The 72,089-nt window shown below is 44.7% G+C and overlaps 1 protein-coding gene across 1 annotated transcript; it reads right to left on the bottom strand.

The window, feature by feature from the left end:
- Positions 1-22,678: 22,678 nt before the first annotated feature.
- On the bottom strand, positions 22,679-69,240 carry PHAX (phosphorylated adaptor for RNA export). The gene is made up of 5 exons (XM_073557241.1): positions 69,017-69,240; positions 48,054-48,646; positions 45,932-46,052; positions 45,081-45,164; positions 22,679-24,389 (listed from the first exon to the last, which is right to left on the bottom strand). Exons 1-5 carry the CDS (start codon positions 69,134-69,136, stop codon positions 24,129-24,131), a joined length of 1,179 nt encoding a protein of 392 aa, XP_073413342.1. The 5' UTR covers positions 69,137-69,240; the 3' UTR covers positions 22,679-24,128.
- Between the last annotated feature and the right edge of the window lie 2,849 nt (positions 69,241-72,089).

The raw sequence follows: 72,089 nt of genomic DNA, 5'->3' as shown, positions 1-72,089 counted from the left end.
CTACCCTCACTATATGTGGTGACCGCAGATTGCTCCACACCCGCCATATAAGACAATAACCGGCGTATAAGACGAACCCCGACTTTTGAGATTTTCAGGGGTTAAAAAGTCATCCTATAAGCCGGAAAATACTGTGTTTGATCATGTACATTTAAACTGTTGATGTATAAATACTGATGTCATACATTTGTCACACAGACATACAACATGCACACGGATAGCAATACAGAGTCTTCTGGATAAAAATTGGATGATTTTTCGTACACTTGTCTGAAAACAGCCTTATTGTTGAAATAATCCTGGCATTAAAATAAAAGGAGAAAACTTTTTCATATACATTTATTCTAAGATTTCAACAGATACAAGATGCTTCACATACTGACGAAGTGGACAATTCTGATGTCATCACTTCGTATTCCAGAGACCTAAAATATGCACATTCTTCACTGGGCCCAAGAACAACAATTCTTGTAGATTTGCAGGTATGTTGTGGTATGAATGGAATTTGACATCTATGTTCCTCTTGGCTATTTATTCCCCTGTTTGTACTGCTGTTAGGTGAAGGTTCAAAACTTACCACACCTTGTTAGAGAAGAAATACAAACATTTGACAAAGGTCCAGTAAAGTTATACCTTTTTGTGTTATTTTTCAGTGAGGAAATAGTTTTATATCTTTTTTCTATATACAAAATTTGGTTCATGTCTCATTTCTTTTACCATAGTTGTCGCTATTGCCATACAGCTGCCAAAATCAATAAACGAAGTGTAGGATAAATAATATTGTAATAAAAAACAGCAATAAATTGGTATAAAAAAAACTCTGCATTGTATGAATGGTGTAAATGTTTAAAACTTTTTTTTAGTAAAAGGTACCTTGACGCCATATTGGTGTAATACTCTGACAGGCCAAATTGTAAACATTAGTGTTAGGAACAATAGAACATGGAAGGGAAAATTACCATGGAAAGAGGAGGCAGCCAGACCTCAATCAGCACATTAGTGTCCTGAAGAAGCCAGTTTCTGGTATGGCTTCTTATCCTTGGTTACCATATATGGTCGTGTATAAGCTGAGTTTTTCAGCACATTTTTTGTGCTGAAAACGCCCCCCCTCGGCTTATACACGGGAGTCAATTGTCCAGTAAGCCGGCGGGGGAGGGGGAGCGGTGGAGCAGCAGGACACAGGAGGCAGAAGCCTGCGGCTGCGGTTGTAACTGTGCCAGCTGCTAAAGAGAAATGAATATTCATTTCTCTTATAGCAGCGCACAGTGACAGCCGCCGGCTTCCAGAAGACATCCTACTCACACACCAACGTACCCTCGCAACGTCTCGGTGGTCTCAGCGCCTTCGCAGCATCTCGATGGTACCGGCTTCCAGCAGCTCTACCTGTGCCGAGTGATCAAAAATGTAATGAATATGCACGCGTCTCCACTCCCATAGGCGTGGAGCGCATATTCATTACCTTAATGAGCGGTGCCACGTGACCGCGCCATAAATGCTGCTGGAAGCCGGAACCTTCGAGATGCTGCAAAGGCGCCGGGACCACCAAGATGCTGCGAGGGCACGCTGGAGGGTGAGTAGGATAGGGGATCAGGAGCCATGCATAGCAGGAATGGATGGGGTAGCCATGCATAGCAGGACAAGGACCTGGGAGCCTTGCATATAATGACAGTGACCGGGGAGCCATGCATACCAGGACAGGGACGGGGGAGCCATGTACACCAGGACAGTAATGGGGGAGCCATGTATACCAGGACAGCAATGGGGGAGCCATGCATACCAGGACAGGGATGAGGGGACAATGTATACCAGGACAGGGATGGGGGAGCCATGCATACCAGGACAGGTATGAGGGGACAATGCATACCTGTCTTATACTCGAGTCAATAAGCTTACCCAGTTTTCCGTGGCAAAATTAGGTGCCTCGATTTATACTCGAGTATATAGGTAAGTAGCAAGGTTCTTTACAGGGTTAATGTCGAATTTTAAGATTGCTTCTTCCAGTAGAGTTCTAGTCATCTTCCTCTCTGAAGAGGCAAATTGCATATTTAGATTCTCAGAGGAGAATTTTAGCCCTTCTCAGTGTATGGCTTATATGTCTCTTTATGCCAACTTGGCATTCTCCAGGAAGAAAAAAGCCGACCATAACTTCCAGTAAATGAATAATTCAATAATATTTATTAATAGTAGTAAAATAGAGGAACAACTAGTAAGCAACCAATCAATGTGTACACACAAAATATTAGAAACTAGGATGCACATTCAGGATACAAGAAAATCATCATTATAATAAGTGCTAGTAGTGGACAACTCCTTTAAGTTTAAATTATACTGACGTAAAGATGGATTTGGCCTTGACCTGCAGCAACAAAAGGATTGACTGAACAATATGAAATTATTGTACAAGCTCAAAGCTGGACTCGGGAGCCTTGATATTGCCTTTCACAACCACCACCTTTTACATGAAGAACCTCACAGTTTGACCTAAATAATCTTAATGAATTCTTGACCTTGCAAATGATCAGACATAAGGACAGCCGCAGACACAGGGAATGTTCCCTGCTGAGTTCATACAACTTCCTGCTTTTTGTTAGAAACAGGAAAATGTGGACTTTAATGAATAATTTCTTATACTAAAACTATTTTTGAAAAATTAGAAAAAAAAAATTTAATTTCATTTTTTCAGATGATGTTAGTATAATAGGCATCAAGGAAATGTTTCATAGAATCATAGAATAGTAGAGTTGGAAGGGACCTCTTGGGCCATCTAGTCCAACCCCTGCTCAAAGCAGGATTCGCTAAATCATCCCAGACAGATGTCTGTCCAGCCTCTGTTTGAAGACTTCTACTGAAGGAGAACTCACCACCTCTCGTGGCAGCCTGTTCCACTCATTGATCACTCTGTCAAAAAGTTTTTTCTATTATCTAATCTGTGTCTCCTCCCATTCAGTTTCATCCCATTGCTTCTAGTCTTTCCATAGATGATCCTTCTCCAATGTGACAGACCTTGAGATATATGTAGACAGCTATTAAGTCTCCTCTCAGTCTTCTCTTCTTCAAGCTAAACATTCCCAAATCCTGCAACCTTTCCTCATAAGACAGGGTTGTATTCAAACAAGCATCATGAATACAATTGGTGAATGGTACGACATAGGCTCTAAGGCAGCATTTGCTCCTGAATATCTCTTGGTGGACAGTCCCCTCTACTGTGTCAAACACTGATTGACAAAGAGGTTGAAAATCTTCAGCTGCTGTGGTGTGTACTAAATAGGTTTGTGCTTGAGCTACTGCAACATAATACACACCTCAGCTGCTGCAGCACTTCTTTGAGAAAATAATCGGGTTGTTCTATGTCTATCAATCAATGGATAGGAAGTTTCAGCTTGTGTGGGGTGCAATTTTTTTTTACTATGTACCCATAAATATGAATGGGTGAGTCACATCTGAGGCTTGGATGAAGATAGTGCATGCTGTAATTTTTTTTCTTAAGGACAGTCGGACTGAGAGAAAAATCGTTCATGTGAACAGCTCTATTGAAAATCATGGGTCAGTGTGCTGTCCGGTCAAAAATTGGACAGCACACGTCAGATTTATTTGCTCCTCTGCACGAGTCCTAAAATATGCAGATGATGTCGTGAGATGGAAACGCCAACAATTCCCAAACATGTTAGAAGCATGAGAGTGAGTGTAATGTGCAGTTAATCACAGGTCCCTTTAGGATTACACTGTTCAGGCCCTTATGACTCCATCAGTTTTTACATTTTCTTTATCAATCACTTTTTTCTATTTTTAATATTGCCTCAGTATGGTCTCACATTTTGTGCACTCAAATATATTACTCCAATAAGATCTGAATATTAACTAAACTTTATAAAAATAAAATTTATTATTATTATTAACTTTACAGTCAGCAGAAGCAATATCCGATAACATAGTGTTACTGTATAACCACACCTAGATTGTATCCCCAAACCATTGGCGGCATCTCCTGGAACAATACTATTTTCTTTCTTCATCCAGCTCAGGAATGTAGTAAGGTGTGACGGTACAGGCTGCAGCATATCCCAGCACTGTCAGCTTTCCAGTGATCTTCTCAATGCCAAGGCTAAACATTACTACTCTGCTTATTCTCCATGATCCTGCTGCTGACTTTGACCTTTTTTAAAATGTCAAAGAAGAGCCCGCAGAGCTGGCACATCTGCAGCGGGTTTGTCTGTTTTGTGGGCATGAACTGTATAGCGCCACCTGTTGGTAGTAGCGATCCTGCAAGTCACAATCAACCCTTTAATGAGTCTTGCAATATGACTTAGGATAAAAGCCAAATCAGAATCTCAATTTGCAGACACGGTGTTTCGGGCCATTGGCCCTCATCAGTGCAAAGTATGAGAACTGATTTGGCTAGGTGAAAGGCTTTGGACTGAGGTCTAAGGGGTAAGGTTTCTCCTTATGGAGAGTGACATACCAGTGATATTGTGAAATTAATCACCAATGTTCAATGAATAGCTGGTCCCCATCAATGCGAAAGATGATGACCCTGGTAGTGAGGTGGGAACCACAACTAGGATTCCTCTACAACACTTGTCTGCTAGCAGCCTATGGATGATGTCTACTGGGAGCGTCAAGGAAAAGGGACTTGCTTGACAATGATTCTGTTTAAAACTTGGAAGATCTCAATATGCCCACGTAATACTAGAATCATAATTAGCATATATCACTTGAGATTTTCAAAAGCCCGCAGAACAAAGGTCTTTTTAGGTCCTGCATTGTAGTGAGAAGGGTTTATTAGGTGAATACTGGTGATAGGTGATAGGGCAAGTAGCAAACCGAGACACAGTTATGCCCCATAAAGAAAACCTTTCTTTTCTGCAGAGTACCTTGAGGTTCTTTATTGAATCCCATTTTTGCCTCAGACGTCAATTCTCAGTTCGGGTTGTCCAGTTGTTATTATTATTATTAATTATTATGCTTTTCTTATATAGCGTCCTCATATTCAGCAGTGCTTTACAGACATTACCATTACTGTCCCCAAAGCGGTTCACAATCTAGATTCTCTATCAGCATGTCTTTGAAGTGTGGGAGAAAACCGAAGAACCCCATATGTGGGAGAAAACTACTGTATGGGCACACGTCGGGGCTCGGAAGGGAACTAGTGATGTTTTGGAATGCAGACTTTGATGGAATGGTCTCTGGGTGTCATGTTGCGTTTGGAGAGCCCCTGATGTGCCTAAACTGTGGAAACCCCCCACAAGTGACCCCATTTTGGAAACTAGACACCCCATGGAACTTATCTAGATGTGTGGTGAGAACTTTGAACCCCCAAGTGCTTCACAGAAGTTTCTAATGTAGAGCCATAAAAATAAAAAAAATCATTTTTTTCCACAAAAATGATATTTTTGCAATTTTTTATTTTCCCAAGGGTAACAGGAGAAATTGGACGCCAAAAGTTGTTGTGCAATTTGTCCTGACTAGGCTGATACCCCATATGTGGGCTAAACCACTGTTTGGGTGCATGGCAGAGCTTGGAAGGGATGGAGCACCGTTTGACTTTTTCAATGCAGAATTGGCTGGAATTGAGATCAGACGCCATGTTGCGTTTAAAGAGCCCCTAATGTGCCTAAACAGTGGAAACCCCCAAACTCTAACTCCAACCCTAACCCCAACACACCCCTAACCCTAATCTTAGCCCTAACCCAAGCCCTAGCCCTAATGGGAAAATGGAAATACATTTTTTTTTATTATTTTTCCCTAACTAAAGGGGTGACAAAGGGGGGTTTTATTTACTATTTATGGCGGGTTTTTATGTTTGGCAGCTGTCACATCCCAAAAGCCGCTTTTTATTGTAAAAATTGTTTTTGCATCACCACATTTTGAGAGCTATAATTTTTCCATATTTTGACCCACAGAACCATGTGAGGTCTTATTTTTTGCGGGACAAGTTGACGTTTTTATTAGTACAATTTTCGGGCATCTGACATTTTTGATTGCTTTTTATTCTGATTTTTGAGATGCAGAATGAACAAAAACCAGCATTTCATGAATTTCGGATTTTTTTGGAGGGGGGGCATTTACAGCATTCCGCGTGTGATAAAATTGATAAAGTGGTTTTATTCTTTGGGTCAGTAAGTACGATTACAGCGATACCTTTTTTATATTTTTTTTATGTTTTGGCGCTTTTATACAATAAAAACAATTTAATATAAAAAATAATTATTTTTGCATCACTTTATTTCTGTGAGCTATAACTTTTATTTTTTCGCTGATGACGCTGTATGGCTGCTCGTTTTTTGCGGGACAAGATGACGTTTTCAGCGGTACCATGTTTATTTATATTCATCTTTTTGATCGCGTGTTATTGCACTTTTTGATCGGCGGTATGATGATAAAGCATTGTTTGTTGCCTTGTTTTGGTTTTTTTTTTAGTTCACTAAAGGGGTTAACTAGTGGGACAGTTTTATAGGGTGGGTCGTTACAGACGCGGCGATACTAAATATGTGTACTTTTATTGTTTTTTTTATTAGGGAATAATTTATTTAGGAATATATTTTTTTTTTATTTATTACTTTTTCCCATCTGTGATTGGCTGCCGAAGTCACATGTCCATGGCCATATAAAAAGCGGACATCTTGTTTTGCTGGCGCCATTTGCTCAGCGTCACTGTGCAGAGAAGCCGCTCCAGATATTGCTGCAAGTGAACTTGTTAATTAGTTAGGATCCTGCCTTGTGTGAAATCAATATTCCAGCATCTAACTAGATTGTGCAAAAACTGTGTGGCAGTGTCCGGATACCCCATTTGCTCTAAATCGTTTGTGACAAAACTGTGTTTCAGTGAAATCAGAAGGCCAGATTTCCACTTAAAAATCGTTAAGCCTAATACTGGGGTGCAGCCACAAGGCCCAATTAGCTACCGTATATGCTCAAGTATAAGCCGAAGCCCCTAATTTTGCCACAAAAAAACTGAGAAAACTTATCGACTCGAGTATAGGCCGAGGGTGGGAAATGCAGCACGTACTTTTAAATTTCAAAAATAAAAATAGATACCAATAAAATTAAAATTAATTGAGACATCAGTAGGTTAAATGTTTTTGAATATCCATATTGAATCAGGAGCCCCATATAACGCTCCATACAGTTCACGATGGCCCCATAAGATGCTCCATACAAAATATGCCCCATATAATGCTGCACAAAGCATAATGGTGACTCTATAAGATGCTTCATACAAAATATGCCCCATATAATGCTGCACATAGGATAATCGTGGCCCTATAAGATGCTCCATAAATAAATATGCCCCATATAATGCTGCACAAAGGATAATGGTTGCTCAATAAGATGCTCCATTGATATATATATATGCCCCATATATTGCTGATGAAGCTGCTGCTGCTGCCATTAAAAAAAAATGACATACTCACCTCTCGTCGCAGGGGGCCAGGTTCCGGTGTCCTGAGCAGGCAGGGACACTGGCGCACAGCATTGGAGCGGGGACCAGTAAATATCGCGAGTGCCAGGGGACTGAGCCAGTGGTGACACCGGCACCTGACCCCCATAGTGCGCCGGTATCCCCGCCTGCTCAGGACGCCGGCACCTGGCCCCAGCGACGAGAGGTGAATATGTCATTTTTTTTTTTCAATCGCAGGGACCGTGACTCGATTATAAGCCGAGGGGGTCTTTTTCAGCCCAAAAAGGGACTGAAAAACTTGGCTTATACTTGAGTATATACTGAAATCCAAATTGTTTGTGACAAAACTGTGTTTCAGTGAGAAATCAGAGGGCAACATTTCCACTTAAAAATCATTAGGCCTAAAATTGGGGGTTCAGCCAGGAGGCCCAATTTGCTAATCCAAATCATTTGGGATAATAGTCTGGTAAAGGCACCAGACCTAATTTCATCAAAAACTTTTGTGCTAATTCTGTGGTTTTGCCACCATCCCACATTTCATAATATAAATCTTTTGTGCTAAAATGTGTTTCAGGAACCAGGCCTCATTTCATAGTCAAAATCGTTTGGGATAAAAGTCTGGTGCAGGCACCAGGTCTGATTTCATAAACCAAATAATTTGTGATACTAGTCTGGTGCAGGCACCAGACCTCATTTGATAATCCAAATCGTTTGGGTTAATAGTCTGGTGCAGGCACCAGGTCTCATTTCATAATCCAGATCATTTGGAATAATAGTCTTGTACAGACATCAGACCTCATTTCATAATAAAAATCTTTTATGCTAATGCTGTGGTCTAACTACACTATATCAGCCAATAAATACTGATTATTAATTTAGTCACAGATGACTGACAGGTCAATCTAGGTTTGTGATACAGCTGGTTAAAAGAGGAGCAGGGTACACACAACATGAGTGGGGAAAAGCGAGGTGATGGTGGAAGGTGGAATAGGCTTGGTGTTCAACATGTACATGGGTTAGGTGTTAGTGAAAGCTCAAATGAACATTGTTCCAAAGACCACTGACAGCATCTGTTACTGGATGGCCTAATCGACTCCCTTTCATTGGCAGCTACACAGCGGTACACCTTGTAGATGAGAAAGAGCATGTGTTCCAGTGGATGACAAGCGCTGCATCAAGTCGTCTCTCCTCCTCTTCCTGCACCTTAACACTACACACAGGACAATCCTCAGAGGTGGCACCCAAATCACTCTTGTTTCCTCTGCATCAAAAATTTCCAAATGCCCAACTGACTGTGGGGAACCTCAGATGGACCATTCAATTCCATGGACATCAGAGATCTGCACCAAAGATTCACGGAATCCAGATGAGGAAAGCATCTGCACCGATGCCCAAAATTGTTTTCATGTTGGATTCGGGGCCGGATGAAGTAGGGTCTGAGCAGAATACAGACTCTCATCACCAAACGTTAACCACCAGGGGTGGAGGTGATCCTATGAGACTCAGATACCAGAGGCGCACGCAGACGACTGTACTGTGGTGTCAGGACAGGAAGAGGAGGATGTTGACTCTCAGGGTGAGGAGTGTGAAAACAGAGGCTGATGAAGGAGTTGTATACCCAATTTGGTGTAAACCCAGAGGTAAGCAGCTGAGTAGCTCAGCAGAGGAAGTAGAGGAGGAGGAAGACAAGGTGGTTACGTTGAGACACGAAGTAATGCAAACACGACAAGCACTGCATCCTCAGCCACAACTCTGACTGTGGTCTCGTTTGAGAACTCAAAGGATGATCCAACTCAGGTTATCTGGGAAATTTGCAAAAAAAAAAAAAAAAAAAAAGTAGAGGCAAAAATTGCAATAATTTGACAACTACATGCTTGAACTGCCACATGCGCAGTCTACATAAATTAGTTTGGGAATCTCACTGCACTAAAATGCCAACTAGCAGGCCTCGCCAACCACTGGCTGTCCCATCAACCGCATCTGCTGCTTCTTCATCATTCGTCACTTGTGCCAAGTGTTCTAACACAGGTATCTGTCTGGCTTCAGAAAATTTACTTGTTTACCCCCTTCAGTCGGGGTGAGTGAGAGCCCGTCAGCTGTAAAGGAAGTGGACATGACTGCTGTTTTTGTGTCACCTAGCACAATACATATTTCTCAATCCACCATAACATCTCCACCTGCATCTCACGCACAGTCCAGCAGTTTGTCCTGTTCACCCTACTCCACCCTCTCTTAGCACGGCAGCCAGCCATTGGTCCTGCAGTTGTGGTCACGTAAAATAATGTTTCCTCCTACATATGGCAAAGATAAGAGCTTGAACTCCATCATCTCCAATCTGTTGGCCACAGAAATGTTGCCTTTCTGCCTGGTGGACACAGACAGTTTCTGAAAGTTGCTAGCCGTCGCAGTCCCCCAGTACCAGGTGCCCAGTCGCCATTACTTCTCTAAGAAAGCTGTGCCTGAGCTACACCAGCATGTCGCCGGCAAAATCACTCATTCCCTGAAAAAATCTGTCTGCCAGGGTGCATTTCACCACTGACACCTGGATGAGCAAATATTGACAGGGGAGTTACATTTCTCTGACTGGGAACTGGGTGACTCTGATGGCTGTGGGAGCAGGCGGTTAAGTGGCTGCTCCACAAATCTTTGAATCCACAAGGCTTGCGGTACAAACCTCTGTTTCTAGCACTTTGTCCACTGTTTCTGGCTCCTCTACCTATGCCCCCAACATCTCCCTTAATCAGACACGCGTTTCAACAGTGCATACAGAATCCCCCCACCATCGTACTCTGCAGCCATGGCTCACGACAATAAGTGTTCAAATTAATATGCCTTGAAGATCACAGTCACACAGCTCAAGAGTTGTAGACAGCTGTTCAGGCCAAGTTAGAGCAATTGCTGTCTCCACTAAACATGGAGCCAGGGAATGCTGTGTACGATAACGATGCAAACCTGGTGGCGGCCATACGCCAGGGCAACCTCACACACATGCCTTGCATGGCTCATGTCCTCAACCTGGTGGTACAGAAATATCTCCACCATTATCCTGGCCTGGATGCGCTGCTGCTTAAAGCACGGTCGCTGTGTGCTCACTTCTGCCGATTGCACCACGCAGGTCATCGACTTGCATCGCTATAGAGCTCTTTCAGCCTACCAGTAAACAGTTTTATTTGTGATGTTACGACACAGCAGAATTCCACTCTGCACATGTTGCAGCGACTGTCCTAGTGTAGTATGTCCTTTTGCAAAGCCAGGGCGAACGTAGTGCAAATCACGCTTGAGGAGTGAGTACAGATGAAGGATCTCTGCACCCTTCTGCAGTTTTGAAATGGCTACTAAAATGGTTAGTGCTGATGAAGTCATCATCAATATCACTATTCTGGTCACCTACATGCTGGAGCACACGTTGAATAGTCTGCATAAGGAGGTGGTGGTCCCAGAAGAGGTGGAAGCAGAGGAAGATGCGAAAGGAATAACAATATCTCAAAGTTAAGGAATGTCGTTGCATGGGCAGGTGCCATGGAGGGTGGATTACAGTGATCGAAGAGGGCGCAAGGTACCAGACAAACTGTTAGTGAAGGTGCTGGAGCCGCGGAACCAATGGTGGAGGATAAGGTTATGGACATGCAACAGTCAGGAGATGAAGAGGATAATGATGTCCTCTCTGTTGTCCGTGGTTGACGGGAGGGCACAGAGGAAGCAACCTTGAGTGTTACCCCACCACCAACACACCATGGACTTGGACCTCATGGAAGTACCCAACACATGAGCGCCTTCTTGCTGCACTATCTTCAACATGATGCCCATATTTTTAGGGTAAGAAATAGCGCTGACTACTGGGTTGCCACTCTGTTAGATCCACTATACAAGAGTAAATTTTGCCAGATGCTTCCACATCTGGAAAGGGATGTGCGCATGCTGCAGTATTGAAACACGCTTGTAGACAATCTTAAGACTGCTTTTCCCAAGACAGCAGTGATGCACACAGTATGCATTCCAGTTCTAGACATCCAACCCCGAGAATGTCAAAAGGTGACACAGCAAAAACACTAGCAGCAGCAGTGTAAGTCGCATAAACAGTTTGTGAGTAATTTCACACATTTTTAAGACCAACCTGAGCACCAGCAGAACAGAGTACAGGTCTGACACGTGAACGACAAGAGAGGATGGTGCAGGAGTATCTGGAGCTCAATATCAATGCCATCAGGTTGGGTTTGGACCTTTTTGCATTTTGGTCTTCAAAAATTGAAGAGTGGCCTGAGCTTGCCTGTTACGCCTTGGAGAATTTGTCATGCCCGGCGGCCAGAGTTCCCTCTGAACGTGTCTTCATCGCTGCTGGTGGGGTCCTGACAGAAAAGCGCATCCGACTGTCCCCTGAAAGTGTAGACCGCCTAATTTTCATTAAAATGAACAAGTCATGGATCTCTAATTACTTTTGCACCCCAGTTGCAGACTAGGTTACGGTGTCATTTTTAGTGTCATGCATTGATCTAGCGTTATTGCAGTTTTTGCCATCTTTGTGGTGTCTGCTGTTGCTACTGCTGCTACAAACAATTTTTTGAAATATGGAGACTCAAAGTAGGTTCCCCAACTGGTGGGTTGCCTGTGTAAGTAGGGCTCCCAGACAGGCAAGATAGCACTTACTTTCAGTCAAGTACCTGTTACTTTCTGTAATTTTTTCTACGAATAGTACTGTCTGAAACTGATGTTTATGCAATTTGACTGTGGCTGAAAAAAAAAAGTTGCAGGTGTTGCATGAGGTATCAGGGTTCCCAGCTAAGAAGGCTTACACTGCTCCCTTAATCACCAGGTCCTAAATGAAACAAATTCCAAGCTGTAAATGCTGGGCCAGACCCTGATACCTCATGCATGGCCCATGGCTGACTGCTGCTGTACCATTTGCAAATTTCTACTGATGCCACTTTTCAAGGTGTCTGCCCCTAATTCTAGCTTCTGGGAAGCTGTTTGTCACCCTTTAAGGTGTTGTGTATACATTTGGCTTGGCCTCCCATTGAATCTAATGGGGTTTGGGTACATTCATCGAACCGCTTGATGAGCGTCCAAACATTCAGAGAATTGACCTGAACCTTGAAAGGTTCGCTCAACTCTACTCTTTAGGCCAGTTCATGTGTTCTTTGGCAAATAGTATCCTCTTCAGCACATGCTTTTTTTTTTTTTTTTTTTTTAAACAGTGAGACTTTGCAGGGACTTCTGACTAAGAGTTTAGCTTCACACAGGCTGCTTTTCTGGGATTTTTTTTATCTGGTGGGTGGACCTATCAGTGATAGCTGTCAATCACTGATAGGACCACCCACCAGACCAAAAATCCCAGAAAAAGCAGAAGTTTATAGGATTAATACAGGTTATACTGAATCTTTTCTCACAACATTATCTATCAATCTGCTCAGTTCCTCCTTCTCTACAACAAGGCACCTGCAGATAGGACTGTATTTTCCTGGCAACAGGTTCCCTTTAAAGTTTAAAATCATGAAGAAAAATTGCATTTATACTGTTATGGACCACTGGATGTGATTTATGGGCGTTAATATTAACACCAAGAACCCCATATATAACTGAATAATGATAAGAACCCTGGTTTCATTGTGTAAGCCATGGACAGTCCATTAATTTTTTAATGGATACTGTATAAAGCCTTATTTCTTTCTTGTCAGCATTGCAGTTTTTTTTTTTTGCAAATAATCCATTGTAAAATATTTTATGAGGACAGAATACATAGATACATGTGTGCACTAAGCACAACTTTATAGATCCTCCTGCCTATATTGCATATTAAGGACTTACTCACACCACCGCCATATTCATAGGACGAGGGAAATCCCAATTTTTTTTTTTTTTACCGGATAGCATTCAGACCAGTGTTATTCAATGAGGCAGTGCTGATGGATTTTTTTCACTGACAAACTGTCAGTGAAAAAAAAATCACAACATGCTGCAATTTCACTCTGAAATTCGAGTTTATGGGTGCGTAGAAATTATCGGACTAAACTTGGATGTCATCAGAGCGCAGTCAGATTTCCACGCAGATACATTGGAAAAGATGGAGAAATTTTATTCCACATCTTCTCCCCACAGTGTTCTCCGATTCTCTCATCTGAGAGCATCCGCTGACACCCTGATCAGAGTTTGATCGGAGTCATTAGCATAATCGACCCGATTCTCTCAGATGAGAGAATCTGCGGTCGTATGACCCCGGCCGAACACAGAGTTCATCTAGTCCCGAGTACCAGTTATTCCAGGCAGTTTTCCACATAGAGTTAAAGTGCCACAATACTCTCATAGTGCCAAAAAGCAGTAGTGCAATACTTAATATATTGCTCCCTCTACTGGCTGCAGTCCATAGTATTGACATCCAATAGACATTTACTAGCTGTCCCACCCAGAAAGTTTTCAAGCTCTGAAGTCCTCTAATTTGTCAGGACCTTTGGGAACAGAACACTGAGGAGATTCATATTATTTATACAAACACAGCACATCCATACAACCGTGGCCCATGAGCTTAGAAACTATATGGAACGTTATTTAAAGGGAAACTGTCACCATGTTGTTGCTACGTAATCTAAGAGCAGCATGATGTACGGGAAGAGACCCTGATTCCAGTCATGTATTACTCATTGGTCTTCTTACCGTAGTTTTTATAAAACAGTGATTTTTATCTGCTGCAGATTTACCAGTTCTCCGAATGCGGACCTCTGTATAACATCATATTAACAGCTTTGTGTGTACAATATGCATTGGCAGGAGATTGCCAATCAGTGATGGGGCGTGGTTAGACTGTCAGCAGGTCATGCAGTCTAGTGATAATTTCCTGTTGATAAAACAGTAATTTCATAAAAACTACACTAAGTAGACCAATATGCGACAAATAGATGGAGTCAGCATATCTGCCTCTACATCATGCTGCTCTCAGAATAGGGAGAAAAAACCTGGTGACAATTTCCCTTTAAAAGGGTTGTCAAATAGGAAAACCACCACTTATTAAATGCAATATTCTCCATTGTAAAATAAAATTACCCTATACTCACCTCCTGCAATGGGGCAGTTTCAGCGCCAGCTCTCCCAAGGCTTACATGACAGCATTATGCCACATGACCATTAGATGGCCAATCTGCAGGTCAGTAGTGTTCTGAACCTGACCGGCGTCAGTACTTAAACCCGTGCTGCTGGGAGGAAATTAACTTTATTCCTCCCGGAAGCACTCGGGCGCCTCCATGGGTCCACTCATCACTTTGTGTATAGAAAGCGGCTGGCTGTAACCACACCCTGACACTGACTGACATCGGGCACCAATGCTGAGCCTGCTGCCAGCCGTCCTCTCTATACACCGCTTGGTGACTGAACCTGCACCGGTGCCGCCCCCATGACTGAAAACCCAATGCTACAGAGAGGAATTAAGTTCATTTCCTCCCGGCAGAAGGGGTCTACGTGCCAGCGCCGGGCATGTTTAGAACACTATTGACCTGCAGATTAGCCCCATAGCTTCACATTTATAGGCTTTTTTCACGTGACAGGTTCCCTTTAAACACAGTATAGAACATAGAAGTGGGGTGTAGACTGGAATATGAAGTACTAACTCAGAACGTCGCAATCTTTCTGTAGGCCTCACCATGATAAAATTAACAACTTATCACAGTTTCATTAGAATATTAAGTGTAACAGGAGATTGGTGCAGTACATTTTTTCTGTCACAACTGCCCCTCAGCAACCGGGGAGGCCTCACCGCTTGGGAAGCACTGCACTATACAAAAACCGCAGAACCAAATTTTTCTATTCAATCTCCTGTTTGTCCTTTTCACCCCTTAAAGCATTCTATACATGGGAAATCCATAATACACTGAAGAATGCCCTAGATGAAGCAGCACCTTCTACACACAAAGACCCTACACAGACAACAGCAACCCTGGCACACAATGAAAACACGCTTTCTTCAGCGCTGCTCAAGGTGTGCAGAGCAGCAGTGGAGAAGATCTCTCTTAGCAGAAGACTTCTTCCACTATAAGTTCATGCTCAAAACCTATAACTCTGCTCGTCATCTGGCCAAACAATCCTACTTCACCACTCTCATCACCTCACTATCCAACAACCCAAAAACGACTTTTTGAAAACTAACTCCCTCCTGAAACCTAAAGTACAGGCCCCCCATCACCAACCTCAGCAGTGAGGATCTGGCCACTTATTTCCTCGAAAAAATCAACCACATCCATAAGGATATCTCAGCCCAATCTCCTCAGTGCCTGGATCCCCTTCCCTGCCGCACCTCAAGCTCACTAGACATCTTTGAGCCCATTTCAGAAGTTTCCAAGCTCCTCGCTTCTGCTCGACCTACAACCTGCAACAGTGACCCAATTCCTTCACATCTCCTGCAGTCTCTCTCACCAGTGGTCACCACTCACCTAAAATATTTAACCTCTCTCTTCAGGTATATTTCCCTCCTCATTTAAACATGCCATCATAACCCCTTTACTTAAAAAGCCATCCCTGGACCAGAACTGCACTGCTAACTACAGATCTGTCTCTAACCTTTCCTTCATCTCTAAACTCCTGGCACGCTTGGTCCACTCCCATCTATTCCGCTATCTCTCGGATAACTCTCTTCTCGACCCCTTACAATCTGGTTTCCGCTATTTACACTCCACTGAAAGTGCCCTCACTAAAGTCTCTAACGATCTAATAACAGCTAAATCGAAAAGTCATTGCTCCCTGCTGATTCTCCTGGATCTCTCTGCCTCATTTGACACTGTGGACCACCAGCTCTTCCTCACTATGCTCTATAGGCCTCAAGGACACAGCCCTCTTCTGGTTCTCCTACCTCTCTGACCGCTCCTTCACTGTATCTTTTGCCGGCTCCTCTTCCCCTTACTATCAGGGTCCCGCAGGGCTCAGTCCTAGGCCCCTCCTCTTCTCTCTATACACTGCCCCTATTGGACAATCAGCAGATTTGGGTTCCAGTATCATCTCCATGCTGATGACACCCAATTATACACATCTTCCCCTGACATCACCCCTACCCTAATTCAAAATACCAAGGATTGTCTGTCTGATGGCTTCAACATCATGTCCCCCCTCTATCTGAAACTAAATCTCTCCAAAACTGAACTTCTTGTGCTTCTCCCCTCTACTAACCTCACTCTACCCAACATCAAAATAACCCTGGAGGGTTCAACCATAACTCCCAAGCAGCATGCCCGCTGTCTTGGGGTCATATTTGACACCGAACTTTCCTTTACTCCCTATATCTGATCACTCACTCGCTCTTGTCACCTGCATCTTAAAAACATCTCCAGAATCTGACCTTTTCTCACCTTTGAAACTGCTAAGACTCTTACTGTCGCTCTTATTCATTCTCGTCTGGACTACTGAAACTCTCTTCTGATCGGTCTCCCTCTTACCAAACTTTCTCCTCTCCAATCCAACTTGAATGCGACAGCCAGGGTCATATTTCTGTCCAGCCGCTTCACCGATGCCTCCATCTTGTGCCAGTCATTACACTGGCTACCTATTCGCTACAGGGTCCAGTATAAACTCATCTCTCTCACCCACAAAGCTCTCCACAGTTCTGCACCGCCTTATATCTCCTCTCTCATCTCAGTCTCGCGATACTGTAGCGATCTCTCGAGGAATAGGGACCGCTACAGTATCGCGAGACCGCGACGTCATGAAAGGTCTCGCAAGGCATTACTGGGAAACGGGAGCATCGCTGAGGCCCGGGAAGGCTGCGCGGGACGCCGGAAGGTGAATATAACCCGATTTTTTATTCTATTTTTTTTTTACAGGGATATGGTACCCACAGCCTGCGGGAGAGTCTCCTCTCCTCCATGCCCTGGGTACCATCCACAAATGTTCTGCTTACTTTTTGCATGGTGGGCACAGCCACATGCGGAAAGTAGGCAGAACAATGCATTCCTATGTGGGCGGATTCGCCGCAATTCAGCAAAATTAATGAGCATGCTGTGGATTTTTCCACAATGCGATTCCGCCGCGGGAAAATCCGCAGCATTAGCACAGCATTGCGGAATCCCATAGGAATGCATGGGATGCTGTTTTTTGCGTTTTCGCGGCAAAACAGCGCGTTAAAAACTGCCGCGAAAAAAAACACGTCGTGTGAATGCAACCTTAGAGTTAAAAGTTGCACGTTCCATATAAATATTGCAAAATGTGTGCAAATAGTCCAGATGTACAAAACAAGAGATCACAATCGATGGTTGAGTTGAAAACATCTGGAAAGCCTAAACTCCATCCACAATGACGGACATAAAAAAAAAACAGGCCAACAACGTTTGCATGCGTTTTAAGAGTTAACATGGCTTGAAACTGGTTAAAACGCTTGCGCCTAAAAAACGCAAATGCATGCAAAACGCATGATGCGTTTTTTGCATGCGTTTCTATTGCGCACGAAGCACTGCGCTAAAAAACGCTAATGTGAAACTAGCCTTAAAAAAAATTCAAAAAAAAGGTGCAAAGTGAAAAAAGACCAAAAACTATGCAAAAAAAGTGCAAATACAATAATAATGATATGCTGAAAACGAAAACAGACAGCACCTCCATAAATCATACATTGATCTAATGCCGCTAGGCAAAAATATGTGTAACTGAACATGATGTTCTTAGTTTAATATTCTGATTAGACTGTATGACACCCACTGCCACGTCACGGCGATGGTCGGCAGACTACTCCTCTCCGTTAGGGAGATAGGAACCCACTAAAGTTTGCTGTGGGGTGGCAGTGAGCTTCATACAGCCTGATCATAATGTTAAACTAAGAACCTCATGTTCAGTTATATATATTTTTGCCTAGCGGCAGTAGATCATTGTATGATTTTTGGAGGTGCTGTCCATTCTCTTTTCAACATATTGCAATAATAACACACTGAAATAAAACCTCTCTAAACTGGAAGTTTGCTGAGAAATGACAATGACAATTCTGCATCGCTCCTAAAGGGCCCCATACATACAAGATGTAAATCACAATATACACCAGCTAGATAACTAGAGACAAAAGTTTTAATCAGATTTTAACATACCAGATCATCCTTCATACTAGGCCTTTTCCCTTCTCACGATTGTATTTTTTTTTTTTCAAAGTACTGAGTCAAAAGAAACAGGGCATGAGAGCAACATGAGAATGGATTCAGTGTTGTACATGTAAATTTGGATGCAAATTGTTTTAAATTAATGCATCAGAAAGTGGTTCATCAAAGTCCACATTTACACATCTGAACTCGGCCTAAGGCTTATGTGAATACCACATGTGTACGGAGCACACCACATCTCCTGGGCAGGAGAGGAAGCAAAAGACAATACTGGCATTACAGCAGAGGATTCATTATGTGAGGTAAAATATTTCACTGACTGTTTTTAAACAATATTTTACCTCACAAAATGTATCCTCTGCAATCTCTTGGTGTAATGTCTTTTGCTTCCTCCTCTGCCCAGGAGCTGTGGTATGTTCTGTTCATGGTCAGACACTGGGGAGAGAGACAGAGCACAGGGGGGGAGACAGCTCAAACGGGGACAGCACATGAGGGGAGAACACAGCACAGGAAGGAGAGAGATAGCAGACAAGGGGGATAGCACATGGGACAGACAGGTCAAAGGAGAGAGCACAGGCAGAAGTTAGCATATGGGGAAAGAGTGGGCAGGTGGGTGAGAACATGGGGGGGGGGGGGGAAAGAGATTCTCAACGCTGCAAAGCCTGCCCCCATCGTCACATTACCGCATATGTGGCAACTATTATTGCAAACCTACGATGTACCGTAATTTCCTGGGCCATCCAGTGACTTGCACTTGTGCAACACTATAAGATCATCTGAAAGTTGAAGTTCTAGTAGGCTATTGGTTATCTTTAGGAAATAAATTGTCCCCACATCTCCCATACAGCTACTAAATGTAGCATTACATGGCAATACATGGGTATGGGATGTGCACTGTGGGTCCTTTGCACTTAATGTCCTTCAGGCTTAATCCATAGGTCATAATGAAAAAAGGGTTTCTACAACCCCTGGCAAAAATTATGGAATCACCGGCCTTGGAGGATGTTCATTCAGTTAATTTTGTAGAAAAAAAGCAGATCACAGACATGACAGAAAACTAAAGTCAATTCAAATGGCAACTTTCTAGCTTTAAGAAACACAAAGAAATCAAGAACAAAAAAAGTGGTACTCAGTAATGGTTACTTTCTTAAACCAAGCATAGGGAAAAAAAATATGGAATCACTCAATTCTGAGGGGAAAAAATTATGGAATCACCCTGTAAATTTTCATTCCCAAAACTAACACCTGCATCAAATTAGATCTGCATCTAAAAAGGAGTGGGCACACCTTGGAGAGCTGTTGCGCCAATTGGACTGACATGAATCATGGCTCCAATACGAGAAATGTCAATTGAAACAAAGGAGAGGATTATCAAACTCTTAAAAAGAGGGTAAATCATCACGCAATGTTGCAAAACATGTTGGTTGTTCACGGTCAGCTGTGTCTAAAATCTGGACCAAATACAAACAACATGGGAAAGTTGTTAAAGACAAACATACTAGTAGACCAAGGAAGACATCAAAGCGTCAAGACCGGAAACTTAAAGCAATATGTCTCCAAAACAGGAAATGCACAGCAAAACAAATGAGGAACGAATGGGAGGAAACTGGAGTCAATGTCTGTGACCGAACTGTAAGAAACCGCCTAAAGGAAATGGGATTTACATACAGAAAAGCTAAACGAAAGCCATAATTAACACCTAAACAGAAAAAAACAAGGTTACAATGGGCTAAGGAAAAGCAATCGTGGACTGTGGATGACTGGATGGAAGTCATATTCAGTGATGAATTGCAAATCTGCATTGGGCAAGGTGATTATGCTGGAACTTTTGTTTGGTGCTGTTCCAATGAGATTTATAAAGATGACTGCCTGAAGAGAACATGCAAATTTCAAATTTCCACATATGATATGGGGCTGCATGTCAGGTAAAGGCACTGGGGGGATGGCTGTCATTACATCTTCAATAAATGCACAAGTTTATGTTGATATTTTGGACACTTTTCTTATCCCATCAATTGAGAGGATGTTTGGGGATGATGAAATCATTTTTCAAGATAATGCATCCTGCCATAGAGCAAAAACTGTGAAAACATCCCTTGAAAAAAAAAAAAAAGACACATAAGGTCAATGTCATGGCCTGCAAATAGTCCAAATCTCAATCCAATTGAAAATCTTTGGTGGAAGTTGAAGAAAATGATCAATGACAAGGCTCCAACCTGCAAAGCTGATCTGGCAACAGCAATCAGAGAAAGTTGGAGATTGATGAAGAGTGCTGTTTGACACTCATTAAGTCCATGCCTCAGAGACTCCAAGCTGTTATAAAAGCCAGAGGTGGTGCAACAAAATACTAGTGATGAGTTGAAGTGTTTTTTGTTGGTTTGTTTTTCATGATTCCATAAATTTTTCCCTCAGAATCGAGTGATTCCATAATTTTTTCCCTATGCTTGGTTTAAAAAAGTAACCATTACTGACTACATTTTTTGTTCTTGATTTCTTTATGTTTCTTAAAGCCAGAAAGTTGCCATTTGAATTGACTTTAGTTTTGTGCCATGTCTGTGATCTGCTTTTTTCTACAAAATTAAACAACTGAATGAACATCCTCCAAGGTCGGTGATTCCATAATTTTTGCCAGGGATTGTAGATGGGAGAATCTTTCAATGTTATTTTCTGCCCGTGTAGAGAATATATTAATTTAAAAAAAAAAAGTCAGCTTCCTATGGCCACATCATGTCTTTTAACACTTCTACAGGCCATTGAAGTAGTATCAGAAGCAGTGCTGTGGAGTCAGTAAGCCAAAACTCCAACTCGACTCAATTCCCCTGACTGACTCCACACCCCTGCCTCACTACTGAGCTTGTACATAAAGTGCAGCACAGATTCATCTCAACTAAAAGCCAAGATCCTTACGAACAGACATCATTTAAAGGACATTTCATAACTTTCCCAAATTCTTATGAAAACATTTACAGCACATCCTGCATTGCACTACTTTACCCAATTTATTATATATTTTATGAGTCGGTCCATTTTATACAGACTCCAACTCCACAGTCCTGGTCAGAAGAAAAGGAACGACTGTCGCCTGTTTGTGCTCTCTTCTGATTCTTATTACTTGCTATGAAACAATGCAGATTTTCCCACAATACGGCGAGTGCTGCCACCTTCACTTCTAACATTTCAGTATCTTCCAATCTTCGTTCTAATGCAGAGATGAGCGAGTATGCTTGGGAGTTATCCAAGTATCTTGAGCATGCTTGCATATTATGTTCGACTCCCTATGACTGCATGACTTGCGGCTGTCAGACTGCCTCAGCACACACGGGGATTGCCTGTTTGTTAGGCAATCCCCACGTTATTAACATTATTATTACTACACCTACTAACTATTGGGATAGGATCTTGTAGATGGGAATACCCCTTTAAGTATGAGCAAGGGAGTCGGAGTCAGGGAAGTTGAGGAGTCGGAGTGGTAGGTTTAGATTACCAACTCCACAGCACTGGTTCACATGCTCATGATTGAATAGGGGAATTAAATCTAAAAGCTACCTCATCCTTTCCACACAAACAAGATTGAGATGTGATAGTGGTTCCATGTTAACCCACAAAAAATGGCATTCGGACGTGTCTCAATGTAACTGCAGACTTCAATTATCAGTCAGAATCCAAAACATGCAACGTTGAACACAATGAGCTTTTTTCCAGCTGTATCAGTGTTTGTAGACAGTAATAACAGAACCTACTGCAATAATATTTCTGACTTCAAAACGGGATACTCACAAAAAGAAACTCAAACAGAGTCTACAGCTGCATATTTTGAATTCTATGACTCCATTGAGGGGGGCATCGCCAAAACACTTTTTTTTTTTTTTTTTTTTTTGAGGGTTCAGACGGAACCTCGAACTGAGTCCAGAACCGTGCGGACGAAATGTAATGAACAAAATTAGCACTTCTTTACACCTCATAATAGAGGTACCATCTCTAAAGGGAATACTGAAAAATGTAGTTTGCACTGGCAATCTAACCCACAGCAAGCCCTGCTGCAGAGCTGGGCAAGATAATCAACAAGGTCCAAGCAAGGTGGCACCATCTGGGGAGCATTCACGCTCATTTAGGTACTTCCCTGTACATTCCATAAGCTGGAAATCAACTTTAATGTATTTTACATTTGTCTGCATAGTTACAGCAGTCTTTAAACTTCATTAAAAAAGAAGTGAAGTCGAAAATGCAAAGAGCAAGAAAAACAAACTGTTTAAATTGCGAAATTCAACATTTTTAAACAATCAACAAAGAAAATAAAGGCTGTAGGATGTGAATTTACAACAAGTTAAAGGTATTGAGAGTCCATCTAAAAATTCCATTTCCAACAAAGTCCTACACTTTTCCGTCCACATGTTGAATAACACCGGGTGAGGGATCTTTCTGGGAAGTTTCTTTCAAGGAAACATGGCTCACCTATGAGGGATCTTTACGCAGACCATTAAATGAAAATTCTAATGGGGGCAACTTCTTTCCAGGCAACGACAGTTTTTCAGCTAAAAATGATTGTTGGAAACATACATTACATCCAGTGCATGTTCATTATGATGGAAATAAAGAAAATTACTTACACTTTGTATAACTTGCCATTCTATTGCCATTATCCCAGTGGTCCTCACTGGGACCATAACCGTTAATGTCTCCATCAGTAACCGCATCCCCGTGACTGACTGATGGCCCTAATGCAGAGTCAGTGCCAGGATTGTGGTTACAGCTGCCGCTCTGTACTCAAGAGTGGGGACAGAACCTGCGATGCCCACGTGACTGAAGCCAGAATACCTCTGGGGAGAAAAACGTTAATTTTCTCACCACAGCGTTTGGCAGGTTAATAACGCTATTAACCCACAGATTAACCCCACTTCTGCAGGGTAATAGCGTTTTGGTGCCAGGTTCCTTTTAAGGATTTCAAAACAAGACATATAGTTCCCAATTCATTAAGACGGACACTCATCTTAAAGATGGGTGAGCAGTAATAGTATCAGCCCAATTGACAGGCGCATGCCCCTTGATGGAGTTCGGAGCATCTTATCACTGACGTGCACAAGCACCAAAAATGTTAATCCAATCAAGGACATTTATGGTGTAAGGGACTCTACAACTTGTGTTGAGTGGAAATTGCCACATTGACACCTTTGAAAAATAGGTGTAAAAATTTGTCGCAACTTTGTGTTGCATAAAACTTTTCCTACAAATCTGGTGTAAATGCTTTACTTATTGAGCGTAAATAAAAGCTGACATACAGAGACGATCGTTAAGTAAGGCGGCTTGTCGAAAAGAAGCATGGCTCTCAAGCGTGTAGTGGATGTTGAAGAAACTATATGTGTATCTCACAGCTTGGCAGACAGGGAGCTTGTATAAATTTGTTACGTGCAGTACAGCAACACATCACAAAAGCAGCATTGTGATGACCAAATCAAGTTAGCTGATATGTAATTAAAAAAAAAAAAAAAATGTACAAGGCAGATGAACAACATGAAAAGTACAAAATCCAAACTGGCCCCCAAAAAACTGAAGTGCATTTAATAAGCAATGTCATCACAGGCTTTGCTCTAAATTTTTTCTGGTGTATCCCGCTCCCAGAAAAAAAACAAAAAAACATACTAATACACGACCTCAACGTCTGCTAGGTTCTAGCCTTATTCCAGTTAAAAGGTTTCTAGGTCATGGGAATTGTCAATCTCAATGGCATCCTCCATTTCGGTTTTCATTTCAGTGTTTTCTTCATCTAAGGATGCTAAAGCTTCATTTGTGTCGCTAGCAAAAGTTTCTCTTGACGTGTCATCGTGTTCTTGAAAATTAAGACCTTTGATGGCTTCTTTCATCTTCTTCCCAAGTAAGTGACGTCTTCTCTTTTTTGCAGCTTTTTTACTCTCGTATTCTTTCTGGTTTTCCATATAAAATATTTCCTTAAAGATAAAAGAATATACTTTGTCAGTGTCATGCGTTTGTCAGTGAAAGGAGACATTCTGACTGTTCATATATACAGGGTGAAAACTGGGACAAGTATTAACAATGCAAGTCAGCTACAGTTGTATACAGTCTCAGGAAGCAGATCATGGTGTGAACCAATACCACAAGTTATTCCCATTTTAGCCTTTCATGGCCGAGACTAGGACCACTAGAAGAAAATCTACTGAACGGTTGTACTGCACCAATTGGTTAAAACCCATTAATTTCTATGGAAACCGTGCAGTTCAACACCTCTAGTGGTCAGAGCCTGGCCAAAGTTGTCACTGTCCCAGTCATAAAAGGCAAAGGCACTTAAAGGGGTTGTCCGGCTTTTCACATAATCTCATTGTCAACATTCTGCAGCCCAGATATGCACTAAGTAATTTACCTTCTGTGGCTAGTTTGCAACGTTTCCAAGATATGATCTCTTGCTTCTATGAAAAACGTCCAGGGGGGGTGTTCTGGCATTGAAATGAGAACCGGTCATTTCTTCCTCACTAGTTTCACTTTCCATAGATCACAGTTCAGCGTGTGTCTAAAGAGGAGCAGCTGCTCTCTGCACTGAGGCTGCTAGAGGGGGAGGATTTGTTACTGTGTGAGGAGGGGTAGGCTTGTTCATGTGGTCAGGGAGGGCCTGTTGCTATGGAGGGTGGGGTTGTTGCTATAGAGGGCATGTTTTTAGTAGAGTAGGAGGAAACGACCAGTTCTCATTTCAATGCCAGAACACCCCCCCCCCCCCGGACGTTTTTCATAGAAGCAAGAGCTGATATCTAGCAAACCCTGCAAACTGGCCACAGAAGGTAAATTACTTATTGTCAGCATTCTGCAGCCCAGATATGCACTGAGATTATGTGAAAAGCTCAGACAACCCCTTTAAAATAAACCTATTTAACCAGAATCTCCCCACATCCTAATTCTAATATACACAGTTTTTATTTTTACGATAAAAATAAAAAAGTTATTCCTATTTCTGATAAAGCTTACTAACAGATTCATAAGGGTACGTCCACATTTTAGGCCTTAATTAAGTGGCAATGTGAGAACAGTCTTTTTTTCCCAAGTTAAAGAAAAACGGACCAAGTTTAATCAGTGAGTATCATCTGAGTTTCATTTGATTTTTTATTTTTTTTTTTTACAGACAAGAAAAACTGACAAAGTTTCTCCAGCTTCTATGTAACGGTCAGTAAATTGTGGCAGTTAAGTGCAGTCCTATTTTTTCATGAACCCATAGATTGGCATTGAAGTCTTTGATCCGGCACTCAAATCAATTGGTCTCCGAAACATCATGCACAAATGAACAGTCCACTGACTAGCAGTTGCGATCGGTGTTGCTGGTTTGGCTTTTATCCCAAATCATATGGCAAGGCTCATTAAAGGGTTGACATGGACTATTAGGATCGCTACTTCCTATAAGTGGCACTAGAGTTCTAGTCCTCTTCCTCTCTGAAGAAGCAATTTGCCGGTGTTAAACACCTATCACTTGTACGTGAAAAAATGACGTCTGAATGTTCCCTGAAAGATACTCCATAATTGCCCGCACATGCTATTTTGAAATATCTGTCTTCATGGTTACAGACTACAAACAAACCCCCCCCCCCCCCGAGTAGTCTGTTCTGGCCTTTCAGCTAACCTATATTCATATTAAGAATGGGAGTGACAGATCTGTACGGTTGCAAAATCAGACTACACAGGGTTAACAGCAGCTATAGGCACAAAATATTTTCTATCATGACCTATGGCAAAGTTGCTCCTTATAGATTCATTGATCCATTAATAACCACCGATAGACCTTTTCACAGAAGTCTTTAAGAGTTTTTGGCTTTCAGATCCGCCTTTCGTATTGACAGTTCTGAAGTGGCCAGCAATGAGTTTGAATCTAAATCACATTGAACACCTGTGGAGAGATCTTAAAACTGCTGCTGGGAGAAGGCGCCCTACAAAGAGATCTGCAGCAGTTTGTAAAAGAACAGTGGTCCAGAATTCCAGTAGAGAGGTATAAGAAGCTTGTGGATGGTTATAGGAAGCGATTGACTGCAGTTATTTATTCCAAAGGGTATGCAACTAAATATTAAGCTGAGAGTGCCAACAATTTTGTCTGGTACATTTTCAGGGTTGTGTGTGAAACGTCTAATTTGCATTTATTCAGGGCTGTGGAAGTCGCAGACGTGGAGTCTGTGTCTATTTTGGTGGAATTGGTATAAAATGTACCAACTCCTAATATATATATTACATTGGGTTCAGTAGTTCAGTGCAGGATGTGCTGTAAATGATTGCAAAATAATTTGTAAAAGTTATGAAATGTCCGAAAAATGTCTGTTCGGTTCCTGATCTAAGGATCTTGGCTTTCAGTGGAGATGAATCTGTGCTGCACTTTATGTACATGCTCAGTAGTGAGGCAGTGCTGATGAGTCCGAGTTGTGAAGTCTGAGGTTTGGCTTACCGACTCCACAACACTGCTTTTTTTTTTTTTATTCCAATACACATAGAGGAAATAAACCTGTGCATAATAGAACACGTGTAGATGCAATAATGTTCTGGGAGAAATACTTAACTTTCTGGAACAATTCAAAGGGTCGCGACACTTTTGGCCATGACTGTATACAGCTCTCTACAGCATGCCCATCTAGACATACACAGCTCTGCTACATACACACTACATGCTTATATAGACATACAAAGATCTGTTACATGTCCATACAGAAAAACAGTATACAATACCCCATCCTATGGTCTCTGACTGGGAAATGGCAAAGCATCTTTCAAGTCACATGACCTGAAAGGTCGTGCAGCTCCTCAGCTCCTGTAGCCTCCTCTCCTGCTCTTCACCGATCACATAGATCAGTGTCAGACAGGAGGAGAGAGGAGCTCTCTGGAAGGACATGGTGTCTGGGTACGCCTCCATCACAGGAAGCTGCCGACTGACAAAGACGTAAACAGTTTTTCTTGTTAAAAGAAAATGTGTCTTATAGTCTGAAAAATATAGTAATCAAGAAAAAAAACGAAACATTAACATCAATGTGAAAAAAAAAATCGAACAAAAATATTTTCATGAATTGTGATACAGATCAATATATTGTATTGAATTGCACTATGTGCAATTTCCGTTACATTGGATGTACCACAAGAAAGAAAAAAATGAGTTTCAGAACATATACACTGCTAAAAAAAAAAAATAAAGGGAACGCTTAAACAACAGAATATAACTCCAAGTAAATCAAACTTCTGTGAAATCAAACTGTCCACTTAGGAAGCAACACTGATTAACAATCAATTTCACATGCTGTTGTCCAAATGGAATAGACAACAGATGGAAATTGGCAATTATCAAGACACACTCAATAAAGGAGTAGTCTTGCAGGTGGGTACCACAGACCACATCTCAGTACCAATGCTTTCTGTCTGATGTTTTGGTCACTTTTGAATGTTGGTTGTGCTTTCACACTCGTGGTAGCATGAGACGGACTCTACAACCCACACAAGTGGCTCAGGTAGTGCGGCTCATCCAGGATGGCATATCAATGCGAGCTGTGGCAAGGTGGTTTGCTGTGTCTGTCAGCGTAGTGTCCAGAAGCTGGAAGCGCTACCAGGAGACAGGCCAGTACAACAGCAGACGTGGAGGGGGCCATAGGAGGGCAACAACCCAGCAGAAGGACTGCTTCCTCTGCCTTTGTGCAAGGAGGAACAGGAGGAGCACTGCCAGAGCCCTGCAAAATGACCTTCAGCAGGCCACAAATGTGCATGTGTCTGCACAAACGGCTAGAAACCGACACCATGAAGATGGTCTGAAGACCTGACGTCCACAGATGGGGGTTGTGCTCACAGTCTAACACCGTGCAGGACGCTTGGCATTTGCCACAGAACACCAGGATTGGCAAATTCTCCACTGGCGCCTGTGCTCTTCACAGATGAAAGCAGGTTCACACTGAGCACATGTGACAGTCGTGACAGAGTCTGGAGACGCCGTGAAGAGTGATTTGCTGCCTGCAACATCCTTCAGCATGACCGGTTTGGCAGTGGGTCAGTAATGGTGTGGGGTGGCATTTCTTTTGAGGGCCGCACAGCCCTCCATGTGCTCACCAGAGGTAGCCTGTCTGCCATTAGGTACCGAGATGAGATCCTCAGACCCCTTGTGAGACCATATGTTGGTGTGGTTGGCCCTGGGTTCCTCCTAATGCGGGACAATGCCGGACCTCATGTGGCTGGAGTGTCAGCAGTTCCTGCAAGATGAAGGCATTGAAGCCATGGACTGTCCTGCCTGTTCTCTAGACCTGAATCCGATTGAACACATCTGGGACATCATGTCTCGCTCCATCTACCAACATCACGTTGCATCACAGACTGTCCAGGAGTTGGCGGCTGCTTTAGTCCAGGTCTGGGAGGAGATCCCTCAGGAGACCATCCGCCACCTCATCAGGAGCATGCCCAGGCGTTGTACAGTAGGGAGGTCATATAGGCACGTGGAGGCCACACACAATACTGAGCATCTTTTAATTGTCATGAGGCATTTCCACTGAAGTTGGATCAGCCTGTAATTTGATTTTCCACTTTCATTTTGAGTATCATTCTAAATCCAGACCTCCATGGGATATTCATTTTGATTTACATTGATAATTGTTATGTTTTATTATTCTGAACACATTCCACTATGCAATGAATAAAAATTTGCAACTGGAATATTTCATTCAGAGATATCTAGGATGTGGTATTTTAGTGTTCCCTTTATTTTTTTGAGAAGCGTATATAATATCATTAAAGGTAACAGCACATTTTCAAGGGTAGCTAAACATTTTTTGGAGGCACACAACCTTAGTATTAAAAGTCTAAACTGTTACAGGATAGTCACCAGATCCAAAAGGGGAGGAGACTGGCATAAGAAACTTAACACGAGAGATAATCTAAGTTACTTATCGTTAACGGGATTTTACAGAGCACATGACAGCACCACCTGAGAGAGGGTATCTGCCCACCATTACAGAAAACCTACTAAATAAAAAGGCGGTACCTCTCCTCCGCCTCAGTTTGGTTTCAGAGCACAAGAGAACCTCCAGACAGTTAGTAGCATAACCATCACCAAATACATTTTTCTTAACACCCTTAATAGTGCACATCACAAGTAACAAAGTGGGGGAGGGAATATAAGGGTGCTGTCATGAGCTCTGCAAAATCCCGTTAACGGTAAATAACGTAGATTTTTCCCCTTCTCCCATGACAGCACCACCTGAGAGATTTATATAGATTAAAAGCACTCTAGGGAGGGATCCCCGCTTGTAAAACCTTCCTCCAGAAGCACAGGTCAACAGAGAAGGACAGTTTAAGATGATAGCGTCTATAGAAGGTAGAAGGGGAAGCCCATGTGGCCGCCTTACATATTTCTTCGATGGACACCTCCGCTCTCTCGGCCCATGAGGTTGCCATAGCCCTGGTGGAATGGGCTCTCAGATTTCCAAGAATCGGTTTACTGCTAGAGGTGTAGGCTAAGCTAATGGCGTCCCTTATCTATCTAGCTATAGTCCCCTTGTAACACTACACCCTTTCCTGTTTCCCTGGAATGATACAAACAAGGTCTCATCCTTTCTACATTGCCTAATTCTGACTAGGTACTGTTCCAGGGCCCTCCTGATGTCTTCTGTGTGAAGCCTGTGCTCTTCTGCAGTCTTTGGGTCACTGAAGGAGGGAAGAGCTACCTCCTGACTCCTATGAAATTTGGAGACCACCTTGGGGAGATACGCTGGATCAGATCTCAACACCACCCTTTCCTCTAACACCTGCATGAAGGGATGATTAATGGATAGGGCCTGCAAATCACTAACCCTAGGTGCCGATGTTAGGGCTACCAGAATCACTGTTTTCAGTGCCAGTATCTTATCTGGCACCTCCTGTACGGGTTCAAAGGTTAATTTTGTCAAGGCTTCCAAGACCAAGTTCAAATCCCAAGGAGGCATCTTTGGGGCTGGCACTGGTCTAGACCACTGGCATGCTTTAATGAATCTGACCACCCACCTATCTGCCGCCAGGTTATAGTTGCAAAGGGCTCCCAAGGCAGATACCTGCACCTTAAGGGTGCTGGTGGCCAGGCCCATCTCCATACCCCTCTGAAGAAATTCTAGGACATCTCTGATTGGGACCGTACAACCAACACGCTGCCCTGAGAAAGCAAAAATTTTTGCCCATATTCTACCATAAATCCTAGTTATTATGGGCTTTCTACTCTGCATCAGAGTAGCTACCAAGGCCTGAGAAAACCCCCTCTGTATTAGCAGCATCCTCTCAAAATCCAGGCCGTCAAATGAAGACCCGATTTCTGAGGATGTAACATTGGGCCTTGCCCAAGGAGACCTGGAACATTCGGGAGAACCCAGTGATCTGTCAAGGACATTATCCTCAGGCAAGAGTACCATGGTCTCTTGGGCCAGAAGGGAGCAATGAGGATGACACCTGCGAACGCCTCACGAATCTTCCTCAGCACTGTCGGAATCAACATTAATGGAGGAAATGCGTAGGCTAGTCGGAAATCCCAAGGAATCTGTAGTGCATCTACTGCATATGGCCTCTCTCTTGGGTCTAGGGAACAGAAGCTTCTTGTTTTCCTGTTCTTTCTGTTGGCCAACAGATCTATCTCTGGCTGCCCCCAAAGATTCACAATCTGCCGATAGATGGATCTAGCTCCCATTCCCCCCCATCTCAAAGTTGTCCGGCTGAGAAAGTCTGCTTCCTCGTTTTCCTTCCCTTTTATGTGTAGGGCTGATATCTGTAGCTGATGTTCCTCCATCACCTGTAGAATCTCCTGAGGTAGCTGCATTAGGGGCCGGGTTCCTCCATCACCTGTAGAATCTCCTGAGGTAGCTGCATTAGGGGCTGGGATCTTTTGCCCCCTTGGTGATTGATATAGGCTGCTGAAGTTTGATTGTCCGACAATATTCCAACATGGCCCCCTTCTAAACGGGGAAGGAACTCTATTACTGTGTTTTTTATTGCTAGAAGTTCTCTGTAATTTGCCGAGCAGTCTGCTTCTGATCAGATCCCTTGCATCAAACGGACTGACATGTGCCCACCATCCCTCTGCGCTTGCGTCCGTCGCTATCACATCTGATATTGGGAGGGACCATGGGACACCACGCGATAGATTCTCTGGATCTAGCCACGAGAATCTAGCCACCAGGTCATGGAGTTTACTGCTTCCTGGGAAAGCATAATCCTCCTCTCCAGACAGCCTCTTTTCTCCTCCTAGGATATGCTGCTGCAACACCTGGAATGACATAGTGCCCACTACACTGCTAGAATGCATGAAGTCATAGATCCTAGAAGAGACATGGCCTTCCTCAGGGTCATGATCAGGTTGGACAGGACTGCTGACACTAGGGCTATCATCTTGTCCTTCTCCTCTGGTAGGAGACAGACTTGTTTCTCCGAGTCTATAATAAGCCCCAAGAAGGATTGGACTTTCACGGGCTGCAGCCTAGACTTTTAATTCAAACAAGATTGGTTAAAAATTTAGCTGAGCACTGCATTCGTGTTCCGTCCTGCCGATCACTAAAAAAAACCTCAAAATATGGTACTACCAGTACATTCCTTTCCCGTAAGTGTGCTGTCACCTCAAAAATAATCTTGGTGAAGACTCTTGGGGCCATGGACAGACCAAAGGGTAGAGCCCTGTACTGAAAATGTCCGAGCTGTCCTCCCTACATAAACCACTACCCTTAGGAATTGCTGTCTTCCTGGTGGATAGTGACATATGCATCTTTTAGGTCTAACACACTCATAACAGCCTAGAAATAAGATCTTGATTTCTGTTTTTATGGACTCTATCTTGAGTGATCTGTAGACCAGGAATCGTTGAGACCTCTCAGATTGATGATAGGTCTTGTTTCTTAGTCAGAAACCAGGGAGAATAAAATCCTCTCCCCTGGTGCTGAATGGGCACCTCCACTAGCACCCTCTTTTGAAGCAAGAGCAGCACTTCTGCTTCCAGGGCCTGTCCCTTCCAGGACCTGGGGGATAAGATCCTGAAGCTGTGCCTGGGGATAACTGTGAACTCTAGTTGTAGTCCCGATTTCATTATATTGAGCACCCACGTATTGGTCAAGATCTTCTCCCAGGAAGTTCGGAAGAGGGACAGCCTTTGCCCCACCTGGGACGGCCTATCACCTGGAGGATTTTCGGTTCCTTGATGAGGAACCCCAAAACATGAAACCTTTGTTCTTTGGATTATCTCTTCAATCATCCTCTTCTTTGGGTGGTCTGCTCCTGCTGTATCTTCTCCTCCAAAAGGAACTCTTAAAATTGTGGATGTGATACAGTAGGGAACCCCTTCTTCTTGTCCGTTGCCTTATCAAGAATATCATCCAAAGCTTGCCCAAAAAGATATTTGCCTTCACCTGGAATAGAGCATAGCCTAGTTTTGGAATGAGCATCCCCAGGCCAGTTCTTGAGCCATAGAGCTCTACGAACAGCGTTGGAGATGTTTGCTCATCTTGCCGCTAACCTGAGTCCGCCGAGGCATTGGCCAGAAAGGAAGCTGCCCCATGCAACAGAGGAAGATCCGTCAAAATCTCCTCCCTCGAGGAATAGTCTTTTAGACGGTCTTTTAGCTGCTGTAGCTACACCATGAACGATCTCGCCGTGTAGGTTGCTGCTATTGTTGGTTTTAATGAACCCGCTGAAGACTCCCATGCTTGATTTAGGAAGGTAGTGATACAGACAAGGCGTGCACTCTGTGGATATGAGGTAGGTGCAAGCTGAACCTGGAACTTAGTCCAGACGGTCATCCAGTGAAGAGAAAACCACCATGGTTACTTACCGGTAGCCGGTTTTTCCGGAACCCATGACAGCACCACCTGAGAGAGGGATCCGCCCCGCCAGGACAGGAACCTACTGAGACATAAGGGGCGGCACCTCTCCCCCGCTTCAGTTGGGTTACAGAGCATTGAGAGGACTTCCCGGTTAGTTACATGTTTAATCCAACACCACAACACTCAAAACACCCTACTAATTGTGCACACCATACAGTGAAAAAAGGGGGGGAATGTACGGGTGCTGTCATGGGTTCCGGAAAAACCGGCTACCGGTAAGTAACCATGGTGGTTTTCCCTTCACCCATGACAGCACCACCTGAGAGATTTTTGGAGACTTCGAAACACCTTAGGGAGGGACCACCGCTTGCAGCACCCTTCTACCAAAGGTTAAGTCAGCAGAGGAGGATAGATTTAATCTATAGTGCTTAAAGAAGGTTGAAGGTGAGGCCCAGGTAGCGGCCTTACAAATTTGTTCGATTGATACCTCTGCCTTTTCAGCCCAGGAGGTCGCCACGGCTCTGGTGGAATGAGCCTTGATGCCGTCAGGAATCGGGATACCACTAGCTGAATAGGCTACACTAATGGCTTCCCTGATCCATCTAGCAATAGTCCCTTTTGAAACCCCATAGCCTTTCCTGGCACCCTGAAAAGCTACGAATAGGGACTGTGACCTCCTCCACTGGCTAGTGGCAGATATATATTCTACAAGAGCTCTTTTAACATCCAGACTATGGAATTTTTCCTCCCCCAGATTTTTTGGATTTTCGCAAAAGGATGGAAGAACAATTTCCTGACCCCGATGGAAATCTGACACTACCTTGGGCAGATAACTGGGGTCTGTTCTTAACACTACCCTATCCTGAAAGACTTGCGTATAAGGAGGATTTACTGAGAGAGCCTGTAAGTCGCTTATCCTGCGGGCTGATGTGAGGGCTACTAACAGGATCGTTTTTAGGGTCAAAAACTTTAGGGGTAGCTGATGTAATGGCTCATACGGTTCTTTTGTAAGGGCTTCTAACACCAGGTTTAAATCCCAGGGGGCTATTCTAGGTATTGGAATAGGCCTAGCTCTATGGCAGGATTTAATAAATCTGGCTATCCACCTATCTGATGCCAGTTTGCAATTGTAGAGCGCCCCTAGTGCCGACACCTGAACCTTAAGTGTGTTTACTGCTAACCCCATCTGCAACCCAGATTGTAAGAACTCTAGGATGTCACTAATCGGGGGTTCTTTCCCTAACGGCTTACCCAAGAACTGTAGGAACTTATCCCATGTTCTGCCGTAGATGTTAGTAGTCACCGGTTTCCTGCTTTTTAGCAGAGTGGCCACCAGCCCAGGGGAGAACCCCCTATCTATTAAAAGCGACCTTTCAAATTCCACGCCGTCAGATGGAATCCTTTGACCTGAGCGTGCAATATTGGACCCTGAACTAGTAGGTCCGGGATTTCTGGCAGAACCCAAGGATCGGAGAGGGACATCTTCCGTAGCAGAGCGAACCAGGGCCTTTTTGGCCAAAATGGAGCTATTAGAATCACCCTGGCTTGATAGTTTCTGATTTTTCTTACCACAGTCGGGATCAGAGCTACTGGGGGGAACGCGTAAGCCAGTCTGAAGTTCCACTGGATGTGCAATGAGTCCACTGCCCATGGGTTTTCTCTTGGGTTTAGAGAGCAGAACCTTTCTGTTTGCCTGTTGTGCTTGTTTGCAAAGAGGTCTATCACCGGTTCCTCCCAAAGCTGAATTAACTTTTGAAAAATGGATCGGTTTAGCGCCCATTCTCCTTGCCTCATTGTATTGCGACTCAGGAAATCTGCCTCTATGTTTTCTGCCCCTTTTATGTGTAGGGCTGTCACGGAGTGTAGGTGATCCTCTGCACTGCTCAGAATGTCTGTTGCTGCTTCCATTAAGGAGTGTGATCTTGTCCCTCCTTGGTGGTTGATGTATGCCACTGCTACCTTGTTGTCTGACATGATGCGTACATCTCGACCCTGGAGTAGCGGAATGAAGTGGTTTAGGGCCTTGCCCACTGCCCACAGTTCTCTCAGGTTGGAGGATGCCTTCCTTTCTTGAGGTGTCCAGGAACCCTGACCTATGAGGCCCCTTAGGTGTGCCCCCCACCCCGAGGAGCTTGCATCTGTTAAAATTATATCTGTCGCCTGTCTGTCCCATGGTATTCCTAAGGTCAGATTTGTCTCGTTCAACCACCAGTTGAGAGAGTCTCTGGTTTTTAAGGAAAGCTCCAGCTTTCCTTCCAAACGCCCTCTTAGCGATCTTTGTGCTCTTAGTATCTCCCCCTGGAGTTGCCGGGTGTGAAACTGAGCCCACCTGACCGCCGGAATACAGGATGTTAGGGTACCTAGCAGGGACATTGCTTTTCTTAATGTCATACATGGTTGGTTTCGGCCCGCCAAGGCCAGATTTTGAACCTTCTCTATCTTGGACTCTGGGAGCAGACACTCTTGCCTTTCTGAGTCCAGTATAAATCCCAGGAAGGTCTGTTTCTTTAGGGGTTGTAATTTTGATTTTTTGAAATTGACTATCCACCCTAACTCTTGCAAGGTGTTGATCACCTGAGTCAGCTGTGCTGTACAGTGGTCCTCTGAACTGCCCACTATAAGAAAATCGTCCAGGTATGGTATTATGACCGTATCGTGAATCCGGAGAAAGGCTGTCACTTCCGCTATGACCTTGGTGAAGACCCTCGGGGCTATGGATATGCCAAACGGAAGAGCCCTGAACTGAAAGTGCCTTAGTGTGCCCTGAATATAAAGCGCTACCCTCAGGTATTTCTGGTAATCTGGATGGATAGGGATGTGGTAATACGCATCCTTTAAATCGACTACGGCCATGAAGCAATCTTGATGTAGCAGCTTCACTGCCGTAGTTACTGATTCCATCTTGAAGGTCGGGTTCTTTATCCGCAGATTGAGGCGTCTGAGATTTATGATTGTCCTGAACGACTGATCCGGTTTTTTTATTAGGAAAAGGGGTGAATAAAACCCCTTTCCTTCCTGTAAGCGTGGCACCTCGGACAGTACCCGCTTGTCTATCAGGCTCAGGATTTCTGTTTCTAAGGCCAGTTGTTCTTCGGTCATCTTCCTGATAGGTGTGATGACGACCACGGATTTTGGCTGACGAATAAAGGGGATTTTCAGGCCTTCTTTTAGGATGCTCAGAATCCAGGTGTTGGAGGAGATCTTTTCCCAGGCCTGGAAAAAGAGTGCCAATCTCGCTCCTACTGGAATACTGGCGTCACTGTGGTGACTTTTTGGAGGTGGAGGTGCCTCCACCAAACATAAACCCTGATTCTTTCTTCTTTTTATCCTCCCATCTTCTTCTGTCAGCGGGAGGACGCCCTCTATTGAATCTCCCCCTCCGAAAGGGCTGTCTCCTCTGATCCATAGGGAATCTGGGGAAGCCTTTTTTCTTATCGCCTGCTTTCTCCAGAATATCGTCCAAGTTCTTGCCGAACAGGAATCGGCCATCGCAGGGGAGAGAGCACAATTTGGCCTTGGACTGAAGGTCACCCGGACAGCCCTTAAGCCATAACGCGCGTCTAGCAGCATTTGATAGTGACGCTGCTCTGGCTGTCAATCGCATAGAGTCCGCCGAGGTATCTGCCAGAAAAGCCGCTGCCCCGTGCAAGAGATACATGTCTGATAAGATCTTCTCTCTTGGGACCCTTGACGCCAGCTTCTCTTCTAACTGCTGCAGCCAGATCATGAGGGAGCGTGCCGTGCAGGTGCCCGCTATCGCCGGCTTAAGACCTCCTGCTGTCGCTTCCCATGCGTGCCTCAAATATGAGTCCGCTTTTTTGTCTAGCGGGTCTCTAAGAACCCCTGCGTCTTCCAAGGGCAGGGCCGACCTTTTGGAAGACCTGGACACCGCTGCATCTATTTTTGGGACTTTGTCCCATATTTCCGTATCCTTGTATTCAAAGGGGTATCGTCTCTTAGAGGCGGATGGAAGGGCCCCCGATTTTTCAGGCTTTTTCCACTCCTTCTCAATAAGCGCCTGGATTTTCGCGTTTACTGGAAAGGTTTGTTTTTCCTCTCCTGAAGCCCCCCAAACATGACGTCCTCTAGGGTTTTAGCCGCCCTTTCTTCCTGTAGGCCCATTGTGGTTCTAATGGCCTTTAGGAGGGCATCTGTATCTTCTACAGGGAAACATGGCTTTCCCCCTGTGTCACTATCTGAGGAGTCTGAGGAGGATGATTTTTCCGCCTGAGATGATACTGATGCGGAATCTGAGGGGGAACTAGGGAAATCCTTCCTGCTTTTTTTCCCTTTTTTCAATAAGGACTTAATTGAGCCTTCCATTTCTGACCTGAGGGCAGATATTAGATTGGCTGCAAAACTAGGCGCTTCCTCCGACATAGTCCGCTGAATGCACGAAGCACAGAGATCTTTTTGCCAGTCTCTTGCTAGGGGAGATTTACATATAGCACAATCCCTATTGTTCTTCTTGCTTCCTGCTTTTCTGGGCCTTTCCTACAGGGTGAAGCATACAATAGAAAAACCCCCTATTAATATACTGCTGACATTCACGAAGATCACTCACCACCCGTAATCAAGGGTACCGGATTTGGAGGCTGCGTCGGAGCACCTGACCCGCGCTCTTTGGACCTTGAGGAGTGCCCCGACCTGCGGCTGGGGCGACTGCTGCTTGAATGGCTTCCATGCTTTCTGCCAGAGGGCTGTGAGGGAGGCAGGGACGCTGAACGTTCCTGCTCGGACTCCATCTTGCACCGCCGATCTACAGCTGTCTTTCCCCTTTTAAATTGCATGCCTCCGCCTGGTGAGCGTCTTCCTCCCCTCCCCCCTGCGACCGCCAGCCCAGCGCTTCAGAAAGCCGGCCGGCGTCGCACCCGGCGCCATTACACCGTCGCCCTCTGCTGACATCAGCCGGCGCACCCAGCATTCCAAGCGCCGCTGACGTCAGCGGCCGGAAGACGCCAGCGTCTCTCCCCTACCACGGGGATCGAGATGCGGCGTGCGCGAGGGGAGGGCGGCGCGGTGGGGGCTTCCCGGAGCCACCGGGATCCCATCCACGCCCGCACGAACCCGGAGCCCCAGGGACTGCGATTCCAGGACCCGACGGCCGGCGCTACAGGTAAGCTACCTGTTCTTCCCGCGCCGGGACGGGCCTGGGTCTTTATCTTTCTCTTCGCCCATGACAGGCACCGCCACAGTGGGATTCCTTCCAGGACAGGAACCCAACTGAAGCGGGGGAGAGGTGCCGCCCCTTATGTCTCAGTAGGTTCCTGTCCTGGCGGGGCGGATCCCTCTCTCAGGTGGTGCTGTCATGGGTGAAGGGAAAACAAATTTTTTATTGAAGACACCACAGGGGAATAGTGCGTTAACACACCCCTGTGGTGTCGTCAATAAAAAATTTTTTGCATTGAAAATCAAAATTTCCCAGAGTGCAGCCGTTTTCTCTTCACTGTTTTAGGAAGGTCTCGGCTTTTCTGTCTAAAGGATCTTTTAGAGTCCCCAGATCTTGAAAGGGAAAGGTAGATTTCTTAACGAATTTAGCCACCACGCCATCAATCTTTGGGGTATTTTCCCATTTGCCTACCTCCTCCTCTTCAAAAGGGTATCTCCTTTTCGAAGAAGTCTGTAGTGGCCCTTTCCTTTCTGGTTTCTTCCATTCCTTATTGATGAGCATTTTGATGTTCTCATTAACCGGAAAAGAACGTCTCTTCCTCTGACCTAAGCCCCCAAACAATGTCCTGAACTGACTTTTTTGACTTAGGATCTGAGATGCCCATAGTCGACCTTATGGCTCTAACCAGCTTGTCAGTATCCTCTGCTGGAAAGCATGGGCTACCCCCTGTATTCTCATCGGAGGAGGAAGAGGAGGATGACTCCAGGTCTGAGCTTTCCCCAAGCTGTACTGATCCCTCAGACTCTGAATACAGTAGTTCTGGCACCCCCTTCCTTGTTTCCTCCCCCCCATCAAGTCCTTTAAGGACTCTTGGACCTCCAATCTGATGATAGATTTAAGATCCATAGCAAACCCAGGAGTCTCCTCAGATCGTCTGCTGTATGCCCTCCGGTCAGAGTCTCTTATGATAAGCGCTAGGTAGATCTCCCTTGCACAGGGCACATACCCTATTATTTTGTTAGGAAGTGCGATTCAAGGGGTCTTCCCTATCAAGGAAACAGAAAAGGGAGGAGTTGTTTTAGTATAACGTACATTCACGTAGATCACTCACCATCCTGCTGATCAATCTACGGTACCAGAGACGGAGGCTGAGCCGGTTCTGAAGAACACGTCTCCCTGGCAGTGGGCTTGTGACCTGCCTTGCTTCTGAGGCTGGTCCTGCTGTCTGTACGACTGCTATTGCGCCCTTTATGCTGCTGATGGTGCTGGGGGGGGCTCCTGCGATATTTGCAGTAGGGAAGATGGTGATATTGGTGGCGGCTGCTGCAGTGGCAGACCCCTTTAAATACTGCGTGGCCCTGCCTCCTCCATTTTGAATCCGGCGCACTGTGTGTGCAGGGGATTCCCATGCCCTGCGCACGTGCAGCCAGGATGGCCATTGACGTCTCCGGCGCACTTCCCTTGTGGGACGCGCCGGATCCCCTCCTGCGTCCCACGTACGCAGCCCCGGATGTGATGTCCCCGGCACACTACGTCAGGACACGTTGGTCCTCTTCCTGTGTCCCGAGCAGCCTGCTTTCTGGCATGCTCGGCCTCACGCCATGCCAATTCATCCAGCGTCCCCAGCCATGCACCGCCCGGAAGCACATTCCGGCGCACATCGCTGGGACGCACCCAATCCTCAGCGCGCGCAGACCTGGGACCCGTGTAGGCAGGGGACATTTGCCCAAGAGGTCTCTTGCTGCACGGTTGCGCCAACCTCCTGGTCGGCGTTACCTCACCCACGGACAGCATCCTGAACTACCAGACACCCTCCTAGGCAAGTCTACCACTTGTAGGAAGATTAAAACACTACAACTCTCAAAATTAAAGGGATGGTCTGAAACAAATATTGATTTTCATCCTAATGTCTATATTTAATATAATAGTTTTTCTAATATGGTTTCATAAAAAGAAGTCTCTACCCTTCCTTTTCTAATCCACGTGCTTTATTTTATTTTTTACCTATTTCTGTTTTAATGACAATTAGTTTGAGAATAACCAGTGCATGTTGGGATACTCGTGTGATACATGATACAACGTGGGGTCTGGCACGCGTCTCCCTGCAGCAGAAGTATCACTGCAGCTAAAGTATCGAGAAGCTGCAGTTATTTCAACGGCTGAGAATTTACATCCTTCTCTCTTCACACAGGTACAATGTCTGCTTGCTGTCATCTGATGCTTACCATCCTGCAACATTCCCTTTAATCGTACAATGTCTGCTTGCCGTCATTGATGCTTACCATCCTGCAACATTCCCTTGAATGGTACATAACAGTGCCTGATAAATGTTTGCTAAAGTCATTTGTTGCAGTGTACTCAATACTTACTGCTGTATATCCATGTTGGGGTCAGTAGAGATGTTATCTGGTGCAAGGTGTTACCGCATATGGATGTAGCCAGGCCCTGTGCCTTTGATCATCTAACCTCCCCATGGTGTGCTAGCCAATTGCTAATTTATCCCAAACCAGTTCCCATAATCCCTCTCACCTGATCCTCTACTCAGTCCTATATATTTAGTAGCATCCTAAGGGGTGCACGCATGTGGGGTCTGGCACACGTCTCCCTGCAGCAAAAGTATCACTGCAGCTAAAGTATCGAGAAGCTGCAGTTATTTCAACGGCAGTTAGTCACGACATGAGTCAGGACCCTACACTGCGAATCTGTATCTTTTGGGTATGTCTGCTGAGTAAGAACTTCCTATTACTTGGATCTAGCTAGCTTTCTATTAATCCTCTTACTCCTTCACCTTGTTTACATATGCCCTCACAGTGTTTGCTCCATTATTCATCACTCTCCTTCGCTATCCCCAAACCCTAGCAACCTCTAACCAAATAATCATCTCCCCTTCCCTCCTACCTCCCCACCTGACCTCCTCTGCTGACCTGCTCCTCAACCTCAAATCTGTCCTAATTAAACATAAAACAAGCTGCCCACTCTCCTTCTCCCACCTGTTCTCCCTTTCTCTGCTTCTCATTGCTGGCGCAAAATCCAAATCCTAGACCCCCACAGCTCATACCTCCCATTACCATCCCTTCATACCGCTCCCTATATAACAAGAACCAATGCCCTTGACGCCCAACCCCCTGCTCCCTCTCTCTGAAATGCCTGCTCCATCTGCAATAAGCTTCATGTGATTTATGACCTTTTTCTCTCTCGCAATCTTGCCTTGCTTGGCCTCACAGAAACATGGCTGACACCGCTTCCCCTGCTGCGCTGTGTTACGGCGGCCTCCATATCACCCACACTCCTCGCCCTGGCAACAGACACGGTGGAGGAGTGGGTCTTCTCCTTTCTTCCAACTGCACCTTTAACCCAATCCCACCTCTTCCCTCCCATATCCTCCCCTCTTTTGAAGTCCACTCTGTCCGCATCTACTCTCCCTCCAACCTCCAAGTGGCCGTCATACACCGACCTCCGGGCCCGGCCACTCCCTTCATTGACCAATTCTCTAACTGGCTTCTTCACTTTCTTTCCACTGACATCCCAACTATCATCATGGGTGACTTCAACATCCCCACTGATAACCCTTAGTCAGCATCCTCCAAACTCCTGTCTCTTACTTCATCCTTTGGACTTGCTCAGTGCTCCTCCTCAGCCACCCACACAGATGGACATAATTAGACCTGGTCTTCACCCGCCTTTGCTCTCTAACTTCACCTCTTCTCTCCCTCTATCCGACCACCATCTACTTACTTTCTCATCCCTGTCCCCCTCTCCTGTCACCCATGTCCAGCAACATGCACACCCCCGCAGAAACCTCGCACACCTCGACACCCACACGCTCTCTGACTATTCTACCACTGGCATCCATATACTCACTCCACGACACAGACAGTGCCACTGCTTTCTACAATGCCACTCTCGCATCAGCTATTGACGCGGTTGCCCCTCTCGTTTATGGCAGAGTGCGACATATCAACAGACAACCCTGGCACAATAACACCACTAAAAAGCTCCGGCAAGTATCCAGGATTGCAGAGCGTCGTTGGAAGAAAATAAATAAAGACGACTTCACTGCATTCAAACAGGCAACAATCGCTTTCAAATCTTCCCTCACCTCTGCTAAACAGGCCTACTTCACAACCCTCGTATCTTCCCTATTCTACAATCCCAAACAGCTATTCAAAATTTTTAACTCCCTCCTCCGCCCAGCACTGCCCCCTCCAACCTCCCTCATCTCTGAGGACTTTGCCACACACTTCAAAAATAAGATCGACCAAACAAGGCAAGTCTTCATTGTTCAACCACCACAACCCTTTTGTATACCAGACCAAATGCCCAAACCCCATAACCTCCCTAACTAACATCACTGAAGGGGAGCTTAATTGTCTCCTCTCCAAATCGCACCTCACAACCTGTGCACTCGACCTCATCCCATCCCACCTCCTCCCCAACCTCACTACCACTCTTACCTCTTCCCTAACCCACCTCTTCAACCTATCACTAACTTCTGGTACCTTCCCTTCTGCTTTCAAACATGCCACAATCACACCTATCCTTAAAAAGCCAACCCTTGACCCAACCGCTATGTCCAGCTATCGCCCAATATCGCAGCTCCCATTCGCTTCCAAACTCCTGGAGCAGAACGTCCACGCTGAATTTTCCTCCCAACTCTCATCTAACTTGATGTTGGACAATCTATAATCTGGTTTCCGCCCCCATCACTCCACTGAAAAAGCCCTGACCAAAACTTACTAACAACCTACTTACAGCCAAAGCTAACAGATACTACTCTATACTCCTCCTCCTAGACCTGTCTTCTGCTTTCCACACAGTTGACCACTGCCTCCTACTATAGATTCTCTCCTCCGTTGGCATCAAAGACCTCACCCTATCCTGGATCTCCTCATACCTTTCCAACCGCACATTCAGCGTCTCCCACACTACCTCCTCATCCCACCCTCTCTCTCTGTTGGAGTCCCCCAAGGCTCTGTTCTAGGACCCGTACTCTTCTCAATCTATACACCTGGCCTGGGGCAACTCAAAGTCCCATGGATTCCAGTACCACCTTTATGCTGATGACACTCAGATCTACCTCTCTGGCCCAGACGTCACCTCTCTGCTGTCCAGAATCCCGGAGTGTCTATTAGCCATATCCTCCTCCTCCTCTTGCTTCCTCAAACTCAATGTGGACAAATCTGAACTCATCATCTTTACCCCACCTTACAGATCTTCCTTACCTGACCTATCACAATTAACGACATCACGCTTTCCCCCGTACCAGAAGTCCGCTGCCTCGGAGTAACCCTTGACTCTGCCCTGTCCTTCAAACCACACATCCAAGCTCTGCCTCCTGTCACCTCCAGCTCAAAAATATTTCCAGAATCCGTCCTTTCCTCAACCCACTAAAATGCTTGTGCATGCCCCTCATCATCTCCCGCCTAAACTACTGCAACATCCTTTTCTGTGGCCTCCCTGCTAACACCCTCGGACCTCTCCAGCCCATCCTTAACTCTGCTGCCTGACTAATTCATCTCTCTCCTCGCTACTCCTCTGCAAATCTCTTCATTGTCTCCTATTCCCTCAGTGTATCCAGTTCAGATTACTAATACTGACCTACAAAGCCATCCATAACCTGTCTCCTCCATATATCTCAGAACTAATCTCCCGACATCTTCCCTCACGTAATCTCCGGGTCCTCCCAAGACCTCCTTTTCTCCTCCACACTTATTCACTCCTCACCCAACCGCCTCCAAGATTTCTCCCGAATATCCCCCATCCTCTGGAATTCTTTGCCCCAAGACATTCAACTATCAACCACATTTGGATCCTTCAGACGGAACCTGAAAACCCACCTCTTCAGGAAAGCTTACAGCCTGCAATGAACCCACTGCCTCCTCACCACTACCAGTGCTACTGCCTCAACCAACACCGGAGCTGCCGCAACCCCCCATGCTACTGTCTCCTTCCCCCACCATCCTGTAGAATGTAAGCCGTGTGTATCAGAATGTCATTGTTAGTTTGTTTAATGTAAGTGATATCTGTAATTTTTAAGTAATCCTTTCCCCATGTACAGCACCATGGAGTCAATGGTGCTATATAAATAATACTACTACTCAAACAAGACAGACAGTGACAGTGCGTTCCCTAGCCGGCTCCAATGAGAAGTGAAGAGGCAGCAATAGAACAAACTGTTAGTGCACACTGTAAAGAGATCACCTGGCAAGCAGAGACTAGTCCCGCCCCCGAAACAGACATCACTTTTATGGGCAGGGCTGATATCTGCAAGCCATTTTCTCTCCTTACAATGCGCACTGACAGTGCATTCTGTTGCTAGTTCATCACTTCTAAGACCCGGTGAAGGAGCACACTGTCACAGTGCACCGCGAATAATATTGTAAGGTTGCTCGTAATGAGCATACTTCAGAATTGACTACCAACGCATGCTCAGTACAGTACTGACTAACCTAACTCCTGAAACGGAGGTCACTGATGACTTCATTTCAGCATGAGGACAGAGGCTGTGGCAGTGAAAAACATGACCAGTTGATAACTTATGTACCCCCTTGTGTATAACAGATTTTGAAGATTAATATTGTCATTTTTACTGTACGATGAATGCCGTAACAACTAAATTCATAACTCAATGGTATGTATGAGTTTCAACCCAGCTACAATTATTTTTTCTGTTCTTCAGTACATGAGGAAAAGCAATAACTAATTATAAATTGTATGGCTTCCACAACCATTATATTCATAGCATGTACCTTCACTTGATCAGATGTAATACTTGGCGTGCTTTTCAGGAGATTTAGATAAACACCGCCAGGAGTCCTCCTTCTGGTTCCATTCTGCAAGTCAAACAATTGAATTTAGAAGGATATGTCGACACACAAGTTGGCGTGCTGTTTGTCCATGCGGCAGATATGGAAATCTATATCAGAAAGATGTGACAAATGGCATGCTCTTTTGCCTGCATCAAGTTGCCACTTTCTAATAGTGATGGCTTCAGGAAGCCAACATGTTATATCTCAGCTATGGTGAAAGTTAGGACTAGAACTTTTTTTCAACTAAGTAAAAGCTTGCATTCAGAAAATAAACTTTGTTTTTTGCTTAGGTGAATACTACGTTTACCTCATGTATATAAAATGGACCTTAAGAATTACTTACACAGAGCTGTACATCAATGTTTTATTATGTCTACTCAGGGGGGGGGGATATGGAACGCTCACTGCTATAAAGATGTACTAGAAAATCATCAAAGAATTTTGTAAGCAAGAACATGATGGGTTTAGCTGGAGAGTATCTAAGCCTCTAAAGCTGGAATTCCAACAGATTTATGATGAAACTATGCAGAAAAATCGAAAAATCAAACATGCTGTTGGGTATTACAAAAGTATTAGTAGAGGAGAGCTCAGAGTGTGATGTCCTAAGTTTAGGGTAGAAATTGGGTATGTAACCAGTAACAGATTCAACAATGCTCGTTGGTATACTAAGAAATGTGAAATCCATTTTGACATTTTCCTACAATAAATGGAAATAAATGTAATGCACAAAAAACACTAGACTTGAAAGGCCCCGAGAACATCAAGGTATTAGCTGAAATTAAAATACTTACCATCACAAAAAGTCCACCATTTTGTTCCACATCTGCCGTTTCCATAAGTAGCTCTATCGCCTTTTTTGTGCCAATAGTTTTAACAACTCGCTCAATCAGATCTTTCTTTGGCTCTTGGAGTCTACACAAGATTGAGAAACAAAACATATCAAAATGGTCCTATTTAGCCCCGTCAAAAATATAGGATTGCTAGGTGCTTAGACATCTAAAAAAACAAACAGATTACCCAACTTTTAGAAATGAATTTAGCCGTCCCTTTATATTGGATTTTATTCCATGGCTACGATATAATTCAACAAAAGAAGTGTTCTGCCCAAATCCATACAAGTTTACAATAAAAAGTCTACAATCTAGTAGAACAGCAAAGTAAGACAACACAAAGGTCTCCAGACATAATGATCGGTCTACAGGACACTGCTTACTTGGAAAATAGCTCTAAGTGGAGACAAGAAACAGAAGTAGTTAAAGTCTAAAGCAGACAGAGGCAACTTCATCTCACCCAGGGCAGTATCCTCCTACATACACAGAACCTAGCAGTTTGTCAGAGGAAAAAATCCAGCAAAGGGTGAGATCCATAAAAACTTGGGTTTTATTGAAAAAAAATCTACAATTCCATAAAAACCGGTATGAGCAATGAATAAGGACTATGTTTGAAACGTGTTTGCTGTGGTTCATTACAGGATTTTATGGATTTGTAGATTTTTTTTTAATAAAACTTCAAGTTTTTATGGATCGCCTCCCATTGCTAGATTTTTTTCTTATTCTGCTAAAGTCTACTTCCAGATTAGAAAGTGTCAAAAGACTACTGCATGCTGGATGGTAGAGCTCGGGCAGCACAATGGCTCATTAGTTAGCATTGTTTCTTTGCAGCACTGGGGTCCCGGGTTCAAATCCCACCAAGGACAACATCTGCAAGGAATCTGCATGTTCTCCCTGTGTTTACATGGGTTTACTCTCACACTACTCCAAAGACATACTGATAGGGAACATAGACTGTGAGTCCCAAAGAGGACAGTGATGATAGTGTATGTTAAAGTGCTGTGGAATTAATGGCGCTATAAGCAAAATAATAGTAAGCATAAAAAAAAAAATAACAGTTACCAAGGGGAACAATTCCACACTTGGTGAGAGTTAGTATTCAATATAATAGGACATGTGCTCAATACTCAATCTTCTTAAAAAGATCGCCGAGTATGGAATCTTACAGCCAATGCTCCATGGGAGTAAGTATGCAAATTAGTCCTTTGCATTACAAGAGACTATTTTGCAGAGTATCAATCTAGGAGAGGTATAATTCCTTTAAATCAAAGTTTGGCCATTTAATGAGACATGATCAAGGATACATGCCAAGCCAGATTACTTTTGTGATGTAGTGTACTGCCAATTGTAACAGAAGCAATGGCAGGTCAAGTGCATACACAGGAATCGCCTAAAATCTACAGCACAATCTGCACGTGTTCTGCGAGTGCTCTGCCCTGTGCATAGCAATGGGTATATTTTTGTTGCCAATCTGGAATTAATCCACAACAGAATATAACATGCCTCCTACCGTACATTCACATGCATTATTTTTCATTCTGGATTTTAAATGTGAAATCTGTACCCCCCCCAAAAAAAAAAACAAAACTAAATGACTGAAAATCAGCCATTTGTGCACACTGCCTTAAAACCTCTTGACCCAAGATGAGAACACATAATATAACACAATGCATGACTAGTTGTGTTGAGCGCAAGTGCTCGGGTATGCATTGGGTATCGCGGGTGCTCGAGTCCCTGTGCCCGCATGTTTCGCAGCCACTAAAAATGCGCAGATTGCCCGTGTTTTTCAGGCAATCCCCGCATGTTATGCAGCAGTATAAAACTGCACAACATGCGGGTACTCAAAAATGACACTTGGACACCCACGATACCCTATGCATACCAAGCACCCTAGGCAAAATCAAGTCATGAGCACTTGCGCTCATCACTAATGGCTAGCATTAGACCACTCATTTTGTCACAGTTTAAATAACTGTCTCCCATTTGGAGACTACAGGAAATGTGCACAATATGGATTCCCCAGTTTTGCAGACATTTTTATAAAGGATTTAGGATAAATTTTGAGGAAATCCTGAGATCTGACCTGTATGCGATTTCATCGGCAACCTTGTCTTGAGGATCTGTCTCCGTTATCTCATATCGACCCTTGTAGTTCATTTCTAACTTTTCACCTAATCTCTCCTTCACAGGTCGCTTCCTCTTTAAGTGTCCATTTTCTTCTTTTGCTACATGATCCCTATCTTCATTCATATACTCTTCCAATTCTTTGTCCAAGCTCAACTTTTCCTCTTCACTTGACTTTGCCATAATCTTTTTGGCGAGGACATAATTGTAAGTCTCTGACTGCCTGCTCATATCTATTAAGCCATCCATGTCCATGATACCAAGTTCATTTGCCACGGCCTCTTGGGTTTGTTCTTGGAGCACTGCCCCCCAGATGTTATTCTTTGACTGCTTGTTTTGACCAGAAAACATAAACTGTGTCGGTCTGGGGATAATACGAGGAGGGTTGGAAGTCTTCTGGCGCTTACGTTTCCATGGAGAACCATCATCCTCATCAGAGTCACTCGCGCTATCATCACTAGAATCAACGTTTTTGATATTCCTATAAGGGATACTGGTTGGAAGGGACGTGTTACTCCTGTAACCTTTATCATCGCTGCCAACATTGAATTTCTGTGAAAATAGATAAAAATAATTATGCTAGAAGTGTTGCTGTGCATACAGTACCTAATTTATGATTTAGCTCAAAATTTGAGTTAAATGCTTTATCAAAATCCTTAGCCTCCCCTGATTTCCCCACACCTTTCCATTTTGAGCTGTGATGCTCAATTGCAGAGATAGTCACATTTATTGCTTTTGGAGCACAGTATGTGAAATCTCTGCTTTCAGACCAACTAGGCATTTCTTTACAGTTTTCTCTGAGGTTATTCACTTATCTCTCCCTCCCAGACACTGCCAATCACAACTCAACAGCGTTTGGGAGGGAAGGCTGAAAGCACACAACCACAGAGAAGACTGAAGCAACGCTCAGTGGGGCTGCAAAGCAGAGATTTCACATAGTGTGCTGCAGAATAAAAGTGAATCTCTAATGGCGTGACCGTGTAAAATGGAAAAGAAAAAAGTTGCAGAAACAGGGAAGCTGAGAGAGTTTTACAAGGTATCTACAGTATCTCATTTTTTCCTGAACAAGTGATATGTTCTCTTGGAAGTTTAGGATAACAAGGGCAGCACCAGTTTAGCAGATTTGACTTTAAAGGACCCTATTCATCATTGCCTTTGTGCCTTTTTTGTATCCAAATTCATTGTCCTATTTGGGCCTTTTTTCAAGTCTATTTTACGAGGGCATTCATTAAAGATTTCCCCTGACCCACTTCTATTTATCACAGGATGCTGAAACTGCACATCTGTAAGGATATAAGCCTCTATAGGTTACGTGCTAATTTGCAACTCAGAACTGATAACGGTCTTGATTTTACATGTGCTGAAGTGGTGTGAATGTTTAATAATGGACCCAGTGGAATACAGAGCAGTCATCCAAGTTCCTTTACTTGAAATGCAGCACATCAAAGGAAACGTTTGATGAGATGTAAGAGGTTTATGGTGATGACTCCCCATCATATAATGTAGAAAAAAAACTGGCATCATCAATTCAAATGTGGTCAGACTTCGGTATAAACAGCTCCAATTCCAGGGCGACCCCACTCTGCTATTGATTAACACCATCCAGCAAGTGGAGGTTGCCATTTTGGAAAAATTGCTGCATAAACAATCACCAGCTAGTCCAAAATATCAAAATCAGTGTGGAGCCCGTGGAAAAAATCATCCAAGACCATCTTCACATGCATAAGGTATCCGCTTGCTAGGTTTCCCAGCTGCTCACACCTTTCCAGAACTCGTAATGACCTGGAGAATCATAACAGCAGGTCAGTTTTAGCATTTGGTGAACATGGCAAAAAAAAAAAAAGTTATGGAATTGCACTTTTTTTTCCACCGCACTTGGATTTTTTTTTCCATTTTTGAGTACACGATATGGTAAAACCAATGATGTCGTTCAAAATTGCAACTTGTCCCACAAATAACAAGCCCTCACATGGCTATATTGACGGAAAAATAAAAAAAAAGTTTGGGTCTGGGAAGAAGGTGGACGAAAAACAAATGCAAAAACGAAAAAGGGCTCCGTCATGAAGGGGTTAAAGGATGGGGAAAAAAAAGGTGCCAAGACCAAGTGCACCATTTTGATTAATCTGAACAATAATTGCCAGAGAGCCCCACAAGACAAAGAACAAAAAGTGACTGCAATATTTTGCAAATGAGGAATCGGGCCCATTGTGTCAGTTATACAACAGATGAAATTCGTATACTAGCTTCAGCCTGTCAGGAAAACAAGAACCGCAACAAACCCTGTGACTAGTAAGTCCAGGTTCATACTGCGTTAATGCAGTCAATTCAACGCATGGCATTAATGGACTGCGTTAACGCTATAGCATAACGCGATCGCATTATGCTATACCGCTAGTGCAGATGCTTCATCTGCGCTAGCAGCGACGGATCCTCGTACCGCATCAGAGGGTCTGTCACAGAATGACGGCACATCGCTAGCGCATGCCGATTATGGCATGCGTTAGTGATGCGCTCGTTAGTGGAAGTGAATGGCAGCGTTAACGGATTGCGTTACATCGCGTTATGCCGCGGTGTAACGCAATACGTTAAATGGACTGCAATAACATACTATGAACCAAGCCTTAATGGGGTGTTCAGAAGGATGTCAAGGTCTGATGTATGGTGGACACGGCGTGATAGCTTCCACATACAATCTCTAGCTGTCAAGCTATCGGGAAACTACTCCCAATAAGTCTTGGGGTATTGAGGGCATGGGTATCCACTGGTAAACAGTCACTGAGCAGAAAAAATGCTATTTCTCAAGTTGGGTCTGGTGTGGAGTTTCCTCCATATTACACTGCTGTGAGGAGCAGCACAATGCATGAAGGAGCCGAGAGCATACAACTCGTTACCACACTGTATACAGCTGTATCATTCTGTATACTTACATACAGTGTACACAGACCTGATATAAATATATACACACAAGACACTTTGTGGACATGTGCTGTATGTGCAGTAAGGCATGGGGCTGGATATATGTATACATACACACATATATACACTGTGCTCCAAATTATTATGCAAAAAGAGTTTAGGAGTGATAAGGTTAGAATTTTTTTGTTTGTCATTTAAACTAACTGATGGTGATGTGTGTCAGGGCTCTTTATATCACTGAAAGCAATTGCATATACCTGTGCAAATTAGTTTGGCAGGTGTGTCCAAATAAAGGCAAGACTACTTAAGAAGGCTGTTCCACATTATTAAGCAGCCTACATTTTTTGCCAAAATGGGAAAGAAAAAAGGATGTGTCGGCTGCTGAGAAGCAACAAATTGTGGAGTATTTAGGTCAAGGCATGATTACAATCAACATTGCCAAGACACTTCATCGTGATCATCGCACAATCAAGAAGTATGTAGCCGATTCCCAGCACACACGTGTGCGTGCTGATAAGGAAAAATTGAGGACTCTTTCCAACAGGCAATTGCGTCAGGTTAAAAGAGCAGCTGCAAAAATGCCTTGTCATAGCAGCATAAGTTTTTGAAGCTGCTGGTGCCTCCAACGTCCCCCGAACAACAAGATGCAGGGTCCTTCAGAGGTTTGCAGCTGTGCGTAAGCCATCCTGTCGACCACCTCTATCCACTGCACACAAGCAGAAACGGCTCCAGTGGGCCAAACGATACATGAAGACTGACTTCCAAACTGTTTTGTTCACCGATGAGTGCCGGTGCAACGCTCGATGGTCCAGATAGATGGAGTGGAGGATGGCTGGTTGATGGACACCCCATGAAAACACAGCTAAGGCACCAACAAGGAGGAGGTGGGAGTAATGTTTTGGGCTGGAATCATGGGAGAGAGATTGTCGGCCCCTTTAGGATCCCTGAAGGGGTAAAGATGAACTCCATAATCTATGTGGAGTTTCTAAAACAGCACTTCCTGCCATGGTTCAAGAGGAAGAACCGTGCTTTCCGCAGCAAGATCATTTTCATGCATGATAATGCACCGTCTCATGCTGCAAATAACACATCTGCATCTCTGGCTGCTATGGGAGGACAAACTTATGGTGTGGCCACCATCTTCCCCTGACCTCAACCCCATTGAGAAACTCTGGAGTATCATCAAAAGGAGTGTCTATGATGGCGGGAGGCAGTTCACATCTAAGCAACAGCTCTGGGAGGATATTCTGTCCACATGCAAAACAATTGAAGCACGAACCATCCAAAAACTGACAAATTCAATGGACGAGAGAGTTCAGAAGCTTCTTTCGAACAAGGGGTCCTATGTGCAAATGTAACATCACCTAGAATAAAGTTCTGACTTGAAAACTGTTTGATTTCGTTTTGTAATAAGCTGATAATGCTTATAATTTCACAATTGACCTTTTTTTGTTTAAAATAAAAAGGTTGAAAACTCTGCTGTGCATAATCATTTGGAACATGCATTTTGAGTGTTTCTTATTTTTAAAAATTTACTGTTTTCATAGGCAGTTTGTTCAAAAACATTGCAATTATACTAGAATATTAGATGACTGGAAAATAACAATGACTGCAATTCATATAGGTAATTGAGAAAATATGAGGAAATATTTTTTGCATAATAATTTGGAACACAGTGTACACACACACACACACCCCCCCCATCTCTGGCAAAAGTTAAGAGACCACCGCAAAATTTTCAGTTTATCTGATTTTTCTCTTTATAGGTATATTTTTGAGTCAAATGTAAATTGCTTTTATTCTATAAATTACAGACAATATGGCTTCGAATTTCCAAGCACTAAATTTTGTATTTATTTTCAAAAAATGACAAATGGTCAAAATAAAATAAATGCAGTGCTTGCAGACCTCAAATAATGCTAAGAAAACAAGTTCATAATCATTTAGAAACAACAATACTAATGTTTTAACTCCGGAAGAGTTCAGAAATCAATATTTTGTGGAATAGCCATGATTTTTAATCACAGCTTTCATCAGGGCTGTGGAGTCAGAGTCGTGGAGTCGGAGTTAGTTTTGGTTGGAGTCGGAAGAAATGTACCGACTCCAGCTTTAAAAAAAAATGTATTAATATTTCATAATTGAACTTTCATATGAATTTTATAAATGTTACTCAAATATATATGTTCTATCAAACTATGAACAACAGTGATAAGCAGTTCTGCTGGAGATAGAGACATTTCTTACTTCTTGTGTGTCACTGTTCTCCACTGCCCTTATCTAATCTTATACTTGGTTAACCTCATGCTGCCCCAACCCCCCTACTTACAAAGTATGAAACTGAAAGTGAAAATGTGTTGCAAATTCTTAGTAGTAAAGCTCCTCCTCTAGACTAGATCATACTAGGTGTGCGTCTTCCAAGCATCTCACAGCTGCCTGCTACTCAGAAGAGGAAGACTGTAAGAAGTATTATCCTTTCAACAAACTTTGCATCAGTTAACTGTGAGTACATGAGGAATAATAACAGTATTACTGACCACTATATCAGTTGTACGACCTGGCAATAATTTTGTACAATTGTTTTTAGGAAAAACAATTGTCATTTGGATTGTGAATGCAGAATTAAAAACCTGAGAATGTCAAAGAAGCATCACATTAAATCAGCTGTATTTGAACATTTCACCATCACTCAAGATAGAAAACATTATGTCTGTCAGTGTATGACAAATGATCCAGACGAAAGCAAATGCTGTGAAGCCAAGATGAGTGCATATTCGGGCAAAGATAAAAATGCTCCTACCAGAGCTTCTAATCTAAAGAGACATTTACAGCGCTTTCATCCAGAAGTACTGAAAGCAGTGGATGAGAAAGACTGCATCCAAACCAATGAACCAGTGCCCAGCTCTTCCAGCCAAACAAAGGAGCAGAGAACTTTGCAGCCATCAGTTGCAAGATATATTGTCAGTGACAAAGTTACTGTGACAATGACAGTAGATACATTTAAAAAACAGATCATAGAGCTTGTTGTAAAGGATAGTGTGCCTATTTCATTATTTTCACGACCAGCTTTTATGTGTCTGAATGGGGAAATGGCCTGCAAGCTTGGTGTTTCTCTGGAGAGAGAGTATTAGAAAATTAGTAATCGAAGAAGCTTTTAAACAAAAGGAAGAACTTAAAAAAACTCTCAAGGGACGCTTTCTGTTTCTTAAAATGGATGCCTGCACACGTCACAGAGTGAACTATTTTGCCATCAATGTCCGATTTGTTTGTGACAAAAATGAAATAGTTACCAAGACATTGGCAGTAAAAGACACCAAAGCTCATCACACCAGTGAGTTTCTCCAGGTCTTGGTGGAAAAGGTTCTGCAAGACTATGAACTTAAAAAAGAGCAAGTTCTTTCTGTCGTAACTGACAATGCTTCAAATATAAGTACTATTAAGCTAATGAATGAGAGTAATGATGGTGACCAGCAGCTAGAACATTCTGGGTCCACAGACACAGAAATGTTTGAAATAGAGGAACACAGTATTGTAACTGAGGAGCAAACTGAAGTTGCTTCAGATGAACAGCAACATGATAGTTTAGATGATCTTGTTGAAACTGTGTCAATATGTTCTTTCATTCATCACATGCGCTGTGTTGTGCATACGCTACAGCTGGCTATAAGAAACAGTCTGCAAGAAGGACATGCTGCTGCACTGATTGGCAAGGTGAGAAAATTGGCTACTGCTGCCAGAACCCCTAAAGTTGACTCAATTTTGAAGAGACGTGTTGGAAAAGGGGCAATTATTAATCAAACCACACGATGGGGCAGTACTTAATGATTCAGCGCTTGGTTGAACTGAAAACCTTTCTTGTAGACATGGCTAACCCTCAACTGACACTAAATGAAAGTCAGTGGAATCAGGTGACTGAGCTGGAAAAATTGCTAGAGCACCCATTTACAGTGACTAAAAAATTACAAGCAGAGGACTTAACTCCAGGTATTTTCTTAAAGGAGTGGAAGAACCTGATGTTTCGCCTGTCCCAAAGAGGAGGGTTAATTGCAAGTGGCATTGCTACATCAATGAAACGGAGAGAGCTACTATTACAAAATAACATTCTTTTGGCAGCTGTTTATGTAGGCCCAATGCATCGGATTCTTCTAGATGATCAACAGCTAAATAAAGGAAAAGAAGCTCTGTTTGAAATAGCAGTAAGGATGAAAGGGTTGCAGAACAGTCAGGAGGAACAAGAAGAATTTGGTCGTCCTGCCACATCTTCACCCTCATCATCAACTGATGAAGAATTTAATTTCGAAAAATATTTGGATCACAAGGACCGTGCAAAGCGTTCCCGCATAGAAGAGTCATCCCCATCAAGGAACACAGCCAGTACATTTCAGCAGAATTTTTCATGTGCACTAAAAGAAATTGAGAAATTTGACCGTTCATCAAAAATAACAGTGCAACAAGCGATTCCTCGGTATCCTGACATTGTCAGAGATGTTGCCCGAGTGGTTACTGCTTTGCCACCAACACAAGTTAGTGTAGAGAGGTTGTTCTCTGCTCTCAAAATAATAGATCAGATTTGAGGGCATCCATGAAGGAGGATCTGACAGAGGCAATACTTTTTCTGAGGACAAATTTATAGATTTCTTCTTATTAACTGCATAAAAGTGTTTATTGCATATTTACTTACAGTTTAGAAAAGTTTATAAAAGTTATTTGCTATATTCTAATTGTATTCTAATAAATGTAGTTTTTGCTCTAAGTGGTCTGATTACTTATATGATGGTGAGAAACTGAATAAGCACGATGTTTAATATTTTACAACAGTAAATTTGTTGTTATGAATTGGCCATTTATGAAGGAGTCGGAGCAGGAGTCGGAGCCTGATAAAATCCAGGAGTCGAAGTCGCAACTGTGGCTTACCGACTCCACAGCCCTGGCTTTCATGCGTCTTGGCATGCTTTCCACCAGTCTTTCACACTGCTTCTGGGTGACCGTATGCCACTCCTGGTACAAAACTTTAAGCAGTTCTTTGTTTTATGGCTTGTGACTATCCATCTTCCTCGTGATTACATTCCAGAGGTTTTCAATGGGGTTCAGGTCTGGAGATTGGGCTGGCCATGACAGGGATTTGATGAGGTGGTCCTTCATCCACACATTTATTGGCCTAGATGTGTGCGCCATGGCGCATTGTCCTGCTGTAAAAAAAACACTCCTCAGAGTTGGGGAACATTGCCTGAGCAGAAGGAATCTGTTTTTCCAGGATAACCTTGTATGCGGCTTGATTCATACGTCCTTCACAAAGATTAACCTGCCCAATTCCAGCCTTGCTGAAGCATCCCCAGATCATCACTGATCCTCCACCAAATTTCACAGTGCGTGCAAGACACTGTGGCTTGTACACCTCTCCAGGCCTCCGTCTAACCATCAGGCGACAGGTGTTGGGCAAAGCCGAAAATTAGACTCATCAGAGAAGATTACCTTACTTCCGTCCTCTATGGTCCAATCCTTAGGATCTTTGGTAAACTTCAGCCTGGCTCTCCTTTGCTTCTCATTGATGAAAGGCTTTTTTCTAGCTTACATGACTTGAGCTCTGCCTCTACGAGCCTGTTACGAACTGTTTTTGCCGTTCACTTCACCCCAGCTGCCATTTGCCATTCCTTTTGTAGGTCACTTGATGTCATCCTGCGGTTGCCGAGTGATATTCGAATAAGATGAGTCATACCGGGCAGTGAAGAGTCATTTTCGCCTTCTGCCGATCTGTAGCTTTGTTCTCCCCAATGTCTGCTGCTTGACCTTGTAATGGACTGCCGTCTTAGAAATTTTAAGGATGGAGGCAACATGATGCTCACTGCATCCCTCTGCTAGTAAAGTCAGAATTGAGCCCTTCTTTTCCTCACTCAAGACTTTTCTTTTCAACTCCTTTGGCATGGTTAAAAGTTATTTTTCCATTCCTATTACTTTTTGGGATATTCCTAGCACTTGATTTGCCATCCAGCTTGTCTTATTGCAAGAGGATTGTGAACACCACAGCAGGGTTTTTTACTGGGCTGTGGAGCCGGAGTCGGTATAAAATGGACCGACTCCTAAACTATATAATAAATTGGGTACAGTAGTTCAATGCAGAATGTGCTGAATATTTTTTCATAGGAATTTGGGAAAGTTATGAAATGTCCTATAAATGGCTGTTCTATTCCTGATCTAAGGCTACGTTCACACACAGCATTTTTGCTGCGTTTGAGGATATTTTTTCAGCTGCAAAAGCAGATCAGCTTTTTAAAAAACCGCATCACCTGAAAGGTTTTTGAGCTCATAGATAATGTTTTCAATAGCAAAAGCAGATTAGAAATCTGCTCTATCCATCCATTTATCCATATCTTATCTGTACCAAAAAGAATGAAAGCCAGATAGCACACAGACTAACACTACTTTTTTTTTTTTTTTTAGCACCAGTCAGGTACACCTCATAGCTGCCCAAAAGGACGCCCAGGACAGGCATTGCTCGTCTTCAGTTACACATCAACATCAATTGATAGTTGGAATAAATAGACTGCATTCACCACATCTTCTTAAGGTGCAGGCTTTATTTTCAAGTGTGGGGTGTGCAGCAGCTGATTTGTCAGTGCTGCACTCCAGCATCAGTGAAGCTCCTCCTCTACAGACAAGGGTACAATGTAAACACTCAAAGAAGGAAGGCACTTATCTCCGAAGAATGAACAGGATAACAAGATTAAGGTAATTACTTCTTAAAGCATATTTAAACTTTCAATAAACTGTGCATGAATCAATAGTCCAGTATACTGTATGTTCTCTCTGTATGCTTGATGCTTGTTTGTTTTTTCTTTGAGCTCATATACTTTTGGGAAGCTAGCTTTTATACAAAATACAGGGAAAATACAGCAACAGGATTGATGAGGACTTGTATAGGTATAGAAGCCAAAACATCAAGTTATTAGCTCTGTTATCAATTTCTTTGTTCCTGGAGTATGATACACAACAAACTTCCTCCCTCCTCCCCTCTTCATAGACTGGGAAGCATTTAGTGAGCTGTACCGTAATAAGAAAAGCCTTGGAAATTCAAAGTAAAGCTATCTAATAACATATTTTACAAACTTTGCATAAATCAATAGTACAGATGACAAATATAAAGTTTGTTTTATTTCTATCTAAAATTATACAGTGGGGGAAAGTATGTATTTGATACACTGTCGATTCTCACCTACAAAGAATGGAGAGGTCTGAAATTTTTAATCATATGTACACTTCAACTGAGAGAAACAGAATCTACAGGAAATGTCTGACCTCTGTTATTGCAAACAAAGGTTTCTGTACCAAATATTAAGTTCTGTTTTTCTATTTTATCAAATACGTACCGTATATGCTCGTGTATAAGCCGAGATTTTCAGCCCATTTTTTTGGGCTGAAAGTCCCCCTCTCGGCTTATACACAAGTCATATACTGGGGGGGGGGGGGGGGGGGAGAAATTAACGGGGGAGGGGGAGCGGGGGTGTCAGAGATCATACTCACCCTTCTCTACAGCTCCCCTGCTTGTTCCATGTTGTCGGCGCTGCTCTCTTCCTGCTTCAGCTGTCAAATGGTACCAGCTCATTAAATATGCGCATATTTAATGAGCGGCTACCACATGACAGCTGAACCAGGAAGAGAGCAGCGCCCACAACATGGAACAAGCAGGGGAGCTGCAGAGATAAGCGCCAGGACCGGGTGAATACGGGGGGGGGGGGGGGAGGCATATTCACCTGTCCCTGGGCTCTGCTGTCTTGCATCCTCTGCAGTGACAATCACGTCAGAGGGCGCTATCGCGCTCTCTGCCTGCACAGTCACTGCAGAGCGCAACGCTGATGAGCAGGGAGCAGCGACGGAGGTGAGTATACAGTTTTTGTTTTTTTTTTGGAAGGGAGGCAGCGGCAGCAGCAACATGATGGGGCCACTCACTGTGCAGCATACCTGGGGCCACTCACTGTGCAGCATACCTGGGGCCACTCACTGTGCAGCATACCTGGGGCCACTCACTGTGCAGCATACCTGGGGCCACTCACTGTGCAGCATACCTGGGGCCACTCACTGTGCAGCATACCTGGGGCCACTCACTGTGCAGCATAACTGGGGCCACTCACTGTGCAGCATAACTGGGGCCACTCACTGTGCAGCATAACTGGGGCCACTCACTGTGCAGCATAACTGGGGCCACTCACTGTGCAGCATAACTGGGGCCACTCACTGTGCAGCATAACTGGGGCCACTCACTGTGCAGCATAACTGGGGCCACTCACTGTGCAGCATAACTGGGGCCACTCACTGTGCAGCATAACTGGGGCCACATACTGTGGACCCTCGGCTTATACACGAGTCAATAAGTTTGCCTAGTTTTTTGCGGCAAAATTAGGGGGGTCAGCTTATACTCGGGTTGGCTTATACTCGAGTATATACAGTATTTCATGCAATAAAATGCATATTTAAATCATACAATGTGATTTTCTGGATTTTTTTAGTCCGTGTCTCACAGGTGAAGTGTACAATTGCAGACCTCTCCATTTTTTGTAGGTGTGAAAACTTGCAAAGTTGTCAGTGTATCAAATTCTTATTTTCCCCACTGTACATGGTTCCCTGTTCTTGCTGGAATTACAATATACATTTTATTTTATAGGACAAAATTATTTTGAGAGTGAATTTATAGGATTACAAAATGTCTAAGAAGCTCCCCATGAAGTCAGCTGTATTTGAGCATATCGCAGTGACTCAAGATGAAAAATATTTTGTGTGTCAATGTATGACAAGTGACCCAGAGGAAAACAAATGCTATGATACCAAAATCAGTGCATACTCAGGCAGTGATAAAAATGCTCCTACAAGAGCTTCCAATCTAAAAAGACATTTACAACGTTTCCACCCAGAAGGTTTCAAAGCTGTGACTGAGAAAGTTAACAGCAGCACCAAGAAACCCGCGCCCAGCACTTCCTGCCAGGCAAAGGAGGAGGAAAGAGCATCTCAAACATCATTAACAAGATATTTTGTAAGTGACAAAAGTTACTGTAACAATGACAGCAGATATGTTTAAAAGTCAGCTCATACAGCTTGTTGTAAAAGGACGGTCTACCATTATTATTTGCACGACCAGCTTTTACAGCTCTTAATGAAGAAATGGCCCGCAAACTTGGGGTTTCTCTGGAAAGAGAAATTAGAAAATTAGTGATTGAAGAAGCCCTTAAACAAAAGGAAGATCTTAAAAAGACTCTCAAAATACGCTTCATGTTTCTTAAAATGGATGCCTGCACACGTCACAGAGTGAACTATTTTGCCATCACTGTTCGATATGTTTGTGGCAACAAAGAAATTGTTACCAAGACACTGGCAGTAAAAGATACTAAAGCTCATCACAGCAGCCAGTTTCTCCAGGCCTTAGTGGAAAAAGTCCTGCAAGATTACGAACTCAAAAAAGAACAGGTTCTTGCTATTGTAACGGACAATGCTTCAAACATCATAAGTACAATTAAACTGATGAATAAGAGTAATGAACAACAGCTAGAAGAAAATTTAGGATTCAGTATGTTTGAGATGGAAGGCCACAGTGCTGTTCATATAACTGAGGAACAAACAGATATTACAACAGAAGAACAGCAAAATTATACTGTAGAAATAGATGATCTTGTTGAAGTTGCTTCAAAACACTTTCATATTCATCACATGCGCTGTGTTGTGCACACGCTGCAGCTGGCAATAAGAGATAGTCTGCAAGAGTGACATGCTGGAAATCTGATTGGAAAAGTGAGGAAATTTTCTATTGCCGCCAGAACCCCTAAAATTGATTCCATCTTGAAGAGACGTGCTGGGAAAGGGGCAATTGTCGATCAAGCCACTAGGAGGGGCAGTACTTAGTTAATGATTGAGCGATTGCTTGAACTTAAACAGTTTCTTAAAGATATGGCGAACCCTGAGGTAACCCTAAATGAAGATCAATGGACACAGGTGGCTGAATTTAAGGAATTGCTTAACCACCCATTTACCGTGACTAAAAAATTACAAGCTGAGGATTTAACTCCTGGCATTTTCATAAGGGAGTGGAAGAACTTGCTATTTTGCCTGTCCCAAAGAGGACGTTTAATCGCAGATGGCATTTCTGCTTCAATGAAACGGAGAGAGACACAGCTATTGGAAAATAAAATTTTTCTGGCAGCTGTTTATGTGGACCCAAGTCATCGTATACTGCTTGATGATCAACAGCTTACTAAAGGAAAAGAAGCTCTGACTGAGGTAGCAGCTAGGATGAGTGGCCTACAGGAGGACTGCCAGGCGCAAGAGGACTTGGGTCCTGACAGTGCTACTTGCTGCCATATCTTCATCCTCATTAGATGAGGAGTTTGACTTTGACAAGTATTTGGATGACATGGAGCAGTCAAAGCGTTGCCGCAAGGAAAAAGATTTCACTCGTCTCCTATAGCAAGCAGATTAACCATATTTCAGCAAAATGTTTCACTTGCTCTCAAAGAAATAGAAAAATTCAACCGTTCATCAAAACTGACTGTGCATGAGGCAATTCCTTTATACCAAGAAATTGTTAGAGATGTTGCTCATGTGGTTACGGCTTTACCTCCAACCCAAGTTCGTGTAGAGAGGTTGTTCTCTGGCCTTAAAATTATTAGGTCAGATTTGAGGTCACCTATTAAGGAGGATCTGATGGAGGCAATTCTATTTCGTAGAACAAATTCATAGACTGCACAAATATTATTTAGTATGTTTTTGTTGAAAACTGTTTTTTGCCACTTACATAGTTTATTACATAGTGAATATATATATATATATATATATATATATATATATATATATATATATATTCGATATTACATAGTGTATTACATATTTACAATTTATTACAGTTTTGTGTTCTAAAGTTGTATTCCAATAAATATATATTATGTTCTAAATATCTTGATTATTGTATCATAAAAATGATTAAGTGTCTGAAGTTCACATTGTACTACAATACATTTTTCACTTAAATATAAGCAATATGTGTGGGAGTCTGAGTCGGTGTGAGGGAAATTGAGGAGTCGGAGTCGCAGGTGTGGCTTACTGACTCCACAGTCCTGTTTTTTTTATACTTTCCTTCTTAAACAAGTTTGGGTTCAGGTGATCACCTTACCACAAGCACGTTAAGTAGAATGAGGTGTACCCTGGTTGGAATTCAACTGACATTGGAATGGAATAGCTATCAGACATGTAGAGAAGCTGATTATTATAAAACTGTACAGGGGTCTTAATTTTTGCCAGAGGGGCTGGATATTTGTTCAAGTGCTGTATGTGCAGACAGGCGGGGGGCCGGGTATATGGAAATGTGCTGTATGTGCAGACAGGCGGGTAGACCGGATATATGGACATGAGCTGTATGTGCAGACAGGCGGGGGGCCAGGATATATGGACATGAGCTGTATGTGCAGACAGGCGGGGGGCCAGGATATATGGACATGAGCTGTATGTGCAGACAGGCGGGGGGGGTCGGGTATATGGACATGAGCTGTATGTGCAGACAGGCGGGGGGGGTCGGGTATATGGACATGAGCTGTATGTGCAGACAGGCGGGGGGGCCGGGTATATGGACATGAGCTGTATGTGCAGACAGGCGGGGGGGGCCGGGTATATGGACATGAGCTGTATGTGCAGACAGGCGGGGGGGGCCGGGTATATGGACATGAGCTGTATGTGCAGACAGGCAAGGGGCCGGGTATATGGACATGAGCTGTATGTGCAGACAGGCGGGGGGGCCGGGTATATGGACATGAGCTGTATGTACAGACAGGCGGGGGGGCCGGGTATATGGACATGAGCTGTATGTACAGACAGGCGGGGTGCCGGGTATATGGACATGTACTGTACTGTATGTTCAGACAGGCGGGGGGCCGGGTATATGGACATGTGCTGTATGTGCAGACAGGCGGGGGGCCGGGTATATGGACATGTGCTGTATGTGCAGACAGGCGGGGGGCCGAGTATATGGACATGTACTGTATGTACAGACAGGCGGGGGGCTGGGTATATGGACATGAGATGTATGTGCAGACGGGGGGGGGGGGGCGGATATATGGACATGTGCTGTATGTGCAGACAGGCGGGGGGCCGGGTATATGGACATGTGCTGTATGTGCAAACAGGCGGGGGGCCGGGTATATGGACATGTGCTGTATATGCAGACAGGCGGGGGGGGCCGGGTATATGGACATGTGCTGTATATGCAGACAGGCGGGGGGGGCCGGGTATATGGACATGTGCTGTTTGTGCAGACAGGCGGGGGTCGGGTATATGGACATGTGCTGTATGTGCAGACAGGCGGGGGGCCGGGTATATGGACATGTGCTGTATGTGCAGACAGGCGGGGGGCCGGGTATATGGACATGTGCTGTATGTGCAGACAGGCGGGGGGCCAGGTATATCGACATGTGCTGTATGTGCAGACAGGCGGGGGGGGCCGGGTATATGGACATGTGCTGTATGTGCAGACAGGCGGGGGGCCGGGTATATCGACATGTGCTGTATGTGCAGACAGGCGGGGGGGGCCGGGTATATGGACATGTGCTGTATGTGCAGACAGGCGGGGGGCCGGGTATATGGACATGTACAGACAGGCGGGGGGCCGGGTAATTGTACGTGTGCTGTATGTGCAGACAGGCAGGGGGGGGGGGGGGGCGGGTATATGGACATGTGCTGTATGTGCAGACAGGCGGGGGGGGGGGGTATATGGACATGTGCTGTATGTGCAGACAGGCGGGGGGGCCGGGTATATGGACATGTGCTGTATGTGCAGACAGGCGGGGGGGCGGGTATATGGACATGTGCTGTATATGCAGACAGGCGGGGGGGGCCGGGTATATCGACATGTGCTGTATGTGCCAGGGCTGTGGAGTCGGTAAGCCAAACCTGCGACTCAGACTCCTCAATTTCCCTTACACCGACTCCCACACATATTGCTTATATTTAAGTGAAAAATTTATTGTAGTACAATGTGAACCTCAGACATTTAATCATTTTTATGATCCAATAATCAAGATATTTAGATAGAACAGAATATATATTGGTTTACTACCCGGTTTTCATTCTTTTTGGTACAGATACGATATGGATAGACAGATATGGATAAATGGATAGATAGAGCAGATTTCTAATCTGCTTTTGCTATTGAAAACATTATCTATGAGCTCAAAAGCCTTTCAGGTGATGCAGTTTTTTAAAAAGATGATCTGCTTTTGCAGCTGAAAAACGTATCCTCAAAAAACACAGGAAAAACGCTGTGTGTGAATGTAGCCTTAGATCAGGAATATAACAGCCATTTATAGGACATTTCATAACTTTCCCAAACTCCTATGAAAAAATATTCAGCACATCCTGCATTGAATTACTGTACCCAATTTATTATATATTTTAGGAGTCGGTCCATTTTATACCGACTCCAACTCCGACTCCACCAAAATGACCACCGACTCCGACTCCACAGCCCTGGTATGTGCAGACAGGCGGGGGGGGGGGGGCCGGTTATATGGACACGTGCTGTATGTGCAGACAGGCGGGGGGGCCGGGTATATGGACATGTGCTGTATGTGCAGACAGGCGGGGGGCCGGGTATATCGACATGTGCTGTATGTGCAGACAGGCGGGGGGGGCCGGGTATATCGACATGTGCTGTATGTGCAGACAGGCGGGGGGGGGCCGGGTATATCGACATGTGCTGTATGTGCAGACAGGCGGGGGGGGCCGGGTATATGGACATGTGCTGTATGTGCAGACAGGCGGGGGGCCGGGTATATCGACATGTGCTGTATGTGCAGACAGGCGGGGGGGGCCAGGTATATCGACATGTGCTGTATGTGCAGACAGGCGGGGGGGGCCAGGTATATCGACATGTGCTGTATGTGCAGACAGGCGGGGGGGCCGGGTATATGGACATGAGCTGTATGTGCAGACAGGCGGGGGGGGCCGGGTATATGGACATGAGCTGTATGTGCAGACAGTCGGGGGGCCAGTTATATCGACAAGTGCTGTATGTGCAGACAGGCGGGGGGGGGGGGCGGGTATATGGACATGTGCTGTATGTGCAGACAGGCGGGGGGGGCCGGGTATATGGACATGTACAGACAGGCGGGGGGCCGGGTAATTGGACATGTGCTGTATGTGCAGACAGGCGGGGGGGGGGGGGGGGGGGGGGGCGGGTATATGGACATGTGCTGCATGTGCAGACAGGTGGGGGGGCCGGGTATATGGACATGTGCTGTATGTGCAGACAGGCGGGAGGGGGGGGGTTGGCGGGTATATGGACATGTGCTGCATGTGCAGACAGGCGGGGGGGGGGGGGGCGGGTATATGGACATGTGCTGTATATGCAGACAGGCGGGGGGGCCGGGTATATCGACATGTGCTGTATGTGCCAGGGCTGTGGAGTCGGTAAGCCAAACCTGCGACTCAGACTCCTCAATTTCCCTTACACTGACTCCAACTCCCACACATATTGCTTATATTTAAGTGAAAAATTTATTGTAGTACAATGTGAACCTCAGACATTTAATCATTTTTATGATCCAATAATCAAGATATTTAGATAGAACAGAATATATATTGGTTTACTACCCGGTTTTCATTCTTTTTGGTACAGATACGATATGGATAGACAGATATGGATAAATGGATAGATAGAGCAGATTTCTAATCTGCTTTTGCTATTGAAAACATTATCTATGAGCTCAAAAGCCTTTCAGGTGATGCAGTTTTTTAAAAAGATGATCTGCTTTTGCAGCTGAAAAACGTATCCTCAAAAAACACAGGAAAAACGCTGTGTGTGAATGTAGCCTTAGATCAGGAATATAACAGCCATTTATAGGACATTTCATAACTTTCCCAAACTCATATGAAAAAATATTCAGCACATCCTGCATTGAATTACTGTACCCAATTTATTATATATTTTAGGAGTCGGTCCATTTTATACCGACTCCAACTCCACCAAAATGACCACCGACTCCGACTCCACAGCCCTGGTATGTGCAGAAAGGCGGGGGGGGCGGGTATATGGACATGTGCTGTATGTGCAGACAGGCGGGGGGGGGCCGGGTATATGGACATGTGCTGTATGTGCAGACAGGCGGGGGGGCCGGGTAAATGGACATGTGCTGTATGTGCAGACAGGCGGGGGGGCCGGGTATATGGACATGTGCTGTATGTGCAGACAGGCGGGGGGGCGGGTATATGGACATGTGCTGTATGTGCAGACAGGTGGGGGGGGGGCCAGCTATATGGACATGTGCTGTATGTGCAGACAGGTGGGGGGGGGCCAGCTATATGGACATGTGCTGTATGTGCAGACAGGCGGGGGGGGCCGGGTATATGGACATGTGCTGTATGTGCAGACAGGTGGGGGGGGCCGGGTATATGGACATGTGCTGTATGTGCAGACAGGTGGGGGGGGGCCGGGTATATGGACATGTGCTGTATGTGCAGACAGGTGGGGGGGGGCCGGGTATATGGACATGTGCTGTATGTGCAGACAGGTGGGGGGGGCGCCGGGTATATGGACATGTGCTGTATGTGCAGACAGGTGGGGGGGGCGCCGGGTATATGGACATGTGCTGTATGTGCAGACAGGTGGGGGGGCCAGCTATATGGACATGTGCTGTATGTGCAGACAGGCGGGGGGGGCGGGTATATGGACATGTGCTGTATGTGCAGACAGGCGGGGGGGGCGGGTATATGGACATGTGCTGTATGTGCAGACAGGCGGGGGGGCCGGGTATATGGACATGTGCTGTATGTGCAGACAGGTGGGGGGCCGGGTATATGGACATGTGCTGTATGTGCAGACAGGTGGGGGGCCGGGTATATGGCCATGTGCTGTATGTGCAGACAGGTGGGGGGCCGGGTATATGGCCATGTGCTGTATGTGCAGACAGGTGGGGGGGCCGGGTATATGGACATGTGCTGTATGTGCAGACAGGCGGGAGGGGGGGGGTTGGCGGGTATATGGACATGTGCTGCATGTGCAGACAGGCGGGGGGGGGGGGGGGGGGCGGGTATATGGACATGTGCTGTATATGCAGACAGGCGGGGGGGCCGGGTATATCGACATGTGCTGTATGTGCCAGGGCTGTGGAGTCGGTAAGCCAAACCTGCGACTCAGACTCCTCAATTTCCCTTACACTGACTCCAACTCCCACACATATTGCTTATATTTAAGTGAAAAATTTATTGTAGTACAATGTGAACCTCAGACATTTAATCATTTTTATGATCCAATAATCAAGATATTTAGATAGAACAGAATATATATTGGTTTACTACCCGGTTTTCATTCTTTTTGGTACAGATACGATATGGATAGACAGATATGGATAAATGGATAGATAGAGCAGATTTCTAATCTGCTTTTGCTATTGAAAACATTATCTATGAGCTCAAAAGCCTTTCAGGTGATGCAGTTTTTTAAAAAGATGATCTGCTTTTGCAGCTGAAAAACGTATCCTCAAAAAACACAGGAAAAACGCTGTGTGTGAATGTAGCCTTAGATCAGGAATATAACAGCCATTTATAGGACATTTCATAACTTTCCCAAACTCATATGAAAAAATATTCAGCACATCCTGCATTGAATTACTGTACCCAATTTATTATATATTTTAGGAGTCGGTCCATTTTATACCGACTCCAACTCCACCAAAATGACCACCGACTCCGACTCCACAGCCCTGGTATGTGCAGAAAGGCGGGGGGGGCGGGTATATGGACATGTGCTGTATGTGCAGACAGGCGGGGGGGGGCCGGGTATATGGACATGTGCTGTATGTGCAGACAGGCGGGGGGGCCGGGTAAATGGACATGTGCTGTATGTGCAGACAGGCGGGGGGGCCGGGTATATGGACATGTGCTGTATGTGCAGACAGGCGGGGGGGCGGGTATATGGACATGTGCTGTATGTGCAGACAGGTGGGGGGGGGGCCAGCTATATGGACATGTGCTGTATGTGCAGACAGGTGGGGGGGGGCCAGCTATATGGACATGTGCTGTATGTGCAGACAGGCGGGGGGGGCCGGGTATATGGACATGTGCTGTATGTGCAGACAGGTGGGGGGGGCCGGGTATATGGACATGTGCTGTATGTGCAGACAGGTGGGGGGGGGCCGGGTATATGGACATGTGCTGTATGTGCAGACAGGTGGGGGGGGGCCGGGTATATGGACATGTGCTGTATGTGCAGACAGGTGGGGGGGGGGCCGGGTATATGGACATGTGCTGTATGTGCAGACAGGTGGGGGGGGCGCCGGGTATATGGACATGTGCTGTATGTGCAGACAGGTGGGGGGGCCAGCTATATGGACATGTGCTGTATGTGCAGACAGGCGGGGGGGGCGGGTATATGGACATGTGCTGTATGTGCAGACAGGCGGGGGGGGCGGGTATATGGACATGTGCTGTATGTGCAGACAGGCGGGGGGGCCGGGTATATGGACATGTGCTGTATGTGCAGACAGGTGGGGGGCCGGGTATATGGACATGTGCTGTATGTGCAGACAGGTGGGGGGCCGGGTATATGGCCATGTGCTGTATGTGCAGACAGGTGGGGGGCCGGGTATATGGCCATGTGCTGTATGTGCAGACAGGTGGGGGGCTGGGTATATGGCCATGTGCTGTATGTGCAGACAGGTGGGGGGCCGGGTATATATAGCTACACACACAGGCAGCGCGCTGACAAGACAAGTTTCCTCACACTACTGCAGGCAGAGCAGTAACTGCCCATAGCAACCACATCTGTCACCTCATTGGACGAGCGCAAAATACAGAAGGAAACAAATGATCTGATTGGTCGCCTTGGGCCGCTCCAGTAATTACAGTTGAGCAGTGTAAAACCAGATCCCAATCCCGTACGCTGCTGCACTACAGGTCCCAGCACGCTCCGCCGCAGAGGACAGCGCTGTGCTATACGCATACATGCAGCTCCGCCGGATATCACCTCCCGGCTCCGGAACTTACCAGCCCTGCAGCCTTCTCTACGTGTTTGGACACCTTCATGTCGGTGTCAGAGCCGCCACTGAGCTCTCCGTCTTCTAGCTCTTCATCCTCCATCATTCCCCTGGTGCTCTCCTGCGCCATGACACTCGGCTAAGGCGGAAAAACGTCACACTGTAGCAAGGCGGGGAACGCGCACTTCCGGAAGAGAAAAAGGCGGGAGATCTGCCAGAGAAGAGCGGGGAACCCCCACGGCTGTGTATGGAGCGGGTATATGCTCCTGTGAGGTGCCCGCCTTCCAGCACCTCCACTCAAGACGGTTCACTGATGCGGCGGCGACAATGGTGTCTGTAGTGAGGGGCTCAGCGGAGCCTCCACTGTGTAGACCGGTCAGTGCTGGAGCGGGGTCCTCACAGGAACAGCTCCAGTGTAGACGGCTCAGCGTCAGCACTGACAACACTAGAATGGAGGGGATTCCAGGAGTTCCTCATAGACTTCATTCTGGTCAGGTCATGACAGAACGTGCAGTGACAGCAGTGAGGAGTATATTGGGGTGCAGGAATAATATTACAGTAGGGTTTTGTATTTCAAATCAACCTGTCTAGTTATGACACAAAATTGATCACCATCCATATGCTAGCCAGAGGTACCATGACTGCCATTAGGATCTGGGGGGAGCTCTTCAGACCCACTGTGAGACCAGGTGCAGTGTACTGTGCTCCGGGTTCCTTCTGATGCATGATGATTCACGGCCTCCTGGTTGAAATGTGTCAGCAGTTCCTGCATGATGAAGGCATTGATGCTGTGGATTAGAATGCCCATTCCCCAAATCTGAATCTAATCAAGCACATCATGTCTCGTTTAGTGATGGGCAGTGTCGCAACGATTGGTAAAACAGGCTGCTATCCGGGTATAATATAAGGTAGTACACGTGTGCCAGCGTGTGTGTATGTGGTGGGGCGTTACATGCGGGCAGTGTTAGGCCTCTTTCACACTTCCGTTTTTGACCACCAGTCAAAATCCACCAGGTTTAGAAAAATAACGGATCCGCCTTTTTTTTTTTTTGTAGATCCGTTTTTTTACTCATTGAGTTGCATTACTGGCGGATCTTGACGGATGGCCATCCGTTGGATCCTTTTTTTTTGAGCATCTGCCAAATTTTTTTTGTCCGCCGGCATGCTTGGATGGACCATGCAACGTTTTTTTTTGTTGTTAGATCCGCATTTTCAATTGCGCATGCCCGGAGAAAGGAAGTCAGGGAGAAAATTAACCCTGAAATCCTTTCTGGCGGACGAAAAAAATTTTCTCTCTCTCGCCAGCGGTTCCTTTAAAATTCTGCGGATCCGTCTCAAAACGGATCCTGTGCCATCCGTTCACTTCAGTTAGGAACGGATCCGCTTTTCCGCCTTTTTGGCGGATTTTAACTGACACAAAAAACTGAAGTGTGAAAGAGGCCTTAGCTGCAGCCTGCGGCTAACGCCCGCTATTAAAAAGAAATGGTATTCACGGCCATAGGGGCGTGGGGAAGCGTGAATATTCATTTCACTTTAACAGCGGGGATATGATCCTTTCTCCAGCTGCTGCTACGCTGGACAGGGCGGGCCCCCTTGACTCAGTGGCCCCATAGCCATTGGCTGGGGGCCCCTGGAGCAGTGGGGGCCCTAGGAAGCTGACGGCCAGTATGCCAGCAGGTGCCTGGGCCCACCAGAGAATCCTCTGGTGGGACCAGTCGGAGCTCGGGTTGCGCAAATTGGAATACTCGGGTGCTTGGCCCGAACAACGAGCCCAATGTAAGTCAATGGGGAACCCAAACATTTTTGCCACGATCCCTCCCGGGGGTCCTTTTGGGGGTTAAAAACGTCTGAAATTGATGGGAACAGTGCTCAAATGCCATGGGAACGTCATGGGGAAGACCCCTGGAAGCATTTCTGACTCCCAGGTCACAACTGTGAACAATGTCGGAGTCTTACGCCATTTTTACAGGTGCATAATAAAACATACAAAAACGAAACCAAATATTTAGGAACATCCTTTCCAGGGTAATGATTTGTATGTAAGACAAAATAACCCAAAAGTGTTCCTCCACCACTTGGACTATATTCACAAGAAAAGAAGTATTATTGATGCGTTTTTCAACTGTATCATTGCTTTCAAGCAATACAATTGCATTCACTGGGAAATGTCATTTTAACATTTAACAACCTTAGCTGGCCATGTGGAGTGTGACACATAAGCAGACACATCCTGTTTCGTTTATGAAGGAGTGGCTCTGAAAGTCACAAAGGCTATTTTTATAGGGGCATCAGACGGCATGAATTTTGTTAAAGGGAATCTGTCACCGTTTTTTTGGCCTGTCAACTAAAAATATCATCTAATAGAATGTGAGCTATACATTCCACAATTACTTGCGAAACCCCATGAATCCCCCATAAAAAAACTTTTATATTACTCCCACACTGTATATACTCGCATATAAGCCAAGATTTTCATCCCATTTTTTTGGGCTGAAGGTTCCCCTCTTGGCTTATACACAAGTCATATACCAGGGGGTCGGCGGGGGTGTCAGGTCATACTTACCCCCTCCTGGCACGGTCTCTGCAGTCCCCCTGCTTATCCAGGTCTCAGGTTCCTTCCTTCAGCGGTCACATGGTACCGCTCATTAAAGACATGAATATGCGCATATTTATGACTAATGAGCGGTACCACATGACGGTTGAAGAAAGGAGCCTGAGACCATGAGAAGCAGGGCAGCTGCAGAGACCGCGCCAGGAAGGGGTAAGTATAAACTATATTCACCTGTCCCCGGTCCATCGCTGCATGCTGCTCTGTCCTCCATGTCCTCTGTGATGAACGTCACTGACAGAGGGACCCGGAAGACAGCGACGCGCAGCGATGGAGCGGGGATCGGTAAATATCGCCAGTGCCGGGGTCCTGAGCCAGCAGTGACATCAGAACCTGTCACCGCCTGCTCAGGGCACCGGGCCACCAGCGACGAGAGGTGAGTTTGTATTTTTTTTTTTTATTTGCAGCAGCAGCAATATATGGGGGCATAATTATGGAGCAGTATATGGGAGGCATGATCTATGGAGCATTTTAT

The sequence above is a fragment of the Dendrobates tinctorius genome, unplaced genomic scaffold, assembly GCF_039654945.1.
Source record: "Dendrobates tinctorius isolate UK_male_01 unplaced genomic scaffold, ASM3965494v1 ptg000003l, whole genome shotgun sequence".
Lineage (NCBI taxonomy): Eukaryota > Metazoa > Chordata > Amphibia > Anura > Dendrobatidae > Dendrobates > Dendrobates tinctorius.
The sequence above is the reverse complement of the archived record's forward strand: the minus strand, read 5'-3'. Positions and strand labels throughout refer to the sequence as shown.

Excerpts from the sequence above, each read along its gene's own strand:
- PHAX (XM_073557241.1), bottom strand. The coding sequence starts at position 69,136 with ATGGCGCAGGAGAGCACCAGGGGAATGATGGAGGATGAAGAGCTAGAA. Across the intron at positions 46,053-48,053 it reads GCCGATGAAATCGCATACAG|ACTCCAAGAGCCAAAGAAAG; the intron begins GTCAGATCTCAG and ends AATCTTGTGTAG. Across the intron at positions 24,390-45,080 it reads TTACATCTGATCAAGTGAAG|GAAATATTTTATATGGAAAA; the intron begins GTACATGCTATG and ends TTTATCTTTAAG.